Here is a 72,089-nt window from a genome sequence, read left to right as displayed (position 1 = left end):
TAAAGGAATTGTTTTTTTTAAAAAAGGTAATTGAATGCAAAAATCTAAAATTACATTAAACTTGGGTGGAGTTTAGGCCTGCTGTGGGGTTCATGGTTTCAGGGATGGGTTTTGTTAAGGGTGATGAAGGTTTTTTAAGCGTCAGGAATAATTGATGTTCGGGCATAGAATGGGGTTCAGAGATGGGTGGAGTATAGGGGTGGGGAGGGGTGTTTAGGTTTCACAGAAGATTGGTGTTTAGGAGTGTGAGGTGTTTTGGGGTTTCAGGGATGGGCAGAGTGTAAGGGTGTTGAAGGGTTTTAGGGTTCAAGGATAAGGGTTTATAGCTGATGAGGGTTTTTAAGGTTCAATTAGGGGTTGAGGCTGGGGTGTTGAAGAGTTTTCAGGGTTCAGGAAGGGGTTGAGTTTAGGGTGGTGAGGGGTTTTGAGGATTCAGACATGGGTTGAATTTAAATATAGAAATGGGCTTCAGGGCTCAGGGATGATTGGTTTAGGGTGATGGGGAATTCTTATGGATCACGGGTGGCTGGCATTTAAGGGCATGGAGGGTTTTTTAGGGTTCAGGGATGGGTGAAGTTTGGGTGTCTTAAAATGTTTTAAAGGGAATGGAATGGGTGGGGTTTATACATAGACAGGTTTTTTAAGGGTTCAGAAATGGGTGAAGTCAGGGGTAGTTAATCATTTTCTGGCTCAGGGATGGTGGATTTTTGGAGTAGAAAGGGCTTTTAGGCTTCAGGGATGTGTGTTGTTTAGGTGTGGTGAAAGGTTTTAGGGGGCATGGATTATTGCTGCATAGGTATTATGAGGGGTCAACAATGGATGGTGTTAATGGGTGTTGAGCGCTCTGCCAATTAAAAGCATCCAAAGTAATTGTTTGACAATGTAAACAATATAAATATGAAATAATATCTCCTGAAGTTAAGAACTGAAATAAATATCTCTGACAAAACTGTTAAGACCTGCAACCATTGTATTTAAACTTAATTTCGACCAAAAAGACATTCAATGAATTGGTTTCTACAAAAAGGTAATTGCCATTCATTCTCAACATTTCCATTAAACAGTTTAGATTAAATGGTTTCTCAGTAACGGTAATCCATGAAATCATTTTTTATGAAGTCAGAAACAACCATAACAACAACAGGCCTTGTGGTGAACTCACACATCTTAAACAAGAAAATCACACAAAATACCCAAAGTTACCACACATTACAAAGCATGTGTTTCAAAATAAAATTACTCATTACTCCTCTGACTCATTATGCCTTTTTTCTTTCCTTGCCAGCACAGGGTCTGTTTTCATGTACTAGATATGGAACTCTTGCATCTGTGAGTCACTAGTGCACAGGCCTGAATATTACGATTTCGGATACATATAACTCTGGCACTTTCATAGTCAGATTAATTGCATCAGTGAAGTTGTACAAACATTTGTTAAATTTATACAGTTAAGGTAAGTTAAATTGTGGTCCCCTTGTTTCCAGACTTGCCCCTATTTTGCGACATTATTATCCGACTGCAGAACAGGTTATACATTGTAAGTCCTTAGAAGGATTGTTTTAGCCAAATAAACTATAGTTTGCTGTGGAAATACTGCCAAGCGATTTCAACCTTTGACAATGATAGCTTTTGTATGAGGAGTACAATTAAATGTGGGCACACATTTAACAGGTGGTTATCTATGGGCTCTCACCTGCCCCTGTAGAACAATTTGTCTTTTTTTTTTTACAAACACTATTAGTTTGCTCTGTTTTGAAGATGAATACAGGGTGCTTATTGCCTCAGCCTGTTGAATCATCATTAGGGTCTCAAGCAGTGGCCTTCAAACATTTTAATGCTGTGCCCCCAGTTACAAAAAAAAAAAATCATTCTATTAAATTGGCAATGTTTCTATATGTCTTGACTTATTTAAACACAAAACATATTTAAACATTGCAAGTAAATTCTGTTATTTTAAAAATGCAACCAAATACATGATTGCCAAACATAACTTATTAACATGTAAAAGTATCCACAGTGTGACTATTACAAATGGGAGTGGGGTTTTTGAAGAATATTTGGAGCCCCTTCCTTTTTGACACATAGTCCCAGCTAGGATATCAATGACAGAAGATGTTAGTGATGGCCCATTATAGTGTGATTACTGTGGCTCATTTATTTCCCACTTAAAACAAAGCACTGATATCAGCATAATGCTTCTTTTGGTCAGAGCCTGGTGCCCCCCCCCCCCCTTCCTGGGATCACTTCAGGTACCCCTAGGGGGCCGGCTCTCCATTTTGATGACCCCTGGTCTAAAAGAATCTAGTCCAAGAACCATGGTGTTTTTCATACACCTTAGAATGCTGCATGTCCACTTCCTTACCTATGAGAGATAATGCTTTATGGGTATGGCCGGATCGGGTGGCTCAGGGGCCTGTGTTCAACCTCATGGTCACAGGTTCAAATCCCGGCGGGTCCACTCAGCCTTTCATCCATCTGAGGTCGATAAAATGAGTATCGTGGGGTAACAATAAACATCTATTATTCAGCACCAAGATGCCCCGCCAGGGGTGAACGTGCGCTTTACAAATGCACATGTTATGTTTTATGTTATGTGGCATAAACTGAAAAATTCAGGATGGAACATATTTTAAAATGATATCATTGCCCTATTTTCAACTCTGACAGGTGTTAAAATCATAGTTACCTATGTCTGTAAATGAAAAGCCACTAAGCAATTTAAGAGACCCCCGCAAATTGTTCATGCCTGATCAAATGAAGAATACAGCTCACTATGTCAAATGTGAATAGAAACATCTGTCTCTTCTCCATTGTTTCATATTTTTAATAAAGATGGCTTAGAAACGCCTCAAAAATAATCAGAAGGCCTGTAGGATATCTAGATTGAGAAACTGGCCACAGGTCCTTCAACTGAACCCATAACTCCAAATGCTTCTATTACTTTCTGGTAATTGTATTACTCCTACCGCTTCTCCCAAGACTTCCTTCAGAACAATTGAGGCTTTCTTGCCTCCAATTAGACACCAATAAACTCGCTCAACCCAAAATAAAAAATAAAAAACCCTTCCTTCACCATCTCCTCCTGTACATAAACAAGCCCAACAAAAATAAACTTAGTTAGTCCATGCTTGGAGCTAGGAGGGATTCTTAAAGAAGGCAAGAGAGAAGGACTAGGAGTAATGCAATTACCGATAAGTAATGGTAGCATTAAATCCATGTCCCTCCTTTGCCTTCTTTCAGAACAAATGAGACATAACAAGACAAATAAACTGACACGTGAGTTGCAAAAACACAAAATACAATGTATTCAATAAGGAAAAATACAAAACTGCTCTATTAATTCATAGAGGACAGCACTTTGTGACCAAGGACATTATTGAATACATTCAATTCTGCAATCCTATTATGCCTGGCAAAGGTCGAAAGAGGAGCCGCCCTACAAGTCTCCATAATTGATGCCACCTGCAATTCAGCCATCATTATGTGAACCTCCCCTGAACTGTAAGAGGAGGAACTTCATCAATCACCTCAAATGCTAGGGAAAGGAAGGAACGTATCTATCTGCTCATAGTACAAGTAGTTGGCTTCTCCTCTTTCATAGCAGCCCCAAAATTAACAAACAGACTCGCCTTTCCAAAAGGTTTCTACTCTTTGCAGGTAAACTAAAAGCACCCTTCTTACATCCAAACAATTTAACTTACACTCCTCATCAGAGATTGGAGAAGGACAAAACCCTGGAAGACCACCTCCTGCTGAGAATGAAAGCTGAATTAATCTTTTGGAGTAGAAGACGGAACAGGAACCAAAACTACTCTATTCTGGAAAAGTTTACAAAAGGGATATCGGCAAGACAAAACCCCCAATTTGCCGAGTCATCTAGTGAATGTAATTGCCACCAAAAGCACATCTTGAAAGTTAGAGTTTTCAAATCTACAAGTTTCAAGGGTTCAAATGGAGGCCCACCTAAGGCATCCACTACCAAAGGAAGATTCCAAACTGGAAACTGCCGGGAAAAAGATTGAACAAGTCCAAAAACATTCTAAGCATTAGGTCCTCCTCATTCTTTAAATTCATCCATGAACCCCTAAAGGCCTTAATAGCTGCCCATTGAACCTTCAGTGTTGCAACTGTTAAACCTAAATGAGATTCATCCTGTAATAATTGCATGACCATGAAAAGAGGTAGCATCAACCTCCTTTCTCACATACCATTTAGAAAACTATCTCCAATGTCTACAGTAAGAGAGGAGAGTAGAAAAATGTTGTGTCACCTGCAGTGTAACTGCAAGCTCTTCAGGAACTTCTAACACAGCTAAACCTATCTGCACAACCAACAGGCCGTCAAAACTACAACCTCATCAATGTCCCTCGAGACAGCACCGGATAGTCGAGAGGAGATGGAACTATTGACAGCCTCCATTCCAGATCCCTCTTCATAAGCTTCACAAGAGGAAACCAATTCACCCACGTCCAATGAGGAGCAATCAACAACACCTGTGCCCTGTCTCTCCTGACCCTCACCATAAAGGACCTGATCAAAGGGAAGGAAAGAAATGTATAGATCAGAGTCTGTGGCCAACGACACATCGAGCTGTATATTGCCCAAGCTTGTGGACACATTTTCCTTGTGCAGAAACTCTGAAGCTTGGCATTATCTGGGGATATAAAGAGATCCAACCCCAGTTGACCCCAACGGTGAACAATGAGGCTGAACAGAGCAGGGTGAAGGGAGAAATCCAGCGAGGAGGGAACAACAAAAAGTTTTTCCCAATTGTCTAGGAATCCATGGCCTTAAAACATCTGCAACACGTGTTCCACATGACTTATCAACTGGGACCTTCTTGAAGACTGCACGAGCAGGTCATTCAGGTATGGATGAATGAAAACCCCTTTGGAGTAAAGTTTGGCAATCAGCGGAGCCAGGACTTTTGTGAAGACTCTTGGCGAAGCCTTTAGACCAAAGGGAAGAACACAGAAATGGAAATGTTCTTCTCCTATTGCGAACCGAAGATAATGCTGATGTGATGACCTGATTGGGATGTGAAGGTGTGTGCCCTGAAGATCCATGGATGCCAAAAAATCTCCTGGACGTATTATAGGAAGCATACACTGAGATGTTATCATTTGGTGATTAACTGATTTCATCCAAGAATTCACCCACTTCAAGTCTAACACTGGACAAAATGCCCCTGAAGCCTTTTGTACCAAAAAGAGGATTGATTATGCGTCCTCTACGACCTCTGATTTTGGCGCTCTGCAAATTGTTCCCTTTAAAACTAAGTCTCTGATTCCATCCGACAATGCAGCCCGTTTCAGATTGGCGACCAACACCTGGTTTACAACAATATTGGTATCAGGAGATCCTTGTATTAAATCTATCACATAACCCTTACTCATAATGTTCAGGACCAACTGATGTGTGATATCCTCCATCCAAACTGCAGGAAATGATGAATCCTGCCCCCTACAGAAAGAGAGTTGAGAAAACCTTAGTTGTCAGGAACTTTTCTTTAATGTCCCCTTCTGCTTATGGGACATCCAGCTTTGGTGAGAAGGATCTAGGTTGGAATCTTCTTCTCCTAAAAGAAGAACGGGAATCATGGTTTAGAGATGACCTAGTTGATCTTTTCCAGACTTTTCCACCAGCAGACACTCCTTTGTAGTGTATAGCTCCATTGCAGCCAATAGGTCCCAACACTCCAGTGGACAGCCTCTGCGAGTTGTTAAAGTCCTGGACAAAAGACCGAGCAGAATAAGTGGAATAAATATTTACTTTAAGAGCTAGATTCTCACCTAAAAAAGCCTTTTTGAGGCTTAAATCCACTATCTTATCCATAGCACCTGTGGGAGTGCAATCCTCTGGATTGATAGCAGTTTTTACAATTAATGTGGCCAAAATTGTATCCAGTTTTAGCAAATGAGGAAGAACATCTTCTCCCTACAAGAATTACAACTTCTCCAAGATGCAGGGAACTTGGACCTTGTCCACCTATTTCCACTCCCTCATTACCATGTCCTTGATTGGGTCATTAAACGGCATTGTTAACCTGGATGGCTTAATATAGTGAGGAAAAAGAGCTTCAACATCCCCATACGACTGGAACGAAGGAAAACCCTGATTCTCCTGAACGTTAAAAAGAATGTCCCACATCTCTTCACATGTTACAATTTGCCTGATGATGCACATGGAGCATCGGATCTTAAGCTGAAGAATCATTATCAGGTGCCACAGCCATAGGTTTGACAGGTCTCGCACACCACGAAGAATGAGATTCAATTGCATTAGACACTGCAGCCTCAATCATGTCCTGAATATCATCCTTAAACATGGGAGGCGGAACCCCAGCAGCAGAGCTCCTGTCCTTACTAGGTCTCTTTGCAGGAACTGAACTCTCCTCATCAGAAGAAGAGGTAGTTGATAACACGTTTGCGCTTGACAGACCTCTTGTTCTCCATTGTGTCAACTGGATAGAGGACAACATGAACATCCCTGTAATAACAGGAGCCAGTGTCTCAAACCCCAACAATAACCAAAGTGTATACCTGTTGTAATCTTGGTATGCTCTGCCCCCCCCTTTCTCCTGCCCGGTTGGTACCTTCCCCTGGCTGGTTATGAACGTTCTATTGCAGCCTCCCTTGGGCACTTGCTGTGAGAGAATAGAGTGGACCAGTTGGTGATGCGTAATAAACGTTGTTCTCACCTGAGTATTTTCTTCTTCATTTCACAACACTGGCGACGAACGCTGCGTGGGGGCAGTGCATCACCATCCCCAGCTTGAAGCAATTCTTCGTCCATCTGCTCTTTGCCTTCTGCCTTAAGGATTCTCTCACCACCGATCAGGACTCCGTTCAGTCCGGTTCTATTCAAGTGAGTGTTGGTTTTGGAGGCTGTGTGGCAGCGTACGACTTCCAGAAACTTTTCGCCTCGCCTGATGTCAAGTAGCAGGAGTGTGTCTTCTTGCATATTTAGCCTGCCTGTACTGCTGGTTGTCCCTTCAAACTGTTTGCCACTCACAGCCTTTCATTCCGGCGCTGCCGCTGCTGTCGTTCCTTCACGCTGCTGGGTGGTGCATGGGTGATCGCTTGTGTAATTGCGCTTCACCGTGTTCTTTCAGGGTGGCTATTGTGGCTGACTGCTGGTTGTCCCTCCAAACTGTTTGCCACTCACAGCCTTTCATTCCGGTGCTGCCGCTGCTGTCGTTCCTTCACGCTGCTGGGTGGTGCATGGGTGATCGCTGGTGTAGTTGCGCTTCACCGTGTTCTATCAGGGGGCTATCGCGGCTGGCGCCTTACGCCGCTACGCTTCCAGCAACTTTCCTCAGCTGGTTTACGAAGCGCTCTTGTTCTCCTCAGCGAGGCTGATTTCCTGGGTCTCACGTCGTGGAAACAGTAAGAGGAGGATATTGAGTGGTCTGCCTTCCGTGACTCTCCTTATCCTTTGTGTCCTGAGGAGATTTCGTCACGTGAGCGCCCCCGGTGGTTTTGCTGTTTGTTTCAGCGGATTCCAGTCAGAATGTAATTTGAGGAAAATACTTTATATTCGGTTATTCAGTTTCCACAAAATTGTTTTCAACGCTGATGGGCACAGCTGTTAGCCTGTCTTTCATCAGAGTGTGCTGGTCTTTTCAGCGGATTCCAGTCAGAATCTTATTCAAAAAATATATTCTGTTATTCAGTACCTACACTTCCTCAACGCTGATGGGCACAGCTTTTCGCCTGTCTTTTATCAAAGTGCATTCAACGTGTTCTGTGTGGTTACTCTGTACACTGACAGGCACAGTTTGTTTTCTTCGTCAACGCTGATGGGCACAGCTTATTAGCCTGTCATGGGATTTTCTTTCTCTGGCATTCTGTTATGTTCTGTTTGCATTGCACATTGTCCTTGTATTGCATTGTATTGCTGATTTATCGCATTGTATAATTGCAATTATTTTTTTTGTGTTATTCCTGCTTATCTAGTGTGTAATTTTCTACTAGTTGTTTTTGTCAATCTTCCACTTTGTGGGGGGGTGTTGTCCAGTCAGTTATGGCTGCATTAAACATGGCGTTACCTCCCTCTTTCCTCAATGAAGAAGGGGATCCTGCCATATGTTGGAGAGATTGGAGGGTCATTTTTGAGTCATATCTAGTTGCAATAGGAGGAGAAAAATTTTCTAACTTCAGAAAACAACATATTTTGCTACATAATCTAGGTATAGAGGGGAGGAAGATTTATAATAATTTGGAAGGACCTGATACAGAGGATGAAGGAGGTAGTGAAGGAGATTTCAATGTGTATTTGGCTACCATGAATAAGTTGGAGAAACAATTTGGGAAAGCAATAAATGTGGTATTGGAAAGACATACATTTTTCTCAAGGGTTCAAGGCAAGAGTGAAAAGGTAAAATCATACATTGCTGCTCTTAAGGGGTTGTCTAATACGTGTGAGTTCGAAGGGTTAACTGATTCCCTTATCAGAGACCAGTTGGTCAGGTGTACAAATAACCATAAAATTCAGGAGAAATTGTTAACAGGTAACCCGGATTTGAAACAAGCAGTGGACATAGCATTAAGTATTGAGCACACAGCGGAGTGCATAAAAGAGATTAATGTGGGGGATGATACTAAAACTAAATGTCATGAAGTTAATGCTATTGCCAAGCAAGAGAGGTCTAAAGAAAAGGAAGTTAAACTTAAAAATATGAGCACCTCAAATGTCAAATTTAAGTGTTACAGGTGTGGTAATCCTGCACATTTGGCTAATAGCCCCGCTTGCCCGGCGAGGGGTGCTACATGTCATAACTGTGGCAAGAAAGGACACATAGCCAGAGTGTGTAATAATAATTCTATGACAGTCTCCTTAGTGGATTCAGAAAATGTACCAGAGGATGTTAAGTTTACTTTTCAGGTAGTAGACAAGGACAGTACCGTTAACTTTCCGGAATGCACCATCACAGTTGACAATAAGTTGATAAATGTCCTTGCTGATTCATGCTCCCCATATACGTTGTTAGATGGTAAAGTGTTCGAAGGGTTATTTCCTAACAAAGTAGGAACTCTGGAAAAAGCTGACATAAAACTTAGAGGGTATGGGGGAGACCCTATCTCATTGTTAGGTATGACCACCATGAGGATTGAGTATAAAGGCAGAAGCACAGTTGGGAAAATCTATGTGTCAGAGAAAGGATCTAACTTAATTGGTTGGAGACATCAAAAAGATCTAGGTATGAAGCTAGATCCTAACAGCACTGACCAAGTTCTTTTAGTGGATAGATCGGTGTGTGGTCAAACCATCTGTGAAGAATTCCCAGAGGTGTTCACTAACAAATTGGGCCAACTCAAGAACTACCAACATTGCATAAAATTGAAAGACAAGGCCAAAGCCATTGCACATAAAGTGAGGCCTATCCCTCATTTAATGCATGAACCTTTACAAAAAGAATTAGACAGACTGCTTGGGTTAGGGGTCATAGAACCCATTGAATGTTCCCAATGGTTGTCTCCAATTGTTATCACGTCCAAGGCGGCCAGCAAGGACATTAGGCTTTGCATTGACCTTAGGGACTTAAACAAGGAAATTTGGGTAGATAGGCATCCGCTACCCAGAATACATGAAATTCTAACTTTAATCAAAGATGCCAGTCTTTTTAGTGTCCTTGACTTATCATCAGCATACCACCAGGTCGAGTTACACCCGGAATTCAGACATCTGACCTCGTTTGTAACTCCGTTAGGGGCATTTCAGTACCGCCGCATGCCTTTTGGGCTGGCCTCGGCAGCAGCTGCATTTCAAAGAATCCTGCAGCATGTACTTAAGGAGGCCCCTGGCACGATGTGCTTTCAGGACGATATCTTGATATTTGGAAAGGATGAACTTGAACACAATGACAGGTTGAGAAGTACCCTTACTAAATTGAGCCAAGCAGGTCTTACATTAAAAAGAGACAAATGCCAAATAGGGGTAAAGTCCGTAGAGTATTTAGGACACACCATTTCCAAGGTATCAAACCTAAAATGAACTTAGTGGAGGCAATACAGGAAGCTAAGGCCCCCACCAACGTTGAAGAAGTAAAGTCTTTTTTAGGTTTAGCTGAGTACTACTCTAAGTTTATTCAAAACTATGCAGGAAGGGTAGAACCGTTAAGGAATCTTCTCAAAAGTAAAGTACCGTTTGTATGGGATGAGAATTGTAAGGGAGCTTTTGCTGACATGAAAGATTGCATTACCCGAGCTCCTTTCTTGGGTAGATTTGATCCTACTAAAACTACGTACCTTTCCACGGATGCCAGTAATAAAGGGTTGGGAGCCAGCCTTACTCAAAAAACAGGAAATACTGAACAAGTGATAGCATTTGCATCCAGAACACTAAAAGGTGCGGAACAAAACTACTCGGTCATCGAGAAAGAAGCGCTAGCTTGTTATTGGGCTGCTAACCATTTCAAGTTTTTTCTGTGGGGGATACCGTTTACCATCAAAACGGATCACAAGCCACTTATGTATGTATTCACGACCAAGGGGTCTACTAGACTAACCCCAAGGATAGCTAAGTGGATGATAGGTTTGGAAGGGTTCAATTTCAGGGTAGAGTATGTACCTGGGAGAACAAATGTAATTGCTGACTTCCTGTCTCGTTCCCCTTTACAAGTCTACGATGATGGTAAGGAGGAGGAAAGTGATGTGATTGTATTAGAAGTAACAGGTTTGACTAAGGAAGAATGGGAAGAACAAAATGATCTAGACGAAACTTTGAAAACTGTAAAAGAATGCATCCACAACGGTTGGCCAGAGCAAAAGAGCAGGTTGTCTGACATGGTGGGGAAATTCTGGGAAGTTAGACATGAAATGGTTGAAATCAATGGAACTATACATAGGGGGGAGAAAATTGTACCCCCTGAAGGTATGAGGAGCAAAATCATTTCCCTAGCCCATGTGGGTCATCTAGGGAGGAGTTTAACTAAAAACAGAGTAAGAGAAGGTTACTGGTGGCCCAGCATGGACAAGGAAGTAGAGGAAATGGTGAAAAACTGTGAAGACTGTGCTAGGAGTGACAAGACTCTGTCTGCTAGGAAACCTCCTTTATCACCCGTGGAAGTTCCTGATCGTCCCTGGGCCAAACTGGCATTAGACATTATAGGACCGTTAAACCTAAGACAAGCCTCGGACCGCTTTATACTGGTCCTCATAGACTATCACTCAAGATGGGTGGTAACCAAATGGGTGAATGTGATTGATACTAAAGTTTTGATCCAGTTCTTAAAAGACACTTTCTATGAAGAAGGTATTCCGGATGCCATTGTAACGGACAATGGAGTCCAGTTTACCTCAGAGTTGATGAAGGAATTTTTGGCTGGCCTACGCATCAACCATTTGAAAACAGCTTTGTATTGTCCGAGAGCAAATGGTCTTGTGGAGCGTATGAACAGAGTCATTAAAGAATGCATACAAAGAGCAGAGGCCACTGGCATTCCAGCCAAACAAGCTCTACAAGAAATGATATGGTCGTACCGTACGGCACCCAACACTATCACTCATGTTTCTCCTTTTGTATCTTTGAAAGGAAGGAAGCCTAAGACCATTCTCACAGCAGGATGGTTGTGTAAGACCTACAACTGCGTGATAGACAGGTCGAACATTGCGAGACAAATTGAGAAACAACAGGAAAAGTACAAGTTGAGATATGATTTGAAAAAAAGCGTCAAAGTACCGTCAATGGTGTCAGGTGATTGGGTTCGGATAGACTTACCACCTGCCAGAAGGAGGAATGCTTCTAGGTTCTCTGAGCCTATCAAAATAGCAAGTGTTGGAAGGAATGTGGTCCATTTGGATAATGGACAAACATGGGGTATGGACAAAGTGGTAAAATGTGGCCCTCCAACAAAAGAAGGCGGTACTCATGCACCGTTGACTAGGAACCACGACCAGGTTCGCAGTTCTACTAGGAACACTACTAGTCCTGTGTGGCACAAAGACTATGTGATTCCTTAGTTTTCAGCTTTAATTTCTGTTGCTGCATTTATGGTTGCCCAGGGAGATGTGTTGTAATCTTGGTATGCTCTGCCCCCCCCCTTTCTCCTGCCCGGTTGGTACCTTCCCCTGGCTGGTTATGAACGTTCTATTGCAGCCTCCCTTGGGCACTTGCTGTGAGAGAATAGAGTGGACCAGTTGGTGATGCGTAATAAACGTTGTTCTCACCTGAGTATTTTCTTCTTCATTTCACAACAATACCATTCCACAAACAGCCAATAGCAAAAGAGAAAGAAAATGCCCCAAAAAGCCATAAGTATCTCCTGAATATCAGCACTTACCACCAAACGGCATGCTGAATACAAACTGTGTTTCTACGAACCGAACGCAACCTCTGCGAGCCTTTGACCTGGAATCACTGCCCCATTCCCTATAGTGCCGCCGGACTCCGTAACAGTGTACACAGCCAGCTTCTCTTCCAACGCTGGGTGCCAGAACCAGGAAGCGTAACTCAGCTCAAAAGAGTTTGCCCAAGAGCCTATTTTGGGTGGAACGAATCTATTAGTGTCTAATAGGAGGCAAGGAAGTCTCATTTGTTTTGAATGAAGGCAAGGGAGGGATGTGTAGGTAATAACGGTTATGTTTCATTTGTCCATCTGGGCCATCTCAGAGAAAAGAAACAGAAAAAGGTATTTTGTGTAGATCAATTGCTATGTATATGCTCTGCATGCTGTGAGCATGTATCTGTGTGATTTCTTCCCACATGTAACTCTTGGCAGTGTTCTTGGCTTATGTCTAACAGCCTAATGTATAAAAAGGGTTTTTTCCTGCCTGTGTCTACGTGAAGATGTGTTAGTACATCAGGTGGTGTCAGCCTCATGTGAATGAACAAACAGATTTTTAAGTTTTCATGAATGTATGAGTGTGTCTGTATTGCGTTTTGCATGAGGGTGGAAGACATACCAAGACTGCGCAGTACACTGTCTTTTTTTCATTAGGTGGAATGGACGCTACATTGAACAGTTTTAAGGCTAGTGCAGAATGTAGCAAACATGTAATATTTACGAGTGACGTTGTGCTCTTTAACTGACGTTGTGCTGCACTTTATTGATCCAGGACATCAGCTCACTTTTCTTTTGTGTTATTAGTTAGCTATGAATGCAATTCTTTGGACTCCACCTTAACTTGAAACCATGCTGTTTAACAAGGTTTTGCCTTAATCTCCTAATTCAGGGGCCTCTAACCTTTTCTGTAAAATGAGCTACTTAAGTTCAATGAAAATCATCCTGAGCTACTAATATTAGAGTTTTAATAGCGACCACAGGAGACAACATCACATAGGGACCATATGGAAGATGACCAGCCGTGACCACCTCAGTGAATCAGGCAGGGCTGCTAGCACTAATGAAAAAAATGCTTTGGCAATGTGAAATGCATCTACATGGGTAATACACAACAGCCACAGCTGCAATGTCCCTGGCACCCAGTTATTATTAGTAATACATTTCCCCAAAACTGCCTGATGTATCCCTCAAATATAAGCTTTAAATGTTTTTTTTAATTCATCCATTTTTCTCCAAACATCAGTTTATGTGTTCTGAATGGACACACATTTATGTCTCAAATACGCACTTTTCAGGTTTGGTATCCATATATTAATTCAACCAAGCAAACACTTCTAATTTAGTAGGCTGGGCTGTGCACACAGGAGAGCCACTTACAGGTAGCAGGACAGTTAGTGGTAGCTCACAAGCTCTTCGTTGGACAAGCCTGCCATAAAGCATCTCAGCGGCACTTGGGAAATAGGTGAAGCTACCACTGTGTGCCAACAATTCTGTCAACCCTGCAGCAGAATGTGCAGGAGGCATGGCTGTCATATAACAAGCTATGGTCACTGCTATTAAGAAAATGTTGCTGATACAACCATGGATTATTCTACAATGGTTATGCTAATATTTATGGGGCTCCAACTACTCATAAATACCACGAAAGACTTACAGTATTACCATTATGAGTTTTCTGTATAGCAGAGGGATTTGTTGGTCTGAAATGCCTGTTATTGGTACTCATGCAGCAGAAGTAGTGCTGAGAATCAACAAAGCACTGTCCAAGTGAAATTTTAGCAACTCGAGCTATTTTTAACACTTACTCCACCCTGCTGGTGAGTAAACTTAAGCTGGAAATAACAGGTGTTCTGTTTGTTCAGAAAGTGAATGAGCAATTAAAACCATTTAGATCTTGTTTGATCTTGACACATTTGCCAGCTGCTCAAGGACAGAGGTCAAATGTCAGTTTGTCTTTTTACTAATTGTTGCTCATGTGTTCCTGGAAAATTGTATTTATTTTTATTTCTCTTTACAGTTAAAGCTTTTTGGCGAGTGAGCTATTTGACTTAATTGTGAAATAAAATGGAGTACAATTTCCATTTTCTTCTCTAAAACAACATTTGAACAGCTTGTAAATGAATAGTACAAGTAGATCAGAAATTATGAAACTACTTTTTTTTGTGATTCAGAAGTGTGATGCAAACAAAGATTTAAATTGGAGGAAAACAAATCAGAACACTTTACTTAGTGATGTGCAAATGACACATATTTGCAGAAACTTTATTTCCAAACATTGTACACTACATAGTTTTAAAACCACATGTCAGTGACAAAATCTGTGGCCATTTCAATGTAAAATCTGCTGATTGCAAATAACAGTGGGCTGCTATTTCATGCTTTAATTATGTATTTATTAAAAGTGATATTTTTAAACATGATATGAGAGACATTCCTGGCCAAGCCCTGATGACAATGCATTTAATGAATTAAGAGGCAAGTCTGCAGTCAAGTGTATCTTATATGTGGCTAGATTTGCATTCTATGTGAAGCTAATGTTTAAATCAAACAAAAGTGGTTTCTGTACAGCAGACGTGCTGAACTTGCGTATTTGAAGGTGCTCTCATATGTGATAAAGAAGAAAATGGCACCTCAGAGAATTAAAATACTTGCCCAGGTTCACATAATTTGAAACCAGTTTATGGGTCAAGAGCATTATAATTAGATCGAGTAGATTATTAAAGTCAGTAGACCTGCAGGTCTAGTAAAAATGTTGGGATTTTTCCAGCCCTGACAGCATGTGAGGATTAACACATTTAAACTGCACAAGTACGTTAAATGTATACATTCAATTTCAAACATACATCTAACTTAAGGACATGTAGATTGAGGGAGTTGCCCAGAATCGTATGATTTTCAGTCAAGTGCTGACTCAGGGAGTGAAACCTGATGCCCGGGATACAAAGGGAACAACCTAACCATGAGACCTCATGTCCTCAATATGAAGTGGTATCACTAGTGGTTGGTACACCCTGGTGCTCTACATTAACTTCATTCCCTTGTGCCTTCCTCGTTTACAGGTCCTGGCTCGCTTTTATTCGACCAGGCATTTCTCCAGTGAGCTGGGCCACTTGGAGGCCAGTTTTGAGAGCACAGGGACACCAGTGGTGCATCTGTCACTTTCCTTGCCGCCATGCGGTTACCTGCAGCAGGCAAGGGAAGGCTTGAACAAAGAGAGAAAGATAGGGAGAGGGAAGGAAGGTAGAGAGAAAGTGAAGAAAGAGAGAAGAGAGAAGGAGAGAGAGAGAGAGAATAGATGGATGGAAAGAGAGAGATGGCGCGAGGAGACGAAGGATGGCTTTTGGTTCCCCAGTCCTTCTCTGCTCATTTCCTCCTGTCTGCCATTTTCTAGCAAGAGCTTTATCTAATGAACGTGCCGCAATAGATCAACTGAAGTCTTTAAGTCGTTCTCAGATGGGCTGCATTGAGATCATTTTTATCGGAAATGATACCTATGTAAGGGCCTATTGTGGTGTTAAAAAGGCTCAATTAGTTTCTTGTGCACATCGCATATCTGCATTGCAATTGATGCGAAAAACAACTGTTTTCTACCAGTTTCCGAATTGCCAGCAAGGGCAATTCATCAAAGCGACTCGTGCCTGCTAATCATGGCTTCTCTAGACAGTGCGTCTATGGCTGTAATTTTAATCCGGCACTAATACTTTTTGTGCAATTATCTGCTCCTGAATCCGACGCTAAATGACTGTGTCAGTCCTTCCTTGGCATGAAATCAGAGTGACATTCCACTGAGACATCCAGTTTGTCTCTTTCATCTACCTGTCACAATAATGCGATCCGAAATCTATTTTCCTTTCGAACACCTGTTCAGTCCTCTTTGTACATGTTGCATCTGTAGATGCTGCTCGAGGTCTCCCTATTTCACACAGAATAACCGTGCCATGGCTTGTATGATCAAACTAAAGCTGTGCGGGCAGTAGCACGCTATTCCATCACTGCTGAGTTCAATGAGTGGATTTTATGCATGCTTTTTAAGGAATTGCCTGCAGAAACCTGGCATTGCGTTTTAAAGTCATGAATAATTTGGTGTGAGTTCATACCAGAAATCTATTCACATGAAACACTATTCTGCTTGCATGCACAAGCTGTCAAGATTTTGTGCAGGAGGAGTGTGTTCTTCACTGGGCTACCTACCCTGTGCAATTTAGTATCATTAGCACAGATGGGCATGTCACTTCTTCCAACCCTTTGAAAATAATTTATGAGTACACTAAAAAGCAAATGTACAAGATGGCAAACAGAGCCAAGTTCAGTTCTTTTAGATAAAAAGTTGTGAAAGTTATCACACTGATAACAAGTTACTATGAAACCAGTCATGTCTTTTTTTTTTTTTTTTTTAATTTCAAATTTCTTTATTGAAAAGTTTTATGAACACAAAAAGAGAAAACAGAGCAGGAGTTGGGATCAGGGCAAGGGCCCCAGAATACCCATGACTGTGCTTCACTGGGTCAGCAGATAGCTGTCAACATTAGACGAACACCATGCCCGTGATGTCCCCCCGAAATCCCCCACTCCCGAAGAGGGGGAGGAAGAAAAAGGAAAGAGAAAGAAAGGGAAGAGAGTGAATGGAGAGACAGAAAAGGGGGAAGAAAAAGAGAAATGAGAGTTATCCGACGCCTCTAGGTTCACATTAATATAACATAATGCAGCATCAAGTGACCGTTCAAGTCAATAGTCATGGTATGGTGACGACATGCGAATATTTTCATCCAGAAAGTGAGATCATGGCGGCTTATGAGAAGCAAAATAGTCATCCAGGGTAGACCATATGTTCCTCGTGGGTGATTTCCAGGGTGACTGTTGTAGGACAATATTATCTGCTCCCCTGAGATGAATGACCCAGTTCATCCAGCACTTGTAAGAGACCTTGCTAGTGTCCTTCCAATTGGTAAGTATCATTTTAACTGCAGAAATCAACAGTAGATCAAGGAGATCACGATCCCCCTCGGAATGCAAGTCCTCCTGTAAAAAAGCAGTCACCACGGATGCTAAGGACCTAGGAAGAAGACAGTTAAATAACTTATACAAAAACAGATAGACCTTATCCCAGAAGGGTTTCACAATCGGGCAGTGCAGAATAAGGTGAGCCAAATCCCCTTTGTCTTGCTTACAATTCCAACACACATTGTCCTCCCGGATCCCCACGGAAAACAGCCTGGCCGGTGTCCAAAAAGCTTTGTGTAATAGCCAAAATTTCGTTTGGGAAAGGACTGGGGAAATCTTATTACGTGTGACAGATCTCCATAACTGGGGCCAAGAAACATCGGATAGCTGAGTATCAGACAGTTCGTTCCAGTAGTTTACCACCTTAGAATTAAGCTTGGAGGATTTTGGGCGCAGAAGTCGATAGATTTGGGAGACTTGATGACCAAGCCTATTAAGTTTTGCCACAAAGTTGGGAAGCGAGGGGGAGCTGAGAGACACTCTGGATTTCGTAATGGCAGCCCTGACCTTCAGGAAATTATAGAATTCGATATCAGCCAAGTGGAAGCGGGTTTGGAGATCCCTGAATGTCAAAGGATATGTGCCATCCGTCAATTGGTGTGGAAAAAAGATACCACTTCTACACCAAGAGTCAAGGAGTAAAGGCTCGCCATTGTAAAGGAACTTGGAGTTAAGCCAAAGTGACTCCATATCGGATCCCCTCATACCAACCTCCAAGGACCTGTCAACTTTTAAGAGAGCCAGTTTAGTGTTCCTAAAGATGGATCTGGAGTGGGTGGCAACAAGGCGGTTGGCCGTGAGAACCGATAGAGGACGTATGTTCTGTAATAGAGCTCCTTCCACCTCCAACCACACCGGCATATAATGATCAGGAGGAGAGACCCAGAGCAAACCCTGCCTCGCTAGAAAGGCATATTGGTATAAACGAAAGTCTGCCAGGTTAACGCCGCCCATAGACTTGTCAAGCCTCAATTTACGGATGCCGATTCTGGCTTTTTTACCACGCCACAGAAAGGACGTTAGAAGATTATCTAGTTTATGGTGAAAGGAATCGGTAAGTAGCAATGGCAACATACTTATGAGATAATTGACTAAAGGAGTAACCATCATCTTGATAGTTTCAATTCTCCCCCACCACGTGATAAATTTAGGGGACCAGGTTTCCAGGAGTGTTTTAATTTTCTGTAGGAGTACCTTTTCATTTTGATACAGGGTGTCCATGATGTTATTACCAAATTCAATCCCCAGATATTTGATGAAACTCGGCTGCCATGCTAACCCAGAGTCCCCCAGTATGTCGCTAGTACAAAAAACGTTCAGTGGTTTAACCTCCGATTTATCTCTGTTAAGTTTGTATCCAGAGTGCAGAGAGTACTCCGCAATCGTCTCCATTAGGGCAGTAATGGAGGAGTCTGGACGCTCTGTAACTATCAAAATGTCATCCGCGTACGCGGCCAGTTTAACCCGGATGCCGTTGATATCCACACCCGCAATGTCCCTGTTAAGTTTGATAGCCTGAAGAAGGGGTTCTAGCGCCAGAAGAAAAAGTGATGGAGACAGAGGGCATCCCTGTCTGGTGCCCTGATATAGGGGGAAGGGTTCCGAGAGAGCCCCATTGACAGCTATACGTCCAGTCGGTTTTAGGTAGAGTGACATAATCATTTTAATAAAGTCCTTACCCAAGCTAAAGGAGTGCAGACAACGCTCCAGGAACGGCCAAGAGACTCTGTCGAAGGCCTTCTCGGCATCTAATGTGATGGCAATCGAGGGCACAGTTTTGGTTGCAGCGTTTTCTAATACGTGGCATAACAGTCGTGTGTTGTCATTAGATAAACGGTTACGGAGGAACCCCACCTGGGAGTTGCTTATCAATTTATGGAGGACCGAATTGAGTCTGATCGCAAGAATTTTGGCATAAATTTTGCAATCCACATTTATAAGCGAGATTGGCCTATAGTTTTTTGGGAGAACAGGGTCCTTCCCCTCCTTGGGGATGACTACAATGTTTGCTTCAGTCATGGAGTCGGGTGTATGCCCAGTATCGGCCATATGATTAAAAACCTGCTTCATAACAGGACCTAATTGGGGTAGGAAAGACTTATAAAAGGATGCCGTGAAGCCATCCGGCCCTGGGGCTTTATTTTCCTTCAAGGACCTGACCGTCTTATCTAGTTCCGAGTTACTAATTTCCATTGCTAGCATGGCAGAGTCATCGTCTGAGAGGCGTGGCAGATTAAGATCACGGAGAAAGGCAGAGCACTTCTCAGTGTCGAAAATCTGATTATTTGAGTATAGGTCCTGATAGAATTGTTTGAAAGTATTAAGAATGGCATTGTGAGATGTGTGGGTTAGGTTATTAGCGTCCTTGATGGAAGAGATTACGTGTTGATTTTGTCTATGCTTAAGATATGAAGCCAAGAGTTTCCCCGCCTTGTTGGCCTCGCAGAGATTCAATGCCTTAAATTTATTAATCCACACCCCCGCTCGTTCGCTCAATATCTTATTGTATTCGTACTTCTTCTGTGTCAGAGTTAAGAGTAGAGTGGAGTCATTCAAGGAGGAAATATGGGCGATCTCTAAGTCTCTAATTTCCCGTTCCAGTTGAAGAAGTCCCTGGTTCAATTGTTTATTTATTTTAGTTTTTATCGCAATGATCGTCCCCCGTATAGTGGCCTTCAATGCGTCCCAGTGCGTGTTTATATTAGTATCAGACACCTTATTGTGGTCAAGGTATTCTGAAATGGCCTCCGTAATCCTTTTTTTATCTTCAGGGTCCGATAGGACGTCATTATTAAACCGCCACCGTTTGGGAGTTTGTTCTCTGTGGCTACCGGTCAGGGTAAGAGAGATGCAAGAGTGGTCGGAAATCAATCGTGGAGCAATATTAGAGGACTCAATGAGGCTGGTGTATGCACCGGAAACAAGGATATAATCAATCCTAGTGTATGAATTGTGGGGGGGCGAGTAGAAAGTATAATCCCTTGAGTCTGGGTGTTGGAGTCTCCAGGAATCTTTAAGGTTAAATTTTGAGCAAATAGAGGTGAGCTCGGCGTGTGCGCTTGTGGGGTGGTATTGGCAAGTGGACTGTCTATCAATTATCGGGTCCAGGGGGAGATTGAAGTCTCCTGCCATTATTATCAAATCTTCCCGAGGGATACCGTCTAGCTTGTCGGACACGTCCGACCAAAAGGTGGGATCATCTGTGTTGGGACCATAAATATTAATCACATGAATTACGTCTTCGCCCCTCCTCAAGTGAGTGAGCAAAAAGCGGCCCTCATCATCGTGCTGGGAGGATTCTAGCGTGATGTTAGCAGATCTCGAGATCAAGGTTAAGACCCCTCGCTTCCTCTTAACTGCCGGTGAGCATGCCAATTGCGAAATCCAGCTGCCCCTCACCAGATTATTGTCTACTTCGGAAAGCTTAGTCTCCTGTAGGAGCACGATATCACTTTTGGTTTTGGCTAAATATTCCAAGACCTTACGTCTCTTTACAGGATGGTTAAGGCCCTTGACATTCAGGGAAGCTATCTTCAGATCACTCAAAAGGATCCCTTGTTTATCAATGGCCATGAGTAATGTATCTATGTGGTGAATTCACCAAGTGTGGGTCGTGACATAAGGAAAAATTTGAAAATTCTAATGACCCCAGTGCAGGCCCAATGTGGGCACCAATATAAACATACAACCATATCTGCATACCACATCTGGAGCCCGGACAATCCCATTCCGAACAAAGCATACGGTACATAGGCCACTTATCATACCTGGAGAGTAGGAGGCGCCAGATAGAGAGAGGAAACAGGCAGAAGGAGGCAAGGAAAGAAAAGAGAAGACGAAAGGAAAGTAAAAGGAGAGCAAATGAGGAAGCAACTGTGAAGACCATCAAAATGGTCGCATACACGTGGGCGCTCTCAGCCCCAACCCTCCCCACCCCCACCCACCCCACCCCATCCTCAAAACCTAGCATGTGGGAGGTGCGACGACAGAAGCGTCCACCCGCCCCCCAGGGGAAACAACATGGTCGAAATACATACATAAACATACCTTCCCAGTATCCAACTTTCAAAGAGCCGTGTGTAAGATTGCAACTCGAATACAAATGACTGTTGACATATCAGTGTGGCAAATCCCCCAAAGAAAGAACCATACCACCCCTAGGACGCAAATACCAAAGGGGCCAATACATCACATCGGAACACCGGAGCCGGGCAAAAACAAAAGGAGCAGAGGAATCAGTACAGGCGTCACGCCGGGCCCGGTGAGGATTTTCTCTTGCTGGCCAAAAGCTGCGACGAGTCCATGTCCTGAGTAGGAGGGCCCTCCAGGTAGGAGGCAAGAGCACCGGGGTCAGTAAAAAAGAGGTGTCTCCCCCCCTCGGTGATCTTGAACCTGGCAGGCCCCACGAAGGAGAACAGAATGCCTCTGGATTTCAGTTTGTCTCTCAAACTTAGGAACCCCCTACGAGTATCCACAGTAGGTTTCGAAAAATCTTGGGTAAAGATGATTTTGTTACCCTTCCAGCTGAGGTTGTGATTTTTCCTGGCATGGGCCAGTAATGCTTCTACATGGCGAAAACGGAGAGGTTTACAAATGATTGGGCGGACCCCCTGCCGAGAGGAGGATTTGAATGAAGGGATTCTGTGTGCTCTGTCTAATTCAAAAGGCTGGTCGAACGTTATGCCAGTGAACTTAGGAATCCAATCCTCCAAGAAGGCTAAACAGGAGCCCAGAGGATCCTCTGAACCCTCCGGAACCCCAAGAATTCGGATGTTGCCCCTACGGTTGCGGTCTTCCAACTCGGCCGTCTGTCTTAGGAGCATGGAGGATGTGCTCGAAAGGGCTTTCATCTCCTTACTCGACTTGGAAACAATGTCCTCAACATCACTGATCCTCTGTTCAGCAGCGGAAAGTCTGTTGTTCACTGCATTCATGTCTGCTCTGATGGCAGTTATCTCCAGTTGTATGGTGTCAGTAGTTTGTTTGGTCGACTTGGCCAAATCATGGACATCGGCCAGCTTTTTCAGAATTAGTTCCAAGGTGCTATTGATATCTGGTTTCATTTTGACCGGAGAGTCTGACTGTGAAGGTTCCCCTTTGTTCCTTTTGTGAACCAGTTTAGATTCGCGGTCAGCCATTCTGGAGGTTGTGGCCACAATTGGATAACTAGCCGGCCTGTGTAGCTGGCCTGTGCCCCCGGCTTGCACTGTTGCAATAGTGACTGTATAGACTGTATTGACAAAAATGACTGTCGGCTTCCAACAGCGCCGAGCACTGGAGGAGAGAAAGGCTGGCTTTAAGAAAATCGCATAGTATCCGTAGTATCCGTGAGATCTGCAGGCCAAATGACCACAACTCTACAGTCGGTCGACCAATCACAGGGGCGTGAGAGGGTAAGCCACCAAAGGGCCGTGCGGCAGAGTCTCTGGGGCCGCAGGCGTCTTAATAAGATGGTAAACCAGTCATGTCTTTAACATTAAACAAAATATCCAATGATTATGGGCTTTATTTACTTTTTCCATAAGAATCAAGTGACCGTGTTTTGGATCTTCTAAGCCAAGACAAATCTATTTAGTTAAATGTGCATTTATTACCCTGGACACTGTTGTTGTGACCTTTGAAAATAAACACAAGCCACTGTATACGGCTCATTGCTCTGTGCTGTCAGATCATTGCACGCCTGGTTGCTCGGGTGTTGAATTGTAAGACCTGTTCTGCATGCGATAAAACGTTTTCAGAATTGCTTGATTGGAGTGGAGACCTGGGGTATGGGGAAACCTATCCGTGAACTCGAAGGACCGATCTGTTTTGATACAGTTGTAAAGTTAGGAATTTGAAGATTATTTTCACCTATAGATGATGTGAGCAAGATACCACAAGAAGATAAAGAAAGCCAATTGGTTGCCTTTTTAAAAAAACGATTTTATCTGAATGTATTTATTGATCGTCGATTTTGTACGTGTGGACGAATTAGTATGGATGAATGGATGGGTTGTTGAAATAATGGATGCATTAATTCATGAGTGGACCTATGCATGAGTTAATGACATTGTGAGGATGGACATTAAATTAATCATGAATACAAGTGTGAGAGCAGAAGGTGTGAGGATGTATGTGTGAATAAATGAGAACGTGACGGTGAAGGGTGCATGAATGAATAGATTAGTGACGATTCATAGATGAACAAATTCATAAGAGCAGGACGGTGACTAAATACATGGATGAAGAATTAATGAAAAGGTGAGGATGGATGATGAATGAAAGAGTGAAGATGGGTAAATAAATGCATGAGAGTCTGAGAATTTACATATGAATGGATATATACATCCATCCATCAGTAAGCAAACAAACTCATTTGTTATGCAATACAAGCAGTAGCTTTGACTGCGACAAAACATGCACTGACCACCATAGAAAGAAATTGAGAAACATTATACAGAATTCTTTTACTTTATACCCCAACCTACAATCCACAATGGCAGTTTATAGGCATGAGCAACAAGCCTTTCAGATGGTGGAAATAAGTAGGGGTGTGCGTACTTTGCTCTTGTGTAATTATGCTACATTTCTGCAAATTACACGAAATGCTAATCCCTCTATTTGTGATATATTTTAGAGCAAAATGCACCCAGACGTATATTTTTGGCACACTGATGCTTTTAAACAAAACACTGCGAACAACAGCCACTCACGTTATGTTCTTCGTGTGCCTTCCCAGTGCATTTTCATCACTAAAAGTTTTTTTTTTTGTATATTGTTACAGCAAATAGCACATAATTACATGAAGTGGTGTAATTGTGTAATTTTGGAAATTTTGCATAGCAAGCACAACGCAAAGTTGATGAAATTACATGAATTACGCCGACATAATTTAAATTTCACCAAGGGCTTAGAAATAAGGTGCAAAAAAATAGCAACTAAAATCCTAAATGCTACACTGGCTTACAAATTCACGATGTGTGGCACTTCATCGCTGTATATCGCACTCATGACAGCAGGAAATTTGCATGTGTGGTGAATTTTCTACCATTAAGTTTTGGGCTAGGGCTGGTAATACTAGTGATTCAAGAATAGGGAGAGAGGGGTTTAGCGGGTATTGCAAACACTCACACAGTTTTAACTTAGTGGCTCTTCAGTGAGATCTTAAATAAGGGTTTTCATCCCATATACAACTGTAAATGCACTCCAAAAAGTTGGAAATGTGTAAATTGGAACTGCCTGAGGGGTGATTGGTGAACAACATTTTATGTGTGCGATGACTGAGTCCACTAACACCTCTGTTGGATGGTGAAGACTGACAAAGCCAAACTAAAACTCTATTAGCATCATTATCCTTTATTAGTTTCGGGCCAAAAACGATCGCTTCTCTATGAAAGTGCTATGACATGCAAGGATACAGCAAATGAAGCAGCAATTCAGTTAAAATTATAAATATCCTAAGATCGAAAGCAAGTTAGTACAATGTATTATTTACTGACCACAAAAATGTGAATAACAATGATAAAGAAAAATTGTCAAAATGGAGTCTGTGGTTCAAATGATAGTCAATCAGAGAAACTTAACATGAGAACCTATCAAACTCAATACAATCCACTGAGAACATGTAAAAAGTGTGTAAATACACTGACAGGAATCTGATTTAGAAGTGAATGGTAATTAAGAACTTACTACTTCAACAAGATATGATGAATCCATGAGAGAATCCACTGGCTGAAGTTTCTCCACCATTAAATCCCTCTGGCAGAGGAAATTTCACTGGTGGAATCTCCTCCAGATTTAACATTTCCTACAGGAGTTAGAGGAATTTACCTTACCACCCAACTCTAGTAATTAGCCCAGAGACTTTTAAGAAGGGCCTGGGTCAAAGGTAAGCTGGCTTGCAAATGTAAGCAGTGGACTAGATTTATTCCATTAGGCATGATGAACAACAATAGTTTTGGACTTGGGGCCTCATGTAGAGGCGAAAAGTATTTGGACATTCACCAAAAAGCAGTTTGTTTCCCAGCACCAACATCTCGGTTTCCCTACCCTATCAAGATGTTCATTAAACCCTTAGCACCTCATTATGAGAATGGCAGAGAGGTATCCCCTAAGGGGAACAGGGGAAAGCATGAAGACTGTCACCTGGTATTCCAGAGAGTGAACTCATAATGGTCTGATTTATGTGTGGGGTTAGTGGATGGGATCAGAGATTCTAGCCTACTAATATCCCCGACACATAAATCTGGACAGCTTTCAATGAGGGCCTTAGTTTTCAACGGTACAGCTTTAGCCAGCTCTGCCATGGAAACACATTACCAATGGGTCAGCTGCTGCAAGACTGCCAGCTCCACAGCATTAGAAGGCCTTACCTATTTAGTGTGGAACTTTCAGCACTACTTTGTCCTCTGAACTACCTTGCAAGGCATGGTGGTCATGAGCCTTAAAAAAGCAGGAACAAGCCCCACACGCACTGTTATGAACCCCCCACTATATCACAGGCATTGCTATATTGTTCTTTAGAAACAAACCCTTGTTTCAGGCGTTTTTTTTTTTTTTTAAACAGAAACAATTGTCATCTGGGCCACCATGACACGGCATGATGACAGGCATTACAGTTTAGCCAAACGTACTCCTGCTGTGTCAGTAGGAGTACATTTTTCAAAAAGTGTCCACCATACTTGTGGGGATGACTAAATATGATTACATCAACGCCTTTGAAGTGGTAAAGGGCATTGTTATGGTTATGGGCAAGCAACATAACAACTAGAAGCAGGAAGCTGAATTTCAACTAATCTTTAGTGGAAATCCATTCAAATACGGCCACCAAACACACACTCCATTCAAAGATGGACACCAAACATGAGATCATGTCAGTTTATACATTTTTAAGGTTAAACCAGCTCTGTCTTGTCAGGTGATTCATATCTTCAGTTCAGATCCTTCCTTTCAAATGGTTCCTGTTCAGAGACCATCCCCTTTCTAGCTGGTGTCTCCGGCTCAGAGACTAGGCCCTTCATGTCAGGTTGTAACTCTTCTACCAGAAAATAAAAACCATCTGAACAGTGTGCCAGGGCTTCTAATATTGGATTATTTGATCCTACTCCAGCTATGCTCCAAGCCTACCGGTTCCAGCTCTGCTCAAGTCCTACCAACTCCAGTTCTGCTCCATTTCTGCTAACTCCAGTTTTTGCACCAGTCCTGCTAGTTATTGCTCTGTTCTAGTCCTTGTCTTACCTGGACCCAAAACTGCAATCGGTCTTGAAATTGGGATCCAGCATCATGAAGGTGTTTTGAGCCTTTGAGTTCTTCCTTCAAGTACTGTCAGGCACTACTTTCTGGAGGTTATCATCTCTGTTGACAGTGTTACACCTGGGACAATGTGTCTTCCAGAAGAGGTTGCCCTTTGCTCAGAGCCTCTAAGAAGGAGGTGAAGGATCAACTCACTCAGGGTTGGTTTTTCTTCAGAAGGAGTTTTGGAGCATTTCTTCAGCAGCTAGGGCCAGCAGGCCAATAGAGGTGCTAGCAGAAGCTTTTAGTGGAGGCATTTGCAGATGCTCTGTTAAGATTTGAATGTATAGCTAACTGTTCACTGCTTTCTGATAACTTTTTTTAAATTTCTGAAGACACACTTTAGAACCAACTCTGGAAGTAAAATACCCAGTCTGAGCAAAACAAACTTGTGGAGGTGAACACAAGGGCGTGTGGGAGGCATGTTAACTGAGATGAGGAGAACTTTGATTTGGGGTAATGAAGATTAACTGTAAGTAATGGGACATTACCCCCTCATCTCCGTCCTCCTCATCCCAGTTGTAACTTTTGAGGATATACCAAGCAATAAAATAGGCTACAAATGCATTTATTGAAAAAATAATAATTACTCTATTGTCTGGAATACAGAGTGCAGGAAACTCTCGATAGTTTGCGGGACTTGTGTCTCGAGCTGGGGCATGATATGGCCCCTTTATATCATCTGTGGACAGGATGAATGTAACCCAGTGATATAACGATTACCATAGGGTGGTACAATAACCAATACTCAAAAATTACTGTGAATACGCTATACTACACTTTAAGCCCTGGTGAAGTTCCTTGGCATGCAGGAACGAAACGTGTTGGCTGATTTTTTTAATATTTTGGAATAATAAAGGAACATGATGGACTCAATCTTGCGAAATTGAAACTTTTCCTGGTGCACCTTCCTTTCGAAGAATTTCCTGTTCTCTGGTCTCCAGTGGCACCAAACGGCAGCAAGTGCCGGAAGCGCATTGCACAGGACACTAAACTTTATCAGACTGAATTGAGGTGCAAACACCTGTGGTCAGCTGCTGTTGGCGTTGTGTGCATGAATGACTCCATTGCCATTTGCAAACAGCTTCCCCAAAAGAACGCTCACCACCCACCACATCTAAACAATAATGATGGGCAAAAGTCAGCTGGGAAGAACTAGTTGCAGCAAAACAGATCTCATGAATAGGAGACCCACCTGCCTGAGCTGTGGAAGCAGCCCCTGCCTGAGTAGAATGCCCCTGGACATTAGACAGGGGACACATATCAGCAGAAGCAGACACCAGAAATGTAGCCTGTCGGATCCACTAGCCAATAGACTAGGAAGAAACCTTGTTACCCAGGGTACCAGAGCCAAAAGAGAAACAAACTCTTGGACTTACAAAGGTCCTTGTTCCTAGACAAATAGGCAGACAGTGCACAACCCACATCCAAGGCAGAAGAAACCCCCTCAACATCCGAGGGCAGACAATTTCCTGGTCAAAATATACAAAATATAAATTCTTAGGAACAAAAGTGGGATCAAGTTGGAGCACAACCCAGTCAGGAAAGAAGAGCAAAAAGGGAAGAGAGGAAAGAAGAGTTTCCAGTTCACCCAAATGCCTAGCGGACATGATGGCCATTAGAAAAGAATCTTAGCAGACAACCATGACAAGGGCCAGGAATCCAGAGGTTCAAAAGGAACCAACTGAAGACCCCTAAGAACAATCGACAAATCCCAAGAGGGAACAGGAATAGACACCACCGGCCTTTTAAACCTGAAGGTCTTTAGGAGCTGAGACACCAGAGGGGAAACCTTAGAAAACATGAAACACCGTGACTGCAGCCAACTGGACAGAAAGAGTGGACGGAGCCAGCACCCTCAAGAACCATCTCACAAAAAATCAAGAACAAAAAAACATTGCACAGTCAGGGGATCCAAGCCTTTAGCAGAACACCACTTCTGAAAAGAACCCCAGTGCTTCTTATGTCTTTAAAGTGAAAGGTTCACGAGAGCTCTGGATATCGATAGCCATGACCTCAGAAGACCCAAGACCCATCATCTCCCACCTTTCACATACCAGGCCATCAGACAAAGATGATGCAGGTGTGACACCGGAAGTGAGGGAAACTGGAGCGGGGAGGGCAGAAGACCAAGAGGAAGATACACCCCCATAGAAAAAGACAACAGGAGAGGGAACCAAGGTCTCCGAGGCCAAAAGGAAGCAATCAGAATAATCATGGCCATCTCCTCCCGAATCTTCTGCAGCACCCTTGGGAGGAGGGGAATGGGAAGGAATGCATAGAGTAGGGCATCGACTGCCCACACCTGGGGCATCAGAGCCCTCGAAACACAAAAGAGGAAGCATTGCATTGTGTGGAGACGCAAACTGATCCAGCCATGGACTTCCAAACACTGCACACACACACACACACACACACACACACACACACACACTACTCAACTCCCAAACTGAGATGTGATACAATACCAAAGATGGCATGTTCCTTCTCAGACACTCAACCTGAATGTTGAGAGACCCCTAAACATACACCGCAGAAAGATGGAGAAAATGGGACTCTGTCCAAGCAAAAATCCAGGCTGCAATGCACCTGGTTCCTCCCTGCCTGTTCAGATAAGACCGGGAGACCTGGCTGTCCGTATGAACCACAACATTCAGCCCCACCAACTGAAGGGAAAAAACCAACAGGGCCTGTAACACTGCAGACAAATCACTCCAATTCGATGACTGACATGCTTCCCAAGCCGCCCAAGGACCTTGCCTCTCCTGATCCTGGAACATCGCCCCCCAGCACAATAGGCTGGCATCTGACATGAGCTACACCAGTGGGGGATAGAAGAACGGCATGCCCCGCAAAGGGTTCGATTCCAGTTGCCCCCAAATCAAGCTCTCTTTTGCCACAGGATCACAGGAAGCGGATGATTCTAGTCGCAGGAGCAGGGACACCAAAAAGTAAGGATATGATTCACCAAGGGCTTGAGATGAAATCATGCCCAAGGAACCACTGCCGTGCAGGCAGCCATCAAGCCCTGAACCCTCAGCCATGCCCTGGCTGACATGGAAGACTGTCCCAGGAGACAATCCACTGAGTTCTGAATAGCCATCACTCTCCGAGCGGGCAACGGGTCATCCCCTGCACAGAGTTGAACAGTAGCCTAATGAACAACTTGAACTGGGTAGGTTCCAACTGGGACTTTGGATAGTTGACCAAGAAACCCAACTCCTGCAGTGTCTGCAGTACCAGTTTGAGATCTTGCTGAACCTTAAAAATCACTAGGAGCAGATATGAGCAAGTCATCAAGGTATGGAAAAACAAAAATACATTGTAAGAGAAACAGTGCTGCCCCTAGGGCCAACACCTTGGTAAACACCCTGGGAGAGGTTGCCAGACGAAAGGGCAAGACCCGGAAATGAAAGTGTTGCCCTCCAACAGCAAACCAGAGATACTTCTGACTCGTCGGATGAACGGGGACATGGAAGTATACATCCTGAAGATCCAGTCTGACCAGGAAGTCATTTCTGGCCAACAAAGGAAGAACAGATTGGACCAAAACCATCTTGAAGTGTTCCACCACCAGTTCCTTGTTCAGAGTCTCGAGGTTGAGGACTGGCAGAAGCCGAACATTGTGCTTCGGGACCAAGAACAGCAGGGAATAGAAAAAATGTTTTCTTTGCTAAATAGACACTGGGATGATTACCCCTTATTCTAGAAGAGGCTGAACCCCCTGAATCATGGCCTGTTGCTTTGATCCGCCCCTTGGCAATGGGGTAGCATGGAACTGACCCCAAGGAGGTGACCCACTGTAGGACTTGGCCCTTTTTGGCTAAAGTTCCCTAAACTTTTTTGCTTTCCCCCAAGACCTTTTTCCTGACATGGTGTTGCCAACTTAGATGCTTTGGACACTTTGCCACTGCTAAACAGTGTCAAAGTGCAAGTGCTCCCTGTATAAAGTGGAATGGTAATTGGTTGCCGATGATTGGTATGTTTGCCTTACTGCGTGCGGTTTGTTAAACTGCCATGTTGTTCTGACAAGTGCACCCACTTGCCAGACCTTACACTTCCCTTTCTATGTACATCAGACACCCCTATGGGAGGTCCAGTGTACCCCGTGTGCAGGGTGCAGTGCATGTGAAAGGTAGGACATGTACTAAGGTGTGTACCATGTCCTGACAGTAAAATAATCTCCATTTTGTTTTTCACTGTTGAAAGGCCATCTTGCCCATAGGATAGAATGGGAAGGCTGTGTAATATGTTTTCCATCCTATCTTCCCAAAGGCTTAAGATGGAGAGGTGAAGTTTAGTATGCCTGAACTCACAATGTAAGAACACATCTTTTTATGAAGGTGGTTTTTGCATTGTGTGTTTAAAATCCACTCTTTTAGTAGTGGCTGGGTTTTTGTGCTCTAACATTTCTGTGTGTCTCTGCCTGGTTGTGGATTGACTGTCTGTATTTGAAAGCGATAGGATCTGGGGAATGTCTTGACCCAGGGGAGGAGGTGAGACAGCAACAGGCTGATCTGCATCTGGAGTGTAGGGGGAGGAGTAGCCCCTAGAGGTGAAGAGGCATGGGCTGCTACTATAAAACAATTGTCCCATCTCCTGCTGAGTGATTGAGAATCCAGACCCCCACTAATAAAAGGAAGAAGGAGTCACTGGCAGAGAGGCACCCAGAACTGGTTTGAACAGGGGTCAGTGCCCCCCTGAACAGAAAGACTTCGAAGCCATTGAGGGGTATAACTATGAGAGCTGAAGCCCCTGAACTATGGAGAATGGCTTGATCAAGATTGAACAAGACTGGAGTTACTTTGTGGTCAAGAGGAACCTATGCCAAGGAAGAAACAACTGAAGAGACTGAAGGAAAGGACTGTCCTTTGCTGTGTGTTCTGGGGCTGGCCTGCAGTTTGCTGTTTTAACCAAGGAAAGGCTAAAGAGACTTTGCTGTGTGCTGTATCCCCCTGCTTGAAAGGACTTTGCTGTGCTGTGTCCTGAAGTAACTTATCCCCAAGGACCCGAGGTGAGCTGGCTCCCTGTTGCGGAAACTCAGGAAAACTAAAGTTTCCAGGAGAGTCTCAGCAATGCTGTGTGCGTGGGCTTGTTGCAGTCTGAGCTGAGACCCTCGTAAGCTGTGCCCTGTGATCGTGGGCACCTGGAGTTCAAGTAAAGATCAGCGACGCTGTGTGTGTGTGCTTTTTGCAGCCAGTACCCTTTGTGAGGATTGTCCAGTTATTGTGTGCACCGGAATCTTAGTGAGTCTCATTGACACTGTGTGTGTGTGCTTTGTGCAGCCTGAGACCTTCGTGAGGATTGCCTTGTTATCGTGCACACCCGGAATCCAAGTGAGTCTCATCGACGCTGTGTGCATGTGCTTTGTGCAGTGTGAGACCTTCGTGAGGATTGACTTGTTATCGTGCACCCAGAGTCCAAGTGAGTCTCATCGACGCTGTGTGCGTGTGCTTTGTGCAGCATGAGACCTTTGTGAGGATTGCCTTGTTATCATGCACCCGGAGTCCAAGTGAGTCTCATCGACGCTGTGTGCATGTGCTTTGTGCAGCATGAGACCTTCGTGAGGATTGCCTTGTTATCGTGCACCCGGAGTCCAAGTGAGTCTCTGCGACCCTGTGTGCGTGTGCTTTGTGCACCCTGAGACCTTCGTGTGGAGTGCCCGGTGATCGTGCACCCTAAGCTCGAGGGAGTCTCAGCGACGCTGCATGCGTGTGCCCTGTGGTAGCCCGAGACCTTTGTGTGAAGTTTGCGGTGATCGTGCACCCGAAGCTCGCAGGAGTCTCAGCAACTCTGTGTGCGTGTGCCCTGTGGCAGCCTGAGATCTTCATAGCAGTAGCAGCCCGTACCGGCAGCCCCACAGGAGCTGAGCCACCGGCCAGAGCCCGCCGTTGCCAATTCACAAAGATTGCATCGGAGGCCCAAGCCACTGGATGAGGAGAGTGAGTTTGCGGCCCCCAGGTAATGTGTGTTGACTCCTGGGGCAGGGTGCGGGCTCTGAGGGAGATGCTATCGGCCTCTCTCATTCCGGCAGCACGAGCCTCTGCTTCGGCTCGTATCGTGGCCCCTATTGCCAAGGGAGTGGCAGTACCAGGGCCAGAGTACAGAGCTGCACTTTCTGTTACACCATACTCGTGTTGGGGGCAACTGTTGACTGCGAGTCAGAAGGAGTGGCGGAGAGACCGCCTAAGGCACCGTGATCAGTGTCGGAGTGTATTACGCATTATCTTATTTCTGCAGAACGGAGTACCTGATTGTCGTATTACACATTGCATCATTTCTGCATAGCGGAGTACCGGATTAGTGTATTACGCATTGCATTATTCCTGCATAACGAACTACCTGATTGTTGTATGACACATTGCATTGTTTCTGCATAACAAACTACCTGTTTAGCGTGTTACATATTGCATTATTCCTGCATATCGAACTACCTGATTAGGGTATTACATATTGCCTTATTTCTGCATAACGACGTACCTGGTGGTTGTGTTACGCATTGCATTATTCTTACATTGCAAAGTGCCTGATTGTTGCGTTACGCATTGCATTATTTTTACATTGCAAAGTACCTGATTGTTGTCTTACGCATTGCATTATTTTTACATTGCAAAAGTGCCTGATTCTAGCATTATGAACTGCATAACATGGTATTAGGATTAAGTGCTCATTAATTTTGCCAGAATTTACAAGGGCTGGCTGGCCTAACAACCGGCAAGGAGAAATAGTACACATATTCATATGTTGGATTTATATCGTGCAGTCTCATCGTATATCTTTTTACATAAAATGTATACTCGTTTTTATAAAACTCGTGTGGAGTCTATTTGTGGTGTCATCATTGGGTTGCTGTGAGCGTGGTTGCAAATACTTTACACATTTGCCTTGTAGGTAAGCCTGGCTGTTCGTGCCAAGCTTCCAAGGGTGTGAGCGGGGGCTATCTCAGTAGGTGACCTTCCTTTCCCTCACGTGTAACCGTGGGTCCCTATTTGGCTTAAGGTACCTACCTCAGCCAACCAGAGATCCCGGGTCTAACACCCACCAAAAAATAGTTTGATAGGCCTGGCCAACAACCTGTAGGACCCATGCGCCCACACCGTGATATCAGATAAAAACTGATACAGCAACTCCATATTGGCCAGGAGTGGGGTGCATTGATCATCAGAGTGCATCAACTCATACAAAGTCTGAAAATCCTAAAGAGGCATAGGACACATATGTACTGGTCCTGATGGAAAAGTTTGCAGCCTCATAGGATCTTTTCGGCGACTCCTCAACCCTCTTATCCACCACATTCGACAATGTGGAATCTTCCGAAGCCAAACTAGAAGTGGATGCCTTAGTGGCCAACATAGTATTCACTTTTGGAGTCTGGGGAAATAACTCCTCAAAGTCCTGCAACACATAGCGCTTACTCAGAAAGCAAGGAATGGAATGTCTATCTGGATCCATTCATTCCTTAGACAGGATAGATTTGATAATGTCATGAAAGGGCAAATTATTTTTCTCCACAGTATTATAATGTGAGTAAAACCCCTCTTCCAGCTGGGGTTTTTCACCAAATCCCAGTACCTCCCTCATGTGGAACATGAGATCCTTCAATTGCAAGCCCTGAATTTACTTTCCCTTATGCTCAGAGTCAATGTCATCCTCAGCCGCCTCCAAACGAGGTCGTTTAGAGGCAGATGACTTCCCCATAGGGACGTCCACAGTGATCTTAATGGGAGCCTGTAGCTCGGAACAACAGATCTGCAGCACTTCCTCTCCTTCGTCCTCAGGAGGCACCTCAATATGATTCTCTTACAGATGCACTTACTCATACTATAAAATGCAGTAAAAAGGAATGCGCTACAGCCAGGGCTGGACTGGCAATAGCGGGCACCGGGCATTTCCCCAGTGGGCCGGAGGGGTAGGGGCCAGTTTTGTGGCCGCAGGGTGCTTTTCTTACGCTGAGCGTGTTTTGCAGCAGTGCTGAAATATCGGCCTTCTGTAACAAAAGCGGGAGCCGTGCTTCGCGGCTACAGCACCCCTCCCGCAGTCCCAGGGCCGGTCGAGCAGCAACACTCCAGGGCTGGTTGCTGTTCCCAATCCGGCCCCAGCAGCATTCTTTCCTTCTTAAATACAGCTGCTCGGCAACCGAATCCCACTCCCATGGGTTCCTGCCGACAGATAAAAATTGTGCAGCCTCCTGGAACCGCGCATCATCCGACACATGATCCCGGGCTTCAGATATCATGCTGCAGCTCCTCGGTAGCCTGCTGGCGTGTGCAGTCATCAGACCTGAGATCCCCGTCCCAGGCCCAGCACATAGATGGGGAGCACACTGCCTGCAGTGCAAGACAGACTGTTGCGCCTAGCGACAATGATAAGGAAAATATACGCAAAAAACATTTGTCAAACGCCTGGCAGAGCCAGAAAACAACGATAAACATTTAAAAATTGATTGGTTTACCTCTGATCTGAAAGGACAAAGAAAAAAACAGGCGGATGGGCAGGAGAGGTGGGGCTTTAAAGTACTACCATAGAAATAGAAGAAAGCTTTAAAGGATCTTTGATCCCTAGCGTGGAAATCTCTGTCAGAGGCAGAACGCCTCACAAGTTAGGACTGGTACGAGGAGGACGGAGATGAGAGGGAAATTTAATTGGTCCCTTACAAAAGTGTCAACCCAAAAAATTATCTGTGTTTTGCCTTGTTCTGCTAAATTGGCTCACATTTTTTTCACCAGTTTGGAGACAGGCATTATATATTACAAAATTACGAATTCTCTCTGATGCCCAAAAGACGTGGCCTTGTTTAAGGACTGGACCACCATTACGATCTCAATGGGCCCAACTGAAAAAACACAACTGTCTAACTGCCTGGCTGTGATGAATCTAACATAACATATTATGCAATACCTATTAACGCCAATTAGACAAGTTCCTTGGTGCACCAGGAATCAAGTGCAACAGCCCCCAAAGCAGGTCGTTGGATGTAAATAAATAAATAACAGAAACAATGAAGTCGAAACCGTTTCTAACTGGTCAACTTGATTTTTCAAACGGGTAAAGTGAGACAGCAACGAAAACTGCTAATGTAGTCAATCAACCAAGAGAAACTTATCCTGTTCATCATGCTCGTTCGTTATGTGTCCATAATTTGAATATAATGTTAATTTAAAAATATTCTCGCGATTTGAGTGCATTGAAAATCATGTAAAAAGGAGCAAAGGCCTAAACAATATTAATTGGAGGCTATGGGTGAATAATAGTACCTCTTTCATCTCATTATAGTTTCAATAGTAAATTGACATTTCCAAGGGAGAAGGTAACTTTCAGTTCCGTTATTCTGCTGAAAGCATAGCAGGCGGCAAGAAAAGCCGCCTTTCAGCCCTGAACGACGGTTAGAAGCGCTGATCAATGGCCACAGGCTGCACATTGCTCTGCCAATCTTGTTGATAATGAGGATAAACACCCTCATTTGTGAAATTAATCAGCTGCACTCGCTAGAACAAGACAAAAAACACCTACAACTTCCCCACAAACTTAGTTAAGTGTCAAGGTTTTTAAAGGCCTAGTTAGCAAGTATATTAGATGAGAAATGTCAGTTTCCCAATTTACGAGTCTGACTTGTCTCTTGTGATTCGCCATCGCCTCCAGCCATTCTCCTCTTACCTGAGGCATTCTCTGGCAAAAACCTGATGCTCCCAGTCATTCTGCATTCCTGCGTTTCTTCAAAAATAATTGGACAGGCACCTCTCCATAAACAATCATCATTAGTTATATAAGGTGCACAGTCAAAGAGTGCACACGAATAAATACACAGCTATTGAATTCCGAGTCCCGGGCCAAACAATAACAATTTGGGGCCGTTCAGCAAACTGTGATTGACAGGGCCCTAATGCAATTAGCACTTGCCCTCGTTGCCTCGCGACAGAGCACCTTGATGCGCAGGAAGGAAGTCCTTTCGCTGGATGAGTGACACAGACATTGACCAGCCGGTTTGTCGCTCCTCGTGTCCTCGTGCCCACAATCCGTCTCCAGCCCGCCTGATTACACTCATTATGGCATCTGTCAGTAGGGGAAATGCAAACTGTCACAAGCAGCAGCTCATCTGCAACTTTTTACCCATTCTTTGTTTTTTTAAGTATATTTCTGCTGTTTGGGACTGGTTAATATAATTGCGCTGTTACTGTTGGTGTGAGCGCGTTGCTGGTTGAGAACGGAATGATTAACTTGTAATGCGCCAAGGCGTACAATCCTTCTGGGGGAATAAGGCACTGAAAATGAAAAGTAAATAATCAGCAAGCGAAGTTCTACGAAAAAATATCCTGTGTGAGGAGGAGGACTTACGTAAATTTTAAATGTCAGTTTGACTAAGAGTCTAATATTTACAATGCAAAATAGGTATAGCTAAGAAAAAGCTGCAATTCTAAAAATATACATATATATTAATTTCGGCAAACATAAAAATAATAATATTCATACTGAGCATTAACCCTTTAGCACAACTATTTTTTTCATGTTCCTTTATGTGGCCAGTAGGTGTCACCTTATTGTTGCATTATATTTGTTCCTGCTGTCAGGCTGTAGCATCTTGAGAGTCACAGTCATTAAGTGCAACATACATTGTTTGCTCATTTAATTTAACACGTGCGTAAGTAACACAAGCAAAAACCTCAACATTAGCAAAATGTGAATACAAAAATAGAATCAAATTGACTGAAAATATTATTAAAGTAAATAGAAGGGGGGGGGGTGGAGGACCTGCTGCAAGGAAGACGGACATATAGGAGGGACTTGCTGTATCTGCAGAGGAACCAGCGGAGGCAGGAAGGCCCCTGATTACCTTGAGCACTACAGAGGAGCTTTCTGAAAGGGTAGCATTCTTTTGTTATGACCTCTCAGGACCGGCCTTAGTGCTGGTGGCGCCTAGAGCGACAATATTCTTTGATCTCCCCACCCCAATGACTTCCTTCTCCACGGATTCCGGACTACCACCCTTCAATAGTGGCCCTCACCTCGCCATAGCCACTCTCTCACTTGTTTTATAGTGCTACTCATACCAGTGTAGAGTGCTAGAACACTTTATATCATACACACATAATACATACACAATGAATCATACGTGAGTAAATCGGTGTATAAAATATGTTACATAAAACATTGAGGATTACAAGGTGTAGGTAGCACTTTATCCATTTTAATAGCAACACAAACTCATAATTTAATACGTACCACATTTGTTGGGTTTGGCTTTACTAATAAGAATATATTTCTACCCAAATGAACCCTATTTGGCAACATTAGGAAAATTAATGTCTAGGGGAAAGCACAACTTCCAAGCCTATACCATGCAGTTTGTGTGCAGCTCTTTGATGACAGCTCACAGGTCAATCTGTGATATATCAGGATTGTAACTTATGAACTGCAATTAACAAAAGGATCTCTGTGAAAAAAGCAGTAACCCATTTAGGTATCCACATAAAATAAAGGTGTGTGAGCTTCATGGTACACATTCTTTGCTGCAGGCATATTAACCCCCTGCGCTACTTTAGGAGTGGAAACTGACACTAGACAAAACTCCTCTCTCTAGCGGATCATAAATCACCAGAGTTATCTTGACATTTTTATTGTTTCCTGGAAAACTGCTGGACATACGGAACTCTGCAGCAGGTGCTTTTAAACCCATAAATTATTCCTAAACACAGCACCAGATGCAGCTGCACTGGTCACGCCCCCCTAAAGCCTGCTCTGTGTCCACTGAAGCCAAAAGGGAAAGAGAAATGGGAGCACAAAGGTTGGAGGAAGAGGCAGAAAAGCCAGGAGGACTGCAGAGGGAACATCAGGAGAGAATGGCAAAAAGGATAGGTAGATTTTGGCTCATTGGGTGGGGCAAGATAGAGGGTTGGAAACAGTCCAAAAACTTTGCTAAATAAGTCTGAAATGGCACAAAATAGTATGAAACACGGGGGGGGGGTGGCAGTTAGGGGGGGCAAGATTTAATAACGTTTTGCTCAGTGTTAGTTTTGTAACGAAAACCTGATGCACGTAATGGAAGGTTGACCAATGCACTGCTTTGTATTACTTTGCACCAAGGGGGCGTTCCTAGCGGGGGTGGCTTTTTAAGTGGGTGGTTATTGGTGACATTTTCAAAAGCACAAAAAGCAGCAACAGCCCATGATTGTACCAAGACTGGGCTAAACTTTTAGGACACAGGCGTCAGCTGTAAGAGAAAGAACAAATAGGCTGAGAGGGCAATGGAGAGAACAGGGTTAGGGCACATTAGCATGCATTATATTGACTGCACACGTGATGTAGTGTACACATTATAGGTCACAATGAGTAATTTGTGTACTCATTGCTATTTCAGAGCTGGGATCGTATTTGTGTCTCACTGAAATGAAGGGAATGCATACGTTGTTGATAGCCATGTAGGTAACGACACTTAGTTGTAGCAGTATGGATGAAAACATATGCAGGATAGCACCTTTTATAGAAATATGTTAGTAACTTGAGGGTCTGAACCTCCAGTTAAAGATCTCTTCACATCAATGGACTAGACAAAAACAGAGGCCACAGTATGTGACTTTCAAGCGCTTTTAAACCTGAAGATGAAGTCTCTTATGTGTAAAAACTGTATTAGAAAAGACAGCAACCTGCTGTACACATACCTCAGTATATTTTGTTTGTGAGTACAAGCTCGCACTTACTACAGTAACACAGATTATTCCCAGGACGCTATCTAAAATGCATCTGCTCATTCCCTATATAAAATAGAACTTTAAAAAAACAAAATTGCAAATGCTTTATTGCACAGTGAGTGTATATCAACTGCATAGAGAACTATAAGGGAAGCATGGACACATTGCTGTGTGCACACCTTCCTGACCAACAGAGGTTGTGCGAGTCCCACTTCCATCGCCCATTTGCTATCGCTGGTCTGAAGGTGTGACAGAGGATGTAGATTAGTTATGTGAAATAGCAGACCAATATGACTTTGCCCTGCATCCTTTTCATCCTGAAGGCGGTGGGTTTCTGCCACCTCTCAACATACATACAGCGCACACCCCTCTCTGAGAATCTGCAGTTCAGATATGGATGTACTGTAGAGTGACTGCACTGTGAATGTGACAGACAGTTGTGATAGAATGTCAGAGCTCAGTCAGCGAAGCCTGGCTCAGCAGCAGTCAGAATGTGTCAGACAGTGACAGTGAGATACTGAAGAACAGCTGGATTGACTATGGAAGAGATGATGGAAGCATGATTGTAGAGATACCCCTGTAATTCACAAGAGAACTGTACTCAGAATGTGGGACAGAGAATAGAGGCTGCCCACTAACATAAAGCGGTGTCATGACTGTGTGTGAAGTGATTGCTAATGCTTAAATTACTTACCGGTAATAGGATTGCTTTGAGTTCTACTCCCTAGCTTTCATTCCTTCTGTATGAGGCTTCTCTGCCCAATGACACACTATCGTTTAAAATAAAACATCCCTCACCTGCCGTACCTCCTGCCAGTAATCAAGCTCTCAACCAACCAATATGTCAGTTTTTCATAGTGGGAGGGAGGGAATGTGAATGAAAGTGAGGGAGTAGGACTCAAAGGAATGCTATTACTGGTAAGTAATTTAAGCATTACCTTATTGTTACTCCTTCGCTTTCATTTCTTATGTATGAGATGTCCCAAGCTCACAAATAATGGATAACTGGCAACTGTTCATAAATGCTACACAAAACAAGCTTCATTTGAAACAGAACCTTTTTACCCCCATTCCTTCATAGAGTACAGGAACCTGTAACCAAAATCACCAGCAATAGTATCACCTTCTGACAACCTATAGTGCCTCGCAAAGATGGATGAGTAAGAGGAAGTCACTGCCTTACAAATTTCTTGTAGGGATGCTCCCTGCAAGTCCACAAACTGTAGAAGCCATGCTACGGGTTGATTTGTCCTGTATCTGTAACAGAGGAGGCTGTCCCGCCACCTCATATGCTTTATCAAACAATGTTTTGATCCACCTACTTAAAGTGGATGTGGCCGGCTTTTCACCCTTCTTATCCCAGCCAAAATTCACAAAGAAGGACTCCACATTTATAAAGGACTGGATTCTGTCTAGAGATAAAAGAAGCACCCTTATCGCATCTAATAAATGTAGTCTAGATTCCTCATCCAAAGCAGGGGATGGAAAAAAGGCTGACAAAATCACCTCCTGATGTCTTTGAAAAGAAGAATTGATTTTTGGAACAAAAGAAAGTACTGTCATTAACACCACTCTGTCCTGAAAGATTTTACAAAAAGGAAACCTACATGACAAAGTTTCCATTTCACTCAACTGCCTAACGGAGGTAATGGAGACAAGAAAGAAGGTTTTGAGAGTTAGAAAGTGCAATTCAATAACATCCAAAAGTTCAAATGGAGATTTAGTCAAAGCCTTGAAAACTAAAGTCAAACCACAAGTTGAAAAGTAATGCAATGGTCTAGAACAGGTATTGAACAGACCCTTTAAGAGCCTAGAAATCAACCCTTCGTCATCAACCACATTTTTCCAGGGACCTCTAAATGCCTGAATCACTGCCCAATTCACTCAGAGGGTAGCCACAGACAAACTCAACTATGAACCTTCCTGTAAAAAGTCCATGATCATTATCAAGCTGACATACTGAGGATCTAAACCTCTCCTATTAGACCATCATGAAAAAGACCCCCCAGTTTCTGTTATAAAATCTCTGTGTCGAAAACTTCCAAGACGCCTGCAAAGGGACTACCAAATCATCTGGAAGTCCCTGTCCTCTCAAACCCTGCCTCTCAACCTCCAAGTAATCAGTTGGAGCTTCTTTAACGACTCAATTCACAGAATCGGAAAATCGAGAGGAGATGGATTTAACAGAAGAGTAAATTCTTGAGCTGCCCTCAAGAGCATCAAGAGGAAACCCATTGGCCCTCAGCCAATGAGGAGCATTCAGAATTGTTACAGGTATTCTGTGGAGTCACAGAACTATGCTTGGGATTATGGTACCTTAGTAGGTAGGGACTGAGTACCCATGAGCCCGGAACCAACTAGCTATGGTGTCTTACCTGCCCTCCTACTCCGTCACAGAGGAACAAGTGATTAGACACCCCAGAACACAACACCCCCAGACTCTCTCGGGAATCATATTTGCAGGACACACCTTTTCACTCACACACGCATACTAGTCCATACGAAGTTCTGACAGAGACACGAGGAAAGTTTAAAATGTTTATTTTAACTATTGTGCTCTAGTATGCAGTATACATGCCACAACAAGTAAGAAAATGCCTAACACAAATACGGTCAGCAAAGCGAGTAGTCCGTAAATCATAAATTGAGCTGTCATTATATACAACAGTGTAGCTGTTGAACTGTTATTATTTATTTTGAATAGAAGAAGGAATCGTCAGGCTGGCTCAACTAAGAACTCCACACACGACGTCACCTTTCTTTTCGTGAACCAAAATAAAATAAAATGGCTGTTGTGCCGAAAACGCGGCGTCTCGAGCAGCAGGATATGTGTAAATTCGAACGCTCAAAGCTTTTCAGCGTTCGAATGTACACATATCCTGCTGCTTGAGACGCCGCGTTTTAACTGTTCAATCGCCCTGACAAAGTTCTTGTCTAAAAGAACAAAACGCTTTGGCTGCCTGGTGCTTTGTCTCAAATAAAAGGAAGAATAAAGAAACCTGAACATTTCTAATACTGGATGGACATTAAAACATTTTTTTTTTGTCTTTTGGAAATTTGGATTTGTTGGTGCAACCTACAGTTGGTAAAAGTTTGTGTTGGTCGTTTTGATCGCTCCTTGGAAACAGCAGGGGCAGTGGTGTTGCACACCGCGGAGGATAATAATGCTCAAATGTTTGTTTAACTATAGGAGGGTCTAAAAATAAGGATTATTGTCCTCTATATTGAGGGAGGTGCATCACATACACTTTATAGTGTTTGTATGCTTTTGCTGTTTCCTTTTTTGCTTATAAATGTTCTGCACTTCTGATTGAGACATGAGAAGAGGAATGAAAGGATTGGAATCCGGTTTCTGTCCAGCCTTGGTAGGACGTTTTTGCAAAAATAGGTTCTTAATCATCAGAGGACGAGGAATAGATAACATGCTTCCTCTTAGCTTCCAGTGTCCCTGATTTACTGCCAGAATAAAATCTGTCTTCTAGCAACCCCTTAAAATGCGATTAACCGAGTTTCACCTTAACCTATCAAAAATGGGATCCAGTCCACCAATCCCCCAACCAGGAACTGAAGACCATACAAAGATATGAATTATAACATCCTTAAGGCTCTTACAACCCTTTGACATTTCATTTTCCAGCACTGCTGCTCCAGTCAGGATGACTTGTAAACTTTCACCCATCACCCTGGAAGCAGTGCCTCAGCCATAACAGATGCGCCCGACTCCGTCAAGATGGACTATGCTGCTCTGAACAACCTCTGCAATGCAAGAAGCCAATAGGGCAGCACAGCTGCTGAAATTTCCCCTATGATACTGATCCAGTGGAAACATACTTACAAACTTTTTCTATGTATTTTATATTTTCTAATTACTTAATCTGCAGATTAGAGAGTCAAAGATTTTGCAGAAAACTTGCATAATGGATTTTTCTGATAAGGACATTGAAAACGTGAGAGCTTTAAAAAAGAAACTGCAGATAAAAGAGTTGATGACATTAATAAAAAAATGGGAAGACAGAGAAAAATGGGAGGGTAGAGGGTCAAAGAAGAAGCAGGTGAAGCAAGCTTGAGGGCAGTCTCTGCATGATCTTTCTTGCGGTAGAGTAGAGGATACACAATTACTCCAGATGAAAGAAGTACCTGGAGGAGGGTATGTTCACACACCATGGAATAGACAAGGCATTTAGTAATTTAGCGATGATTTTCCTAGATTGCAAGAAAAGTCAGTCAAATGGTATAGGCAAGTCAAATGTTTCAAGAACATTTTGAAGGTTTTGTGCATTGATTTGAATACACTATATGAAATTGTGGTTCCGGCAGATTTATGGGCTGAATGTAAGATTGTTGTGGTTTGGACAAAGGGGAGAACCTCAAAGAGATACTAGAACAAGTGCACCATCTCCACGGGTAATGAGAAAATGTCATCAGGCGATAACTCACCTAAAGACTAAGATCCCTCCTAAAGAGATTGATTGGCTGCAGATTGACAGAACAGCCCAAGCACTGAAAGAGTCAGTACATGCATTTTATGAGAGATTATTACACATTTTTAAACATTATAGTGGACCACACACTATTGCAGAAAGAGTTGTAGGACAAATTGTTTATAAATTTGCATGGGTTTGAGACCTGAGATTTCTGAAAGGCTCAGGCAACAATACGTTGCTGGCAAAGTAAATTGTAAATGAAATATTGCATTTTGCAAAATATTGTGCAGATGATGTTGATTTGAGGCACAAGAAATTAATGCTTACACAGATAAAGGTGATGCAGAAGGGCAGAATCCGATGGGTTTTGAAAACACAGGACAGACACTGAGAAATTTAAATCATGTTCCAATGATGCAGGGTGTTAATGGATTACAACAGAAGAATTTCCCGTTGCAAGGTGGAGGTCATGGGGTTTAGTGGATCCTAAAATAGGAATTTAAGTGTTGTTTTTGAAAAAGATAAATCCTTGTCATGCATGCGGTAAGCTGGGACATTGGCGACGCGAGTGTAAGTCTGTTTTGAATAACATGGGAAATTAGATGCAGAATGTGGATTATGTACAGTCTCATGGAACAGGTTCAATAGATGCAAGACAGAGCATGCAAAATTCTAATGTAACAGAGCAAATGCAAATGCCACAAGCTCCTATACCACACCTGAATATTAGTGTATAAAGATACCAGGCGGAAAAAAAATCTTATGAAAATATAGCTCAGCAGTATTTGATTGAACTGGATGATAGTGATCCAGACCCGTTTGCATGACGGTGCCAGACTGTGTGCTTAGCGCAGTCTTGGAGGTAGACCAAAGTGGTCCCTATGTGGAAGGAGAAGTGGATGGGAATACTATATTATTCCTTGTTGACACTGGTGCTGCCCGCTCTACTGTAAGAACCTACCCCTCACAGGAGAAAGTATCCAAGTTGTAGGAGTTACTAATAGAAAGATGTGGACCCCAATTTCAGAGCCAGTGACTGTTAATATTGGATCCTTTGAGGATTGTCATCAGTTTGTGGTGTGGGTTTCAAGTCCAGTGAACTTGCTTGGATTTAATTTACTTAGTAAACTAAATTGTTCAATAGATTGCACAGCCAGAGGAATTGAATTTCATATGAATGATGAAGATGTGGTTTTTAAACGTGCTCAAAAGAAAATAGATGTCATGATGTATCCTCTCCTGACATGTGAGGATTTGTCTGAAAATTTGAGAGATACAAGTCTACACTTTACAGGTAAATATATTGGATGAATTAAAGGTTTTGATCCAGTCCAAATTACAGTAAAATCAAATGCAGAGTTTCCAAGAACACAACTATACAATGTGTCTCAAGATACAGTTGCTGGAATTATTCCTGTAATTGACTTAATGCTTGAGCAAGGAATTTTATGAGAAATTTGAGGTAGTTATGTAATTCACCTATCATGGGCTTACAGAGGCCGAATGGCAAGTATCACATTGTCCAGGATTTGCACAAGGTGAATGCCGTTGTTGTTCCATGTTGTCCCGTACCACCAAATCCAGCTGTGATTTTATTTCAGATTCCATGAGAGGCCAAATGATTTTCAGTCATTGACTTGTCAGGCCTTCTGTTTGATTCCATTGCATGAAGATAGTCAATTTTCATCCGCTTTCCATTTCAACAGTCGTGTTTTGGCATGGTGCAGAGTTTCATAAAGTTATATGGAAAGTCCTTAAATATTTAATCCAATACTTAAAAAGAATCTTGAAACACTCAGAATGCCTAATCATTCCGTGTTATTTCAATACATTGACAACCTACTGGTAGTGTCAACAAAGAGAGAAGCATGCAAGACTGATACAATTGCTTTACTAAATCATTTAGCAGAAAATGAACATAAAGTATCTCCGACTAAGTTGCTGTACTTAGGACATCATATTGAGAAGGGAGTGAGGAAAGGTTTGCAAGTAAGAACATGAGCAATTCTTAATATGAATCCACCATCTATGCAAAAGGAAGTCCACATGTTCTTAGGAATTGTGGGCTATTGCAGACAGTTGATTCCAAATTTCTATTTGACAGCAAAGCCCCTTCAGAGGTTGACATACAAAGACGTAACATATCTGGTACCCTGTGATGACGATTGCATGGCTGCCTTCAAAGAGCTGCGTAAAAGCTTTTGCAGAACACCAGCTTTGGGAATGCCTGATTACAATGTGCTTTTCAGTGTTGACGCAAATGCATGTAAGCAATCGCAGGCCTATTGCCTATTTTTCAGCAACCCTTGATCCTGTCGCGGCTGCTTTGCCTGGGCGTCTGAAAGCAGTTGCGTCTACATGCGTGAGTCTTGAGCATTGTGTAAGTATTGTGATGGGTCACCCACTGACAGTATTTGTGTCCCATTCAATGGAGATAATGTTGACACGGACACACACACAGTATTTGACCAATAGCCATCTGACAAAGTATGAACAAGTCTTGTTGGGTGCAGAAAATGTGACTCTGAAAAGATGTACGGGGCTGAATCCAGCTACCTTGATGGCTTTGCCTTGAAATGAGAGTGTGATGGATGAAGCAGAAAATGATTGTTTAAACATGACTGAGTTGTGCACAAAACCCGTCTGGATATTTTTGATGAACCATTGCTTAAATCTGGTCATGTATTGTTTGTTAATGGCTCTTGTTTGAGAGACAATGAAGGAAATCTGTAAGCTATGTATACTGTGTGTACAGTTGAAGATGTGGTGGAGCATCATGGATGCAAGGAGTGTCTTCTGTGCAAGTTGCAGAGTTTATAGCTTTGACACAAGTGTGCACTATTTCAGAACAGCTCTGAGTTACACTTTAAACTGATAGTCAGTATGGCTTTCGAGTCGTACATGGCTTCCTGCAATTGTGGTCACAGTGTGGCTTCATGACATCTTCTGGTTTGCCTATAAGGAATGGAGAGTGTGTGAGGAACCTTTTGCAGTCCCTACAATTGCCTGCCAAATTGCTGTTGTGAAGTGTGTTGCTCATGATCAAGGTACTGACTATGTTACAGTTGGTAACCGGTATGCAGATGATATAACGAGATATTGTGCGTTGAATGCACACACATTCAATGAAGAGATGCTGAAAGACACATCTGACTTTACTAGTTGCACCTTGATGTAATCAGCTTCAGACACGTGGGAGGAGGTTAGGAAACCGCATGATGAGGTTACAGAAGCAGAACCACAAGACTGGGTGCGAGCAGGTTGTACAAAAATAGAGGATGACATTTGGATTTTCATTGATGGTACACCTGTACTACCTGATAGTTTATTGTCACCAAAAGCAAGGCATTACCATGGTCCTGAACATGTTGGGATAGATGCAATGATGCGCCTCTTTCAACAAGTGTGGCACAATCCCAGATTTAGAGTAACTGCAGAGACCGTGTGTCACCGATGTGTGATTTGTCAGCCACAAAACCCAGGTAGAAAAACTCAGGTTGTCTCTGAACCTACTGGTAAACCAGCAGGTGCTTTTAACCGAATGCAAATGGACTTCATAGAGATGCCTCCTTGTAATGGCCTGAGATACGTTTTGTTTATTGTGTGTATATTCTCCAAATGGGTTGAAGCCTAGCCCACTTGTAAGAATGACAGTTTGACCGTGGCTAAGTTATTGTTAAGGGAAGTGATTCCGCGTTTCGGATTTCCTGCTTCTCTTGAGTCAGACCCCAGTACTCATTTTAACAGTACAGCACTACAGTTTGAGCAGAAGCTTCATTGCAGTTTCTGACCAGAGGCTTCCAGACTGGTGGAGTAGATCAATGGCACATTGAAATCCAGACTGGCAAAAGTATGTGCTTCTACATCTATGAAGTGGGCAGATGCTTTGCTTTTTGTGTTGATGAGTTTGAGAAGTACTTCAGACAGGAGGACAGGATTATCGCCTCACGAAGGGATCATGGGACGAGTGATGGGACTGCCAGCCATTCCCACTAATGCATGAGTCAATATTACAGATGATCTTATTTTGGACTACTGCTAGGGTTTTGCTGATGTGGTACATTCTGTCTCTCACCAGGTTGAAGAAGCTGCCCTTTCGGTCCAACAGGAGCAGTGCCATGACCTTAGTCCAGGTGACTGGGTAATGGTGAAGAAGCACTTGCGAAGAACGTGCTTGGAACCTTGCTGGAAGGGGCCTTTCCTGGTGATCCTTGTCACCAACAATGGAGTGAAGTGTTGGGGTCTCCTGAGTTGGGTACATGCAGCGCATAATCGTAGAGTCCCAAGTGCCCTGAATGATGCAACAACGCCGTTTCTTAATGTGCTCATGTTAACAGCGAGGCAGAGGGATCAGGTTAGGCAAGTTGTTGGAGATCAGCAAGCTACTCAGAAAATACTCATTTGGCCTGATGGGGGTTCAAGAGAGTCAACTTTAAGTACAGAATGGTCACAATCGAGAGAGATGACTACGAGTGGTATAGACCCCAATGATGTGCATAGTGCACTGAGAAAGCGAGTTGTACCTGGAGACTGCTACACCAAAAGAGGTGGCATCCTGAGAGGCTGCCTGACTCCAGGATGAGTACCACCAATGATTCCTGAAAGTTCTAAGCCTTCAGACCAGAGTGACACAGATGATGAGTGAACAGCTGTAAGGGGATCAAAAAGAGCAAAGGCACCAAGTAAGAGGTCCGCATCTCCTGAATGGACTTACCTGGCTGCTAATGAGTGGGAACAGGAATTTTTGTGCTAACTATATGTGTCCACTTGAACCTCCCTGAAGCGAAGTGTGTTATTGATTTTAATTTTAATTTGGAAGTACCAACTAATGGACTGACACAGTACTTTTTGGATGTATTCATTAATGAAGCTGATATGAGAGTTTCTTCATACATGAGAAGATTTGTACCTGTGCCATAGTTTTCTTTGGAGCAAAGACTCTTGCTGAAATTGCTCAAACCATCACTGCTACTTTTGATTTTTCTTTAGTTAAAAGTTCTGAATCTTGATTAACAATGCAGTCTTATTCTGGAATCACTTCTAAAAGCAAATGTGTATATATTGCAATACTTTCTATTATTGTGCTGCTTTTAGTTGCAATGCTTATTTTCCAAAATTTGCCACATTGTGTTTCTGTGAAAGAGTCAAAGCTTACCATTCCTGTCAGAGCTACAAAGAGAAATGTTTCTGATTTAATCAACATGAATGATGACGTTTTACATAATGGTTCTTTGAAAATAGACTTTAGCTCAAAAGTTTAGGCTATGTTAATGAATGAGTACACTAATACTATGGATGTTGATGATTGCTACATATGTATATAAATACCTTCATCAGTTGCTGATGGTGTGACATACTACCATTTACCGCTGACGTATGGAATCTCTTGCTGTGTGCTAGCTAGTTTATTTTACTGTACTTTATTGTAGTATTACTCAAATCAAGATCGGATCTTTTCTGTAATTACCGTGCTTAGACATTTAAATCTGCATCCTGAAGTCTCAACCTTTGAGACTACGGGTTACATATTTAGACCGACACAATCTTTTGACATGGCTTACTCACTTAGAAATAAACTGACATGTAAACTAATAGGAACGGAAAATACTTTTTTAGATTTAGTAGAAAATAGACAGAATCATGAGAAAAATAACATTAGTGTTTTGCCTGATGTGACTTCTTGGAGTTTGCCACAAGAAGAAAACAAAATTTGAAAGGGAATGGCTTCATTAGCTTTGGATTGGCAAGTCTAAGGTAAGCTTTGTATATATAGAATGAAATCAAATGTCAATGTTGCTCTTGTAGGAGTTAGTGAATGTGAGCATACATTTGAAATGCATGAAAACTGGGGATTATATTTAGAAAGTGTAGATCCTATTTTCCGTGAAATGTAATATGTCCATGGGAAGAGTGTCTATTGTAAGTTACCGAAAAACTGGTATGGAAGATGTAATATGGGAATAGTTTTTCCTAAAATGTATCATGTTAAAACTTTAAAAGGATAATTAATAAATTACAATTAGAGAACAAACAGAAGTTCAAACAAGAGTAAAATAGTAGGTGATATATTTGGATTTCTGATATCTTCAGTAGGAGGAGTCTTACATTCTCAGAAATTTAGAAAGCTGTCTAATGTTGCTGATAAACTTGCCAGTGGTACAACTGGGGGATTTTTGGTTGTGAACGAGGAGATGATATTGATACGATCGATGGTGATTCAAAATCGGCTTGCACTTGATATCCTTCTCGCGAAGGAGGGCAGAGTTTGCTGATTATTAAAAGGTCAGCATTGCTGTGCCTATATACCTGACAGAAGTAAAGACCTGAGTGGTTACATTAAAAATATTATCCAGCCCTCTCGGGGGCACGGAGCAAGCACATCTGGAACTCTGTCAACAAAGGGCAGAGAGATGCCAAAGGGAGGTGGACCTTGCTGGTCTGCCACTTTTCGCCACAGGCTAACCCCAGCTTGACTCATCGCTAAAGAGCCTTTCCCGTACTCTCCTTTCATTCCTTTCTTTACTGTCACTTTCTTTCTATCACCCTATGCCTATTTTCCCTGCAAGTCATGTAGATGGGTTCAGCTGAACACATATCTCATGTACCTGTAATCACTGTAAAACATACTAAGTTTGGCTGAATCCGCTAGAGAAATGCTAATGTATCTGTTAATTAAAATCAATCAAAAAAAGTAAATTAAAAAAATAAATATATATTTTGATTCATTCAAAGACTTAAAAGATTTAAAAGCAGATGGTGCTTGGGAAACCATTAGTAAGGAATTATTAAGTGCTACCAATTGGTTGGGAACCTTAGGAAATGGATTAGTGATTTCTATTTTGAGACCCGTAGTGGTGATCCCTCTGTGCATACTGCTGATGATATTATAATTCATATTTTGCAAATACCAAAAGAATAAGAACCATGTAGTGAAAAGAAAAAGAGCTGATCTTGAATTTGAAAATGCAATTTTTTTGATGAGGAAAAAACACACCCCTAATCAAGTGATAAGATCTGATGGGACAGATATTGTCATGGTTGATTCACCATCAGAGGGGGAGCTTGATCCAGTGAGATTCTGAAAATCATAATACACTACACATTTATACGTAGAGGATGTGAAAAGTTGAAATTATACATTGCATACGAAAAATACAGTGATAAATGAAACAGAGACAAGTGTAGTAGGAGCACCGTAAAAGTGTGCTTTAAAATGTGAGATGAAGAAATTATACGTAGAGTGATATTAATACATATAAACGAAGTTGCACTAATGATAGTGATAGTTATACTTAATAATTGAGTTTAAGCTAAAATATAGTGTCCTAGTATTATTGTGCTTTTTGCTGATATGCATCAATTAGTATAGTCGGTGCAAAAATGTGCCAACAATGAAGTATAAACTTGATATTTTTACAGCATGATATTAGAGATATTCTAGAATATGAAAACCTTCAAACAAGATTAGAAGTGTTTTTTGAAAAAACGTGTATTTATAAGAATAATGTGAACATTTGTGGTAGGATATTCCTAACAGGAATTTCCATGTAGTAATATTTTGAGAAAGTTAATACATTTTTATGTGAATTGATTTAATTTAATTATTATTGAGGTAGAGTTGCAAAGCTTATTTCATGTAACTATTACGTGCTAACTTAAAAGCCTTCCTGTCGAGATACTTATTCTTTCCCTTCATTTAATAAAATGGATCGTTCTTTGCAAAATGTAATGTAACTAGTTTTTTCTGTAAACTACAGTCCTTTGACATATTTCATTATTTTTTCAAATGTTCATAGCAAAATGTTCCTATGGGAAAAGAATTTCAACTATGACCGTAACCACAACTTTGTATTTCTTTTTAGCAATGTTAGGCCTATGTGGATTCACAAAGTTTTGTTTCTCAGGGCAAGCACAGGAAAACAGCTCAATGTTTCAATCGTCTTAGGTGACATGATGTGACCATACCCATGTGATGTTCTTTCGATCGTAGTGTGAGGCTACGCCATGAGCACTTTACCAACGTATAAAAGAAGAAACCCCAAAGGATGGGCAACACAGATGCAGACAACGCACGCATGCATTCAGATTGATGCAAAACCCACCTATCTCATCTCTCTCAATGCACACAGCTCATTGACAATTTTCTTTCTGATGCTTTTGAAAGCATACTACATTGCCTTACGGACTTGGATGCTATTCGATTTTTGAACTCTTTGCTAACTTTGGAGTGCCTGGTCTATGCTACAGTCGATGGCATATGGACTGAGCCTATACGCCGAACCTTTCTTAATTTTTATTCTGATTATGCTGATGGACTCACCCTTAATGCACTTTAATTGAATCCTTTCCATCCCTTTAGAATCTGAGCTGTTAGACTACGAACTTTCCTTCTGCCTATTTGGTATTTGGACTCTGTAATTCTGTGGCTATTGTTGATTTGAACACCTGCTTAAATGCTTGGTACTATTATTAAAGCTCTTATATTTGTAACTGAGCTTCTTAAGCAATTGCTGACTATGATGAATTATTTGTCTCTAATACAATAACATATTTAATCATAATCTGACAGAGCTTATCATTGAGTCTTGTTGATTTGTCAGTTGATTGTTATTACTGTTTGAAATGCTTGGTGGAAATAATCAGCAAGCCCTGACAGAGCATCTGGTGTTGCGTCTCTCATTTTGTGTAGCGACCGCAGAGTTATTGGTTTGTATAATTCCTATTTGTGTTAACTTCTTCAGGAGGTTGGGACTTTCAGTTGCGATTCTTTATATTTACAGAATGGTCTTGAGAGTGGTGTATCTAAATTTGATTTCTAACCTGTGAGTTGGCTGTCAATTAATGGTCCTCATTGGGCAGCTGACCATGAGTTTAGTCATCCTAATTTCCATCCTCATATCGGTGGAGAAAGATTCATCAGAGTATCATTGCCTATGTGGTAAATTAATTTTAATTGATCGAGGGCCCAGTACGGTTGGAGGAGTCAATGAATGTACTTTAAGCAATTAGAAAATAGAAAATAAATAGAAAAATTCCATAAGTATGCTTCTGCTGGATCAATATCATCTGACAGGGAAAATATATCCCCAATACTCTTCAAAGAAATTGCAGCATTGGTTTGCAAGGTCCTGCCACTGCTGACGGCATGTAGGTGAGGAGACAACGGAAACCAGGAGGTGTGGCGGGGAGGGAAGTTTTGTTTTAAACAATAGTGTGTGAGAGAGTGTAGGGAGGCAGAGGAGCCTCATACATAAGGAATGAAAGCAAGCAAGGGATGGTAAGGTAATGGATGTGTGGTGGAGCATGGTAAGGGTCATGTCGGGAGACTGAAACCTGGATGCAGGAATAAGTGCTGAAGATGCAAGCAAAGTCCATCAGGCATTGCTAAAGGAAAGCATGGAGGCAGGGATATAGAATGACAATGGTTTACCAAAAGCCTAGTATGATGAGGGGACCCCACCACCGCATTATATCATTCTCTACCACACTTCTTGCCATCACAAGGCCTCATAGAGCAGAGCTATTCCACAGGATCTACCCATGTTATACCCCCAGGCTCTGGATTTAGACTACTGTTGCACAGAATTCAAGCACATGGACAATATTCCTTGCAGTTTCATTGGCCAGCATGTGCACGCATGGGGCACTTGTCAGGCCTATCCAGTGTACTGTGGCATGTGTGGTTGTGACTTGTATGTTGGATTATTAAACTTTGCTCATAACTCAGCTAGTTACACTTGTAGTCGAGGTTACTTCATTTATGAATTTTTAAAACAGAATGGTGCAAGAATTATTGGCATTACCGGAAAATGCATTTCTGCCCTTTGCTCCCCTGTCCTCAACATAAGACCTGATCTCAGCTGTGATATTCTGCTCCTTGCCCCCCCCCCCTGCCATTGATGCCATAAGACAGCTGCCAGCTCAACTCATGAACATGCCAGACATGAATATGTCAGCTGCAATAATGTAACCTCAGAATGCTGGGAGACTCCGAGGACACCTATGCCTCTCGGGGTCTTGGGCATTCTTAAAGTCATCAAACCGTTCAATTTATGTGCAACGTCATTATTATTTGGTAAAGCCTCAGATATTAGTCGATTTTTTTTTAAATTAATGTCATTCCTTGGGATCTTTATGAGGCCCAAAGGCTCCCAACAATATAGGTAGTGAAAATCGATAACAACTCTGCAAAAGTGAGTGTTCAAATGGTTATTGAACTCCCTTCAAGTGCCCACAACCTACTCACACAATCAAACATGACCTGCCGCAATGCCCTCACCAAAATGAAATTTCTTTCTTGTGGTATAGTTCAGTAACTCTTAAAAGAATAAACACATAGCTGTCAAGCTAAAAACGAAAATGAGCAATTATTTCTTCATATAATATGCACCAGCCACTTGATTGTAATATATGTCCATCGTGTTGCCATCCAATAAGGTATTGGTGTTACAAAATGCATGGCAAACGTATCTTGTTAAGGATGAATATGTCGATTATTCTTCGCCAGTTTATGCTTACACTTTTATAAGCGAATGCGCTTACTTTCCTCCTGCTTCATTTTTCTTCTCTCCCACTGATGGCTGAGGTTCTTTGGAAGCAATGGCTTAAATTCCATCTCTTAACTGTATCAAGCGAGAGAAGAAAAAGAAAATTATGAAAGAACGTTACAATGAGGCATATAAAACACTCTTCCATATACATTTGCTAAAATTCACAAAACTCTGAATAGCTCTAATGCAATTTTCCTATATGTTCAGAGTGCCTGGCAACTTTGGGGTTCAGTCTCTCCATGGAAGCGTTAAAATGATGGAAATGGCCTTAGGCAATGCCTAAAAAGGTACAGAAGATAGTAGAAGGTTCAAAAATGCAATTTTGCATTGCCTCTAATTTGCCATAGCATTTATCTTTATGTTTTTCTTCTATTCATATTCCCATTATGTCCCTTCCAAGGCGATTCTCAGTCTCATGTCCTTGAAACGAGACAGGGTGAAAAAAATACACAAAACCCCAAATGTTCAGCTAAAGGTAGCAGATATACATATTTTATTGGTATACACATCAGTAATGTTGATCAGGGTATTTGAACAGTAGACATGAGTCATATAGACTAGAATTCTTGGATAGCCATGGTGACTGTCAACCAGATATCAACTTTTCATGTATGTGTTTGGAAATGCAAAAAGTTTGTCTCCGAAAATCTGCATTTTACATTATGAAGATACACACATTTGTCAATCACAAACAAACTTTTTATTTTGGAAAAATAAACTTAAAAACAAAACATAAACATTTCCATGAAAAACAATGGGGCATATTTACAAGCCACTATCATCACTGGAGCGTCACTTGTTTTACGCTCTGGTGTCATAGTGCCATTTTCCATATTTACAAGGTGGCACTAAGCCACTTAGCGTGCTCAAATGGTCACAAATTACCACCATTATGTCGGGGCAATCATTATACCAGAGGTGTGCATCATTAAGTCATGGATGTTACACCACTATGAATTACCTGAACAATATCAGAGATGGCACGATCATGACAGGGAGGCCCACTTTTCACTAGCATTTATTGCCATTATGCCAGGACCTGCAATAACAAAGGGTGGACATCACCATGCCAAGGATGCTGACATGACTCTAAGAACTACCACAGTTGCACCAGTCATCACAAAACAAGTGTGAACTTCATCATGCCATGGATTTTGACAATATCCCAATAATTATCACCATTATTCTAGGGCCATTAGTATACAAGGTGAGGGCACCATCATACCATGGATGCCCACAATATGCTGACAGTATACTTACAATTACTAGCTATAAGTCAGGGCCACCTTCATCCTTGGATCACACCACCATTCTAGGAATGTTCATATATGCCAAGAATTAACACCATTATGCCAGGTCCATTATTATAATAGGTGTGGGCACCATCATGTCATGGATGCCACAATATGCTAATAACATATTTATATGTAACAGAGATGATTAGATTTATATATGGAAACATATTCAATTCGACTTCTTGTCCATGTGCACATACTATACAACATACAATATTCAGGAACCATTCTAATAAATGCTACCATTATAAGTCCCAGCACCATACCAGATGTGAGCGTTATCAGGTAATGAATGCCCATGATATGCCAAGAATTACTATCATTATGCCCAGGGCTGCAGTTATCCTCGGGTTGGGCACTTTTAAACTATAGATGCTTAAATATGACAATAATCACCAACATTATGCAAGGGCAAATATTATACTGAATGTGGTCAGTGGGCACACACACACCCCTACAGGGTTCAAGACTTTTAAAAAAACTTACTAACCCCCCCCCTCCCCCCGGCAGCTCACACTTCTCAACAGCTGACCTGCGAGTCATGTCGTGGCTCATCCTATTTTGTGACTCCAAGTCTTGAGTCCCATCTCCAATATAAATGTGTGTGTTTGTATACATAACATTTTAAACCCAAAAACCACATAAATTCACCAGTTATAGTTTGCTGAGCTAACTATAACTTGCTCCGACGCCATGCCCAGTTTTTGACATCAATCATGCACTCATGACATGTTAAATGACAAAATTGATGACATCACTGTTGGCATCATTAAATGAATGTGACACTTTAGTATACGCTTATCATACTGGAAGGTATTCAGGAAGGTACATCTAAATTTAATTGTCTCTAGCCTCTTTAGTGCCATTGGCTGTAAGCTTTTGCAACATGCTTTGCCTCCTAATGGCTGTTGGGTGTTTGAAGGGAGTGATCTCTCTGTAAATGGATGTGCAGCAGAGACTTGCTAACTTGCGTCACATTGATTGCTCACAAGAGGTCAGCTATCTTTAACAGCTGTGCACCAGGGTGAAGGTTGCGTATAGTAGGTGCCTACTCTCTTAAGTGGCCTTGAGTATTTGGAGGGGCAAACAACCTTTACAAAGCAATCATTACATCACACTACCTTTACAACACAGTCATTACAATGCAACATCTGTTACATCGCATGCCATTGCAACGCAGCCATTACATCGCATATCACTACAACTCATGTCATTACAACGCATGTCACTACAGCGCATATCTTTACAACGCAATATAAGGTAAGTAATAGGAAATAGTAATTTTTTCCCCTCCCTATCCAACACTTACCCTACAGTGGCACTCACTGGAGTGGGAATAGTAATTTTTACCCCTACACTATCCAACACTTACCCTACTGTTGCACTCACTGGAGTGCGAATAGCAATTTTTACCCCTACATTATCCAACACTCAACCCTACTGTTGCCCTAAAAGTAATATGCGTTGTAATGGTATGCGTTGTAATGGAATGCGTTGAAATGGAATGCGTTGTAAATGTAGTTTCTAAAAATGCGTTGTGATAGCATGCGATGTAAAAACATGTGTTGTAAAGGATGTTGCGATGTAAAAACGGCATTGTAAATATTTGCATTGTATCGTCATACATTCGTTTGGTGGGAGTGGGAGCTGCATGAGAAGTTGCGCCAAGGAGTGTAGACTGTACACACTAGATAGTTTCTCACCCTTTGTGCTTGATTGCTCACAATAGGTCAGCTATCTGCAAAGAGTTTGGTACAGGGTGTAGGCTGTGCATTGAAGGGCCTTCACCAACTAAGTGGCCTTCGAGGTCAAGGTGGAGTGGGCTCTCCATAGAGGGGTCTGCACAGGGCAAAGACTGTTCGCAGTAAGTGCTTTCCCACCCATGTCTGGTTGATTTCCCACGAGAGGTGGGCTTTCCGTGAGGGGTTCGGTACAGGCCACATGCTGTGCATATTAGGAGCATATGCACCTAATGGGGCTTGGGTGTCTGGAGGGAAAGGAGTATCCATTAAGAGTTACAAACAGTTAAAAAACCATGGACAGCAGGGGCCTCCCACTTGTGTCTGATTCATTACACACATTAAGTTGGCTATCCACAAATTATTTGATACAGGGTGAAGGTTGCGTGAAGGAGGACATTGTTTCACCTAAGGAGGCTTGTATGTAATTGTAATTGTATTGCTATAGGGCTTACTGCCTCTGACGAAGCGTTGAGGCACTTTTCGGAGAGTTGCACTCTTCTCCAGAACCCAAAGGAATTAGTGGATTAGTATAGGGAAATATAATTTGTTAATTTGAGCGGTGGACATGTGAGTCTGTTAGGTTGATGGAACAGGATAAAGGAGGGATAGCGGAGGGAAGAGTCTAGATAGTGGTATTTGGGATATCATATTGGATAGATGAGGTTTAGGATAAGTCAAGGAAGGCTAGAGGAGGGGAGAGTCTAGAAAGGGTTATCAGAGAGATCATAGTAGTAAAATGAGGTCTGGGGTGAGCCAAAGGAGGGATACAGAAGGGAAGAGTCTAGGAAGTGTTTTTTGGGAGATCTCGGTAGAAAAATGAGGTATGGGGTGGGTCAAGGAGGGATAAAGGAGGGGAAAATCTAGAAAGGGTTATATCGGAGATCATAATAGTAGACTGAGGTTTGGGGGAGTCACAGAGGGATAGAGGAGGTAAGCGTCAAGATTACGTCGTTTAATGCCTGGAGTGCCCATGCTCCAAGCGGTATATTGGAAGTACAATACACCCGGAAAAAAAACGCATTTTAGAACATCTACGTGCGATAACCAATAAAGATCTCAACTATCCTGTTGCACGAAACTTTGAGCAATATCACCAAAGCAACAGAAACCTCTTAAAGTACTACTGTATAGATCAGGTAGGAAGAGACGAAAGAGGGGGGGATAGAGTCAGGAAATTGTGAGTGCTGGAATCAAAATATATTATTGATCTCCAGACTAAATTTCCAATAGGATTGAATAACGACGAAGAGCTATGGGTTCATCTTAAATAAATGAGTACACCTTTTTCACTATCTGTAGATGAAATTGTCCGATACGATATGATGGGTTAGTAAGTAAATAAACCCTACTAGTAAATCCCAACCTAGCAGTTTATGACTTTCGGCCATTCAGGGCTCAATTGTGGCAAACAGGGGTATTAGCAATCTCCTTATATAAGGAATGAATTGATTATAAAGTTATATTAATAATACAGCTAAACGATTGTGAAATATATGAAATTAGGTTCATATTAATTAGCGTGTATTAATATTTATTGCTCTTCCCCTCTTTGTAAAAACGAATGTTTTTAACGTATTTTCTTTTTTGCACTATGCACTTTATTATTCACTTTTTAGCAGTATAGCATTGTAATGCTTCTTTACAAACATCATCTAAGATGTCTGCCATGGCTTTAGAAATGCAATGCAATGTTAGTCCATCATTTCTGTCGCTGAATAATCATGTGACTTGCTATGTTGCAATACTGCTTTTTGTTACACGGGAAACTGACATCGAAAAAGCCGCAAGGCGAAACGCGTCTGTTAGTGCAGGGGGGTCTGCACAATAAAGTATTTGCACTAAAATACACCTGTGAGTGCCTTTCAATTTGAGAGAGGAAAGATGATCCCTTTCGTTTGGCATACACAATAACATTTTTATGTTTAATGGTACTCTGTATAAGCAAATTAGGGGTATGGCCATGGGTACATGCTTTGCCCCTAGTTTTGCTAATCTCTTTTTGGGCAAATGGGAGGAGGACATCAGACAGGACATTACACTCCATCATTATTTTTCCAAAGTCAAATTATGGCTTTGGTATATTGATGACCTTTTTCTTATTTGGTCAGATACAGAGGAACTAGCCACTGAATTCATTGACAAACTAAATATTAATAACAAGAACATTGCCCTTACGAGCAATATGAGCAAACATTCTGTTAAGTTTTTGGATTTACTTATAACACCTCAAGCAAACACACTGCAAACCAGTTTATTTCGGAAAACCACAGCTGGCAACACTCTTCTTCATGCTCTCAGCAGCCACCCTGATACCCTTAAATGGAGTATCCCTTTCGGGGAGCTGCTGAGAGCACGAAGAAATTGCAGTACCATTACCGCATTTGTCAAAGAAAAAGAGATCATGATCCTAAGATTCAGAGACAGGGGCTACCCCGAGTGGGTAATCCAAAGAGCCATCAAGAGAGTAGACCAAATTGACCATACCCAAGTATTGGATCCCAAGGTGCAAGCAAGTACTAACGAAACTAATACTACTCAAGAAACAGGTAGAATAATTCTTACCTATAATGGGAACTCCAATCAGATACGCAAAATACTGGCTGACAAATGGGATATATTGACCAGCGACTCTATTATTGGTACAACTATGGAACGCAGACCCAAAATAACTTATAGGAAAGGTCGTAACATTAGAGACATCCTAATACATAACGATATAACATCTAGAAAACCCTCAAGTGAGCACAATCTCAAAGGATTTTATCCTTGTGGGCATTGCAAAGCCTGTCGTAACAGCTGTATGAAAAAAACTGTACCTATTCCTGGTTATAGGTCTCCAAAGAACATCAACCAATTCCTTACTTGCAGTACCACATACTGTGTATATGTCTTAGTATGTCCCTGCCAAATGTGGTATGTGGGCAGTTCTACATTTATGGCTAAGAAGCGAGTGTTAGAACATATGCGAGCCATAAATAAAAAGGATACTCATTATCCCATTGCCAGACATTTTGAGCTGTTCCATCTGTCCAATAGCTCGTTACTTAGCTATTTTGTATTGGAACAAGTTCATATTGGCCCCAGAGGAGGTAACAGAACTTTAATGTTACGCAAAAGAGAATCTAGGTGGATAATTGAACTTGAAACCAGGTACCCTAAGGGTCATAACCTAGATGAAGAACTAAGTACTCATTTACGTAGTGACTAGGCCTGGCATAAATATTCTGTCGTAGCTGCATGTGTTCTTACTGATGTATCAATTTTATCATGAAGTACAAACTATGCCTCAATAGTCTGTGCTATTAGAATTTAATATTTGATTTTTATTAATTATTTTTTTCATTTTCATACAGGAAGAAAGGAAGGGTTACACCAGTTGCGGACTGTCTCATCCGTTCCGGCCATCCTACCCTTTTCTTCCGCGTCGTGTGGGTCCATCCCCAGATAAGATTATCTTTCTAATTCTTTCTAATTTTTGAAATTGTTATGTTGTAACACTTTATTATTATTATTTTTATTTTCTCTCTGTGTCTCATGAATCTGTTTAAGGATGCTAGATAAATATCATTTTGTCGGCTATACAAACAGTGTACTAATCTCCCATCTATAGTGTGTTGTTAAGACACAGCTAGTCATAAGATGCCAGGCACATCTCTAGTTCATGTATTGTATCCTTACAGTTGGATGATATATATAGTTTATGATAGGGGTACTATGTCGCTAGTAAAGTCCTTTCTGTTGTATAATACACACATTATATCCCAGGTGCACTATGCCGCTACTTAGTTTGTTTTGTGATACAGCACGCAATGTATTTGGATATTTTGTGATGTATATCATGATCACCATAGCACTATTGGTTAATACGTTGGAGATATCATGACCTCCCAATACATGGCTCTTGATTGTTTGTCAGAAGAATTAGGACACTTCAATATTCTATGTCCACGTTATGCGCCAGTAATCTAGAGGCACTAGTGCCGTTTGAATGTTCTCATAAAACTTTATTCAATTTTGGCAGCAATGCATTTACATGGCTTTCATGTGCGCAATACGTGTTAGGACTCTAGACGACATATGATGTGTTTAGGTGCCGAATATGTGGAAATATTATATAAATTCTTGCAATTGTGTCTATTATAAGAAAAGAAAAATCACAACACTAGGAGAATCGTTATCATTTTTGACATTTACAAATGGCCGCCGTGTTTGCCACTATCATTTGACAAACATTAGACCTTCTTTTGTATCTGCACCTATATAGAATCATTGGAGATGTGTATTACTTTGTGTGATCAAGACAGCTTGCTGTCGAAACGCGTAATCTTGGTGAATAAACTTCTGGTTTTGTCCTGAGTGCGAGTCCTTCTTTGAAGAAGGTTTTTGTGCGTGATTTAAATATCGGGAGACCTGCCCGGTTTGACTCGCCCCCTGTCCACGGGCCACAGACTTCAGTAATCTTGGTCGTTTGTAGGTTTGGTGTAAATCTGATCAGTAGATTCTGCGAAAATAGCCTTTAAATCAATATATATATCTGAGCCAGCTTACGGTGCGCTTACGGTACGCTTACCGTACGCGTACGGTGGCGTGTGCGAGCGCGATTCTGATTGGCCCTTAGATCTTAGTAAACATTCGAATTGGTCGAAACCAGGAAGCGGCGGCCGCCATTTTCTCTCTCGCACTCTGAGGGGGGAGCTGATAAACAAATGCCAAAAACATATAAAGGGGCTGTTTAGACAGCGCCCATGCACATAACCATGTTAGTTGAGTCTTCAAAGATCCCCCAAGGCAAAAAACGGTAATTTTTTATTTTTCGAAAATTTCGCCGATTACGCTTACCGTACGCTTACCGTACGCGTACGGTAAAAAATTATTTAAAAAAAAAAAAAACACTCTCTCCACCCCGTGTGCAAATGGTGGCCGAAGGCCACCATTTGTGCATGGCATATAAGAGCACAGCATTTCCCCAAAAAATTTCAACAGATTACCTATCACAAGGAAGCGCATAATATGTCCTCCATGTGCGCACGGTGCGCGAAGCGCATCGTGCGTACATGGCCCATCTAGCGTAACGTGGGCACGCGGTGCGCGTAGCGCACCGCGTGCCCACCATGCGTGCACGGCACTAACTGCGTAAAGTGGGCGCGCGGTGCGCGAAGCGCACCGCGTGCTCACTGTGCGCGCACGGTGCGCGAAGCGCACCGTGCGCGCACGGAACGAACTGCGTTAAGTGGGCGCGCACGCCACGAATGGCGTAAAGTAACTTAGCATTTAAAAAACCGTACAAATTCACTGAAAAAACCATAGGTTTCACACACGTTATAGTTAGAAATTAGCATTTAAAAAACCTTGCAAATTCACTGAAAAAACCATAGGTTTCACACATGTTATAGTTAGCGGAAAAAACCAATGAAATTCCCCCGTTATAGTTAGTGCAGGAAACTATAACTCACGCGACCGCAATCTTCTGCTGATGACATATGTGTCTTTATGAAAAAAAAATATTTGTAATATATGTATAGCTAAAAATTTATGGAAGAAGACATGGGCAAATAAGTGTCTAAATACAGTATTAGCATCAGCAGAGGATTGCGGTCGCGTGAGTTATAGTTTCCTGCACTAACTATAACGGGGGAATTTCATTGGTTTTTTATCAGTAAAATTTCCGCTAACTATAACATGTGTGAAACCTATGGTTTTTTCAGTGAATATATATATATATATATATATATATATATATATATATTTATATTATCTACTGGCGGTCGCCAGTAGATAGTTATAGTTAGGACCCTCTTACCATAGGAAATCCGCAACATTCTATTTTGAATAACTTTGGCGCCGGTCGACGAATCCTCGCAAAATTTTCAAAATAGGTGGGGCGTTGAGCTCCGCTCCTACCCTGAAAGTCTCGGGGGGATTCGTCAAGCGGGGGCTAAGATAAAAGGGGGGTCCCAAAACGCGTTTTTCCCATGCATTTTTCCATAGGACCTTTAGACAGAGCTACAGCCCGAATGGCTGAATAGAATTTAAAGAAATTTGGCAGAGAGGTAGTCCTCAGGTCAAGGAAGTGCCTTTTGTAGGTTTGGTGTAAATCTGTTCAGTAGATTCTGAGAAAATAGCCTTTAAATCAATATATATATCTGAGCCAGCTTACGGTGCGCTTACGGTGCGCTTACCGTACGCGTACGGTGACGTGCGCGAGCGTGATTCTGATTGGCTCTTAGATCTTAGTAAACATTCGAATCGGTCGAAACCAGGAAGCGGCGGCCGCCATTTTGTGTGTTTCACTCAGGAAAAAAAGGGTGATAACTTGAAAAGGGGGCAAGGAATAGAGTTACAGACCCCATAACATTTAAAAGGGGGTCAAAGAAGGACAGAAAAGTACAAAAAAAACATTTATTAATTTTAAAAAAAAATCGCGGGGTACGCGTACGGTAAGCTCAACGTACGCGTACGGTAAAAAAAAAAAAAAAAAAGAAATGAAATGCAGATTTAAGTGTTTAGATATTAGGGGGCTCTAAAAAGAGCCGTTGTGTTTATGAAGTGATTTTTTATTGGTACCTACAAGTAAGTACCGATGCAGAGTCTAAGGTTCAAGAGGAAGACTCTGTTCCCTTCATCATTGAAGTGCACACCATCTCCTCTATAAATGTCTTGCATGTCGTAACGCAAGTTGTTGTGGTAAATGGAACCCATACCATAGTCTCGGAGGAAAGCAGAAACAGATTTGTTGACGTGCTTTCTTGCTTTGTCAATCTGTGGACAGAAATGATTGGACCAGTTCCATTTTTGCCTTTGGCATATGTTAGAAAACACAAAGGCAGTTTTAGGGAAAAGTGAAAACAGTTGTGCAAAGGTGTCCTTCATAAGCATTTCCAGACCTACCCCAGTCAAAGTGCCTAGGTCATTGCCACCACAGTGCACTATTATGAGGTCAGGGTGTTGGATTTGCATGAAGGATTTCACCAATGGCATCAATTGGTGCCACTTTAACCCTCTCTGACCAATCCATTTAATGTCTACATTTGGCAAAGCAAGGTCTCTCACCATACCTGTTTTCTCTGCATACTTTTCACTCCAGAAGACATAGCTGTGCCCTACAATCCACACTGTGAACATCTTCAAAGGAGAACTGGATGCACTCAGGAGGTGTAATTCAGTAGAATGGTAAAAAGAAATGAAAGACAGTTTGGAAATGGAGGCATACATATATATATATTTTTTTTAAACTGATTGGCTGTTTCATACCATTCTAGAATAAAAACTAGGCTGTATGTGTAAATTTATAGAAGCATGTTTTGTATTGGTACAGAAAAATGTGTTACCAAAGAACAGTACTATGGATTTGCTGTTAAGTTTGAAAAGTCAAGCACTCCTGCTCTTTGGAAATGAAACATTGTTTGGTGAACTTCTGACCTAACTCTGCACAGCAGTGTTTCAAGAGCTGTTGCTATGGTAGCAGGCAGAAGTCAAGTTGGGGGAAGGGTACTAGGCAGAAGTCAAGTTGGGGGAAGGGTACTTTTGGAAAAGGGTTGGTTTTCAACCAATAGAAATGTGTGATTACATTTGAAAAAAAGGGGGAAGCACTGAGATTTGAAACTTACATGTATATGTGTGGAAAAAGAGAGGAAAAGTTTGCCATTATCTGGTTCTGCTGAGAGGAGAAAGGTGTACAGAACAGAGATCCTTGCTCTGATAATCTGCTGTTTGAGTGCCACATTTCTTTCACAACTAACTAATTTTAAAGGTGAGTTTAGAGTTTGAGAGGGGATGTATATGGTAAATTAAGAAATTAATAATAGAAATGGAATTCGTTTTGTTGAAGTTGTGTTTATCATTTTCTGTTTTGGGAGAAATTTAAATGTGAGGAACATGTAAAATAATATGGACTATGTTTTCACGATAAATTAAGGTGTACTGGTATAAATAAGGAATACTTTAAGGGTTTGAGGTTGCACTCAGTAATGCAAATACATTCAGCATCAGTAAGGCTGGTTGCCCTTGCTGGAGTGTAGTCAGTCACCCAGGCTACACATGTTGTTGGTCTCAGAAAGCTGTTTGGTATTGCTCTGGTGATTTTACATTTGCATTAGATGGAAAGGGGGAGGTATTTTTTTCTGCAGAAGCAGACTCTTAGCACACAGCCAGCTGCATATCCTGTGGAATCATGCATAGTATTCACAACCGAGTGGGGTTTGAGGTTTCAGTCAGTAATGCAAATACATTCAGCATCACTAAGGCTGGTTGCCCTTCCTGGAGTGTGGTCAGTCACCCAGGTTACACATGTTGCTGGTCTGAAAATGTTGTTTGGACATGTTGTTTTTTAAGAATCTGAAAAGTGGATTCATAATGTGTCAGACTGTAAAAGTACTTATCACTTGCCAAAAAAAAGAGTAGTAAGTGTGCTTTGAAATTGGCAAAGAAATTTCGTTTTTTGACTAATATGAAAACATGACTCTGTGTGCAAATAGGAATTACAGGCAGAGATTTATTGTGTATTGCTCTGGTGATTTTACATTTGCATTAGTAGGAAAGGGGGAGCTATTTTTTTATGCAGAAGCAGACTCTTAGCACACAGCCAGCTGCTTATGCTGTGGAATCATGCACAGTATTCACAACCGAGTGGGGTTTGAGGTTGCAGTCAGTAATGCAAATACATTCAGCATCACTAAGGCTGGTTGCTCTTGCTGGAGTGTACTCAGTCACCCAGGTTACACATGTTGCTGGTCTGAAAATGTTGTTTGGACATGTGCTTTTTTAAGAATCTGAAAAGTGGATTTAAAATGTGTCAGACTGTAAAAGTATTTATCACTTGCCTAAAAAAAGAGTAGTAAGTGTGGTTTCAAATTGGCAAAGAAATTACGTTTTCAGACTAATATGAAAACATGACTCTGTGTGCAAATAGGAATTATAGGCAGAGATTTATTGCGTATTGCTCTGGTGATTTTACATTTGCATTAGATGTAAAGGGGGAGCATTTTTTTTATGCAGAAGCAGACTCTTAGCACACACCCAGCTGCTTATCCTGTGGAATCATGCACAGTATTCACAACCGAGTGGGGTTTGAGGTTGCACTTAGTAATGCAAATACATTCAGCATCACTAAGGCTGGTTGCCCTTGCTGGAGTGTAGTCAGTCACCCAGGTTACACATGTTGCTGGTCTGAAAAAGCAGTTTGGACATGTGCTTTTTTAAGAATCTGAAAAGTGGATTTAAAATGTGTCAGACTGTAAAAGTATTTATCACTTGCCAAAAAAAAGAGTAGTAAGTGTGGTTTCAAATTGGTAAAGAAATTACGTTTTCAGACTAATATGAAAACATGACTCTGTGTGGAAAGAGGAATTACAGGCAGAGATTTATTGCGTTATGCTCTGGTGATTTAACATTTGCATTAGATGTTAAGGGGGAGCTATTTTTTTGTGCAGAAGCAGACTCTTAGCACACAGCCAGCTGCTTATCCTGTGGAATCATGCCAGTATTCACAACCGAGTGGGGTTTGAGGTTGCAGTCAGTAATGCAAATACATTCAGCATCACTAAGGCTGGTTGCCCTTGCTGGAGTGTACTCAGTCACCCAGGTTACACATGTTGCTGGTCTCAGAAAGCTGTTTGGTATTGCTCTGGTGATTTTACATTTGCATTAGATGGAAAGAGGGTGTTATTTTTTTATGCAGAAGCAGACTCTTAGCACACAACCAGCTGCTTATCCTATGGAATCATGCACAGTATTCACAACCGAGTGGGCTTTGAGGTTGCAGTCAGTAATGCAAATACATTCAGCTTCACTAAGGCTGGTTGCCCTTGCTGGAGTGTACTCAGTCACCCAGGTTACACATGTTGCTGGTCTGAAAATGTTGTTTGGACATGTGCTTTTTTAAAAATCTAAAAAGTGGATTCATAATGTGTCAGACTGTAAAAGTACTTATCATTTGCCAAAAAAAAGAGTAGTAAGTGTGCTTTCAAATTGGCAAAGAAATTTTGTTTTTTGACTAATATGAAAACATGACTCTGTGTGCAAAGAGGAATTACAGGCAGAGATTTATTGCGTATTGCTCTGGTGATTTTACATTTGCATTAGATGTAAAGGGGAGCTATTTTTTTGTGCAGAAGCAGACTCTTAGCACACAGCCAGCTGCTTATCCTGTGGAATCATGCACAGTATTCACAACCGAGTGGGGTTTGAGATTGCAGTCAGTAATGCAAATACATTCAGCATCACTAAGGCTGGTTGCACTTGCTGGAGTGTAGTCAGTTACCCAGGTTACACATGTTGCTGGTCTGAAAAAGCAGTTTGGACATGTGCTTTTTTAAGAATCTGAAAAGTGGATTTAAAATGTGTCAGACTGTAAAAGTACTTATCACTTGCCAAAAAAAAGAGTAGTAAGTGTGGTTTCAAATTGGCAAAAAATTACGTTTTCAGACTAATATGAAAACATGACTCTGTGTGCAAAGAGGAATTACAGGCAGAGATTTATTGCGTTATGGTCTGGTAATTTTACAGTTGCATAAGTAGGAAAGGGGGAGCTATTTTTTTATGCAGAAGCAGACTTTTAGCACACACCCAGCTGCTTATCCTGTGGAATTATGCACAGTATTCATAACTGAGTGGGGTTTGAGGTTGCACTTAATAATGCAAATAAAAACATGTAAAATAATATGGACTATGTTTTCACCATAAATTAAGGTGTAGTGGTATAAATGAGGAATACTTTTAGGGTTTGAGGTTGCAGTCAGTAATGCAAATACATTGAGCATCAGTAAGGCTGGTTGCCCTTGCTGGAGTGTAGTCAGTCACCCAGGTTACACATGTTGCTGGTCTCAGAAATCTGTTTGGTATTGCTCTGGTGATTTTACATTTGCATTAGATGGAAAGGGGGAGCTATTTTTTTATGCAGAAGCAGACTCTTATCATACACCCAGCTGCTTATCCTGTGGAATCATGCACAGTATTCACAACCGAGTGGGGTTTGAGGTTGCACTTAGTCATGCAAATACATTTAGCATCACTAAGGCTGGTTGCCCTTGCTGGAGTGTAGTCAGTCACCCAGGTTACACATGGTGCTGGTCTCAAAAAGCAGTTTGGACATGTGCTTTTATCAGAATCTGAAAAGTGGATTCAAAATGTGTCAGACTGTAAAAGTACTTATTACTTGCCAAAAAAGTAGTAGAATGTGTGCTTTCCAATTGGCAAAGAAATTTCGTTTTTTGCTTAATTTCAAAGCATGACTCTGTGTGCACACAGGAATTGTTTTTAGATATTTAATTTGTGAATGTGTTATTGTGATTTTCACTTCTAGGAAAGGGGTACTTAGTATTTTAAGATTTGAAAAGATCATAAAAAATGTAGTAATATATTTAAATATAAAAAAGGAATTTTTTTTTAGTTTTTTTCAGGTATTGCTGAAGAGCAGTGAACAAAATTTAAGATGCCTACAAAATCCAGAGTAACGAAAAACCACAAAAAAAACTATATTTGAAGACAACTGGAGGACCTAAGTTAGTTGGAGATGCTCATGTTGGGAAAAAGAGAAAGTCTTCTGGTAAGCAGACAAAAGATTTTTTAAAGAACATCTTCAAAAAAAGGAAAAATGTACAAAATGTCTGTACTGGAAAGAATGTTTTCAATAGAAAAGAACAGGAAAAAATTGAGAATTTAGTTAATGCAAATATACCTTCTGCAATAACAAAGATTAACTTAAACAGAAAAACAGCGTTTAAAGAGATACGTAGAAAAATGTTTCAGAGAAGAGTTATGTCCAATTTGATAAAGGATGTGAAGAAATATAAGAAAAAGGCAAAATATTACAAGAGAAAAAAAGAAATTGAAGCCATTGCAGCAAAGGCATTAGAATTAAAAAGGAAACTATTCATTTTAATTTTGAATAGGATGCGTACATTAGATAAAATGGTTAATGTACTGAAATCACAAAGCAAAAGGAAAAGAGTAGTGAAAAGAACAAACTTTTGTAAAGTGTTTTTAGGAAAATGGATGCATAGTTCAAGTAGTGAACCTTTTTTTAATGAAGAGAGTTATTTTCAAAGTAATAGTTTGCTGCATGCAGTTGACACCAGAGGTCGTGCTTATGAAGTGAAAAATGGTTGCATAATGGAGAAGGAGATAATGGTCCCAAGAGATGAGGTACAAGTGATGGCGGATGAGGCTATGGGGAGACGTCCTAAAGCCCCAGTGTACACTTGGAATTGTAGTAGTATTTGCACTGTGCGTCAGGAATCTATTGATAAATTTCATGAGTTTCTAAGAGAATATAGTAAAAAAAGTGTAAAACAGAAGATTAAGGTGCTTCAAAGTCTAGATCCATGCAGAGTGAGAGAGAATACTGGTTTGCAGGGTCATTCTCTGGCTTGTCTATCTAGAAAAGTGTGTAATAGTGTTTTCCATCATTTTAGGATGCTGGCTGTTCATCATACTGAAATGAGAAAGTTTGTGAGACGGTTGTATTTTGCTAAAAGTCCAGCAATAAAGTTAGATGAATTGAATAGGGCTCTGTTCCGTGGATCGGTATCAGATGTAGAGAAGGTTGTTGATGAAATTCAGTTTTGTTACTTTGGTCCTGAACAAGACAGTGCAGAAAAGGACACAGTAAATGAGGAAGAAGTGGAAGAGAATGTAGAACCCTCTGTAAGTAAAACATTTAATGATCACATAACAAAATTTGCAATAATCTCTAATGAAAGACCAAATATAACTTGTATTTGTTGCCGCAGAACTCATTATAGAAAACAAACCAGGAATGTTGATCTCTACAGAAAAAGTGAAAATGAAGATAATTATAAGTGGAAGGATTTTGCCACATATATATTTCTTGAAAATTGTTTTGAATTGGGTGAAGATCAGCGTATTTGTAAATACTGTTACAACAAGTTAGAGGAAAATAGAATGCCAACCAGAGCTGTACATAATAATTTAGAATTGGATGCTATTCCTGCCGAACTTTCTGAATTAAATACATATGAGTCTATACTTATTCAATGTGTTCATCCGTTCCAGACCATAGTACGTATGGAGCCCAAAACTGGTAAATTACCTCCTTCAGATTTACTGAGAGGTTTAAAAGGTAGAGTGGTGTATTTGCCCTTGGATTTGAAAAAAAATATGGAAACTATTGATGCAGATACTTTGGAAACTGAACCATTAGTTATTCTGGTTAATGGTGTACCTACAAAGAATAAGAAGATTTGGCAGGAGCTGGTAGATGTACGGAAAGTACAAAGAGCAAATTTGTATTTGAAAAGGAATAACAAATGGTATGAATCAATTTATATAGAAGAAGAAGAAGAAGAAGATTTACAAGAAGACACAGAAACACCAACTGGACAAATTGAAAAAGTGGACAAGTCAAAGGAAGAAGAAATTTATGAACATTTTAGCATACATCCTCTACATTCAAAAGAAGTTTTGGGAGACAATATTGATCTGTTTCAGATGAAGAAAGCAAAAGGAACTCCCGTGAGTGTATGGGAGGAGAGCTTGGAAGCTCGATGTTTTCCCCAGCTGTTTCCTAAAGGAAAAGGAGGACGATACGATGAACGTCCAGAACAGATTCCAGCTTCTGAGTATCGGACTACAAGACTATATGCAGAAGATCCCAGATTTCGACAAAGTATTCCTTATTTGTTCCATATTTTATTTGAAAGCGACTTGTCTGCACTATCTTATGCAGTAAATCACATTTTAAAAAGTGGAGTACATTTACAAAATGTGTCTGCTAAGGATTTTATGGAGAAAGTGCAGCACCGAGATGATCATTTGGAAACACAACTGATCAATCTGATGGCTTGTCAGCGTGGGACAAATGAATATTGGTACCGACGCCATGGTGAATTAAAATGCATGTTACGGAATTTAGGAACACCAACATGGTTCCTTACCCTAAGCTGTGCTGAGTACGCTTGGGATGATTTACTGGATTTTCTACGAGAGGCAAATTCAAACATTAAAAACATTGAATACAAGACAGCAGGAGAACTGTGCTCATTGGATCCGGTTAATGTTTGCAGATATTTCAATCATAGATTTGAGGCTATGATGTCCTTCATCTGCAATAAAAAAAATCCACCCCTTGGAGAAGTAGTGGATTTCTTTTGGAGAAAAGAGTACCAGGCAAGAGGTGCTCCTCATATTCATATGCTGTTGTGGATCAAGGATGCCCCAAAGTTTAGAACAGATACTGATGAAGCAGTGTTATCTTACATTGAAGAATATGCAACATGTGCTATACCAAAAAGCACAGAAGAGAAAAAGTTAAAGGAGCAAGTTTTACGTTTCCAAAGTCATCGGTGTGGAAAATACTGTCGACGGAAATACAAGAGCAAAGATAAATACTACACTAAATGTCGATTTGGATTTCCTAGACCTGTTCTTTCAAATGGAAGAGTAAACAGTTTTATGTCATCTGTGAGACATACTATCACAAGAAAATCACCTAAGAATACCTACAACCTTAAAAGAAAAGAAGAATCAAAAAATATAAATGACTACAACCCAGTCATTTTATCCATGTGGAATGCTAACATGGATATACAGTATGTAGCTGACAATTCCATTGCTGTTGCTCGATATGTAACGTCTTACATTACTAAATCTGAAAAAACTGAATTGAAAGAAATGTGGGAAGAGATTTCTCACGAGAAGACTGTCAGTAAGAAGCTGTACAGTTTCAGTTTAAAGATGTTATCGCATCGAGAAATTGGATCCTACGAATGTTCAGATAGGTTATCTTCTGCAAGTCTCTACTCGAAATCAAGAAGAATAATTTGGGCAAGTTTAGGCCTTGCAGCAATGAGAAATCGAGTTTTGAAATCTGTTGGAGAAATT

Source organism: Triturus cristatus, chromosome 2_2 (genome assembly GCF_964204655.1).
Source record: "Triturus cristatus chromosome 2_2, aTriCri1.1, whole genome shotgun sequence".
Classification (NCBI taxonomy): Eukaryota; Metazoa; Chordata; class Amphibia; order Caudata; family Salamandridae; genus Triturus; species Triturus cristatus.
This window is presented reverse-complemented; position numbering follows the sequence as displayed.